Below are 72,089 nucleotides of genomic sequence, written 5' to 3'. Positions count from 1 at the left end.
TCTACTTACTATCCAGGTGCTCTTGGGCAAGATGAACTTTTCTATACCTGTTTTCTTAAACGGTTGTTTTAAGTATTAAATGAATTAATACTTATAAAGTGCTGAGAACAGTGCATAGCACATAGTAAGTGTCACGTAAGTGTTTGTTATTATTAAAAACCAAGTATATCTACAATCATTAAGGACATGAAAGGAGTAAAAAAATAAAAACAATAAAAAAAAAAGACCAACATGGTATATGAATTAGTCTTATTTCTGCTGCTTGTAACAAAATATCTGGAACTGGGTAATTTGTAAGAAAATGAAATTTATTGCTTACTGTTTTGGAGGCTGGGAAGTTTAAAGTCCAGGGGACACATCTAGTGAGAGGCTTGTTGGTGGGTAGTGACTCTTCACAGCAAAGCAGGTTGTCACAAGGCAGAGGGCAGATGCAGAAAGAGAGAGAAAGAGCACACTCTTCATTCACGCTCCTTTTAAAGCCCTCAGAATCATGCCCATGACCACCATTAAACCATCAATTTATTAATCCGTTTACTAGGGCATGGCCCTCACAAACTAATCACTTCTTACGGCACCACCTTTCAATTACCATAATAGGATTTCCCATCCTTTTAACACTGTCACAGTGGGGGTTAAGTTTCTAATAGGTGGACTTTGGGGGACACGATTCAATCCACAGGAGTATACAAAAAAACTTTCAGGGTTGAAAAAAAATGGAACTTTAAACAATGAGAAATATAGTTATTGAAATTAGGGGGGAAAATAGGTTAGGTAGCAGATTAATTATAGCTGAAGGAAAAGTTAGCAAATTGGAAAAATAGGTCTAAGGAAATTATTCAAAATGAAACAGAAAAGCTCAAAAATATGAAAAGGAGGTTAAGGGACATGGAAGGCAGAATGAAAGCTAACATTCATCTAAATGGGATATTAGAAGGAAAGAATAGAGAGAATGGGAAAGAGAAAATATTTGAAAATATAATGGCTGAGAAATTTTCAGACTGATGAAAGATACTATTTCTCAGTTTTAGAAGTTGCAACAAGTAGGATAATTATTAAAAAGAAAAATCCATACCTATTCTCACTGTAGTGAAACACCAGATCATTCTACAAAGAGAAGGTATTAAAAGCTACCACAGAGAAAAAACTATCCACAATGGAAGATTTCACTGAGAATGTAACATTTGAACAAAGAAGCTATGAGGATATCTGGGGGGGAAAGTGTTCCAGACAGAAAGAACAGCTAGTACAAAGGCCCTGTGACAGAAGCATGATTAACAAGGAACACCAAGGAGCTAGTTTGGATGGAGAGGAGGGAGCAAGAGGGAAAGTCACTGGAAATGAAGTTGGAGAGATAATGGGGGTGGTAGCAGGGTGAGAGAAGAAGCCTCGTGAGTGTTGGCCTTATAAAAATTTTGGCTCTTATTCTTAGTGAAATGGTGAGACATTAGACGGCTTTGGGTAGAGGAGTGATAGTCTCATGTTTTAAAAAGATAACTCTGAAAATAGAGGATTGAGGTGGGGCAGGGGGACAAGTGTACAAGCGGGGACACCAGTTGGAGCTTATTGTAAAAATCTAGGTAAGAGACGGTATGGCTTGGACCAAGGTGGTAGCAGTGGAAGAAGTAAGAAATTATAATATTCTGATTATATTTTAAAGGTAGAGGAAACACAGTTCCTGTTAATGGATGATTGGAATGAGGGAATGAGGTTAGTAAAAATAACTCCAAGGTTTCTAGCCTGGACAGCTGGAATAATGGAGTTGCCATTAAGATGAAGTTTGTGATTACAGCAGGGTATTTTGGGAAGTGGGATTAGGATTTCCGTTTTGCCAAGTGCCTTGGATTGAGTGTCCCCCAAACTTGACCCCCACTGTGACAGTGTTAATAGGATGGGAAATCCTATTATGGTAATTGCAAGGCGGGGCCTCGAAGAGGTGATGAGATTGTAGGACGATGCCATAGTGAACGGATTAATAATGGTGGTCAGGGTGTAGTTCTGAGGACTTTAAAAGAAGAACACATGATGGGCCGGCCCGTGGCTCACTCGGGAGAGTGCGGTGCTGATAACACCAAGGCCCCGGATTCGGATCCCATATAGGGATGGCCGGTTCGCTCACTTGGAGAGCGTGGTGCTGACAACACCAAGTCAAGGGTTGAGATCCCCTTACCGGTCATCTTTTAAAAAAAAAAAAGAACACATGAGAGGTTAGTCTCTCTCTGCTCTGCCATTTTCTGCCATGTGAGACCCCTGGGTCACTGTTGCCACCACCAGGACCCTCATCAAAGGTGTTCTCTGGACTTTGGACTTCCCAGCCTCCAAAACTGTAAGCAATAAATTTCATTTTCTTATGAAGTACCCAGTTCAAGGTATTTTGTTGTAAGCAGCAGAAACGGACTAATACACCAAGTTAAGTTTGAAGTGACTATGAGACATTCAAGTAAAGATGACAACTAGGCATTTGAATATATGAGTCTGGGGTCCAGGAGAAGTCAGGGCTTGAAATGTATATTTAGGAGTCATCAATGAATAGTTGTGTTGATGGGGTTAATAATGCCTAAAGATGTAATGTGTATGATAATAATAGTACAAAGGAGAGGGAAGGGAGTGAAGCTATGTTAGAGCAGAGTTTTTGTGTACTATTGGAATTAAGTTGGTATGAATCCAAACTAAATTGTTTTAAATTAAGATGTTAATTATGATCCCCAGGGCAACTGTTTTAAGAAAATAACTCAAAAAGTGCAGCAGAAAAAGCAATAAGAGAGTTAAACTGATATACTAGAAATATCTATTTAATGCAAAAGAAGATAGTAATGGAGTAACATATGAACAAATAAGGTATGAGACACACACAAGACATATGGCAGATGTAAAGACTATCTTATCAGTACTTATGTTAAAAGGTAAATAATCAAATCAAAAGGCAGAGATTGGTAGAATTGATCAAAAAACATGATCCAACTATATGTTGTCTACAAGACACACACAAGATTCAAAGACACAAATAGGCTGAAAGTAAAAGGGCAAAAAATAAATAAATAAATAAAGATATACCATGCAAACAGTACCCAAAAGAGAGTGGGAGTGGCTATACTAATTGATAGAGTTTAGATGTGTTGTCCCCCCAAAGCTCATGTCAAAATCTGATCCCCAACTTGGCAATGTTGGGAGCAGTTTAGGTTATTGGGGGTGGATCCCTTATGAATAGATTAATGCCCTGGGGGGTGGGGTGGTTAGTGAGTGAGTTCTTGCTCTGTTAGTTTCTATAAGAGCTGGTTGTTTAAAAGGACCCTGGCACCTCTTCTCTCTCTCTCTCTCTCTCTTACTTCCTTTTGCCATGTGATCTTGCACTGATGGCTGCCTGCCACTTTCTGTCATGAATAGAAGCAGCCTGAGGCCCATGCCAGATGCAGCTGTCCCAGAATTGTGAGCCAAATAAACCTCTGTTCTTTATAAATTACTCAGTCTTAGTCGTTCTGTGATAGCAACACAAAAATGGACCAATACACTAATATCAGACAAAATAGATTTTAAGACAGACATTTTTACTAGAGACAAAGCGCATCTTAAGTGGTGTTTTAGTCTGTCTTGTGTTGCTATAACAGAAATACCTGAGACTGGGTAATTTATAAGGAAAAGAGGTTTATTTTGCTTACGATTCTGAGACAGCTGCATCTGACACGGGCCTCAGACTGCTTCTCCTCATGGCGGAAAGTGGCAGGCAGCTGGTGGGTACAAGCATATCACATGGTGAGAGGAAGCAAGAGAGAGGAAGCAAGAGAGAGAGAGAGAAGGTGCCAGGGTCTTTTTAAGCAATGAGCTCTTGTGGGAACTAATAGAGCAAGAACTCACTCATTAATCCCCTTGCCCCAGGGAGAGCACTGATCCATTCATGAGGGATCCGCCCCTACGACTCAATCAGTTTCCAACACTGCCACATTGGAGATCAAATTTCCACATGAGTTTTGGAGGGGACAACACATCCAACCTCCATCAAGTGGTAAAATGTCAATCCATCAGGAAGACATAACAATAATAAACAATGTGAACCTAACAAGAGAGTCCCAAAATACATGAAGCAGAAACTGACGGAATTGAAGGGAAAAGTAGATAATTCAACAATAATAGTTGATTTCAATACCCCACTTTTAATAAAGGGAAAAACAACTAGACAGAAGATTAACAAGATATGGGCCGAGCCCGTGGTGCACTCGGGAGAGTGCGGCGCTGGGAGCGCGGCAACGCTCCCGCCGCGGGTTTGGATCCTATATAGGAATGGCCGGTGCACTCACTGGTTGAGTGCCGGTCACGAAAAAGACAAAAAAAAAAAAAAAGAAGATTAGCAAGATAGAAGACTTGCACAACACTCTAAACCAACAGGACCCAATAGATATCTATAGACCTCTCCTCCAAACAACAGCAGAATATGCATTCTCCTCAAGTGCACATGGAACAATGTCCAGGATAGATCATACATTGGACTGTAAAACAAGGCTCAATAAATATAAAAGGATTAAAATAATATACAGTACGTTCTTTGATTAAAATGGAGTGAAATTAAAAGAAATTAAAAAATTAAAACAAAAGAAAGAGAACAGAACAAAACAAAATAATAAAATGGGATGAAATTAGAAGTCAATAGCTGAAAAATATTTGGGAAATTCACAAATATGTGAAGATTAAACAATATGCTCCTAATTATCCAAAGGGGCAAGGAAAAAATCATGTGGGAAATTAGAAAATATTTTGAGATAAATGAAAATGAAAAAAATGTATCAAACTTTATGGGATATAGCTAAAGATATGCTTAGAGGAAAATTTATAGTTATAAGCACCGATATTAAAAAAAGAAGGAATAGGTCAAGGGTTTGGATCCCCTTACTAGCCAGCCACAAAAAATAAAAATAAAAAAGAAAGAAGATCTCAAATCAATAACCTAATCTTTCACCTTAAGAAACTAGAAAAAGAATAGAAAACTAAACCCAAAGCAAGTAGAGGAAGAAAATAATAAAGACTAGCATAGAAAGAAATATGATATAGAGGGCTGGCCAGTTAGCTCAGCTGGTTAGAACATGGCCTTGTAACACCAAGGTCAAGGCTTCTTTTCCTCCTACTGGCCCGTTGCTAACTGTCCCCCCCCCACAAACAAAACAAAAACAAAGAAAAAAGTGAAATAGAGAATAGAAGCAAATTGACAAAACTAAAAGTTGATTTTTTGACAATATTAACAATATTGACAAACCTTTAGCTAGACTAGGAAAAACATAAAACTTAAATTACTAAAATCAGGAATGAAAGAGGAATTTCACTGCTGACTTTACAGAAATAAAATGGATTATAAGGGAATATTATGAGCATTTGTATGCCAACAAATTAGATAACTGGATGACATGGACAAATTTCTAGTAAGACAGAAACAAACTATTGAACCTGACTTGAAGATATAGAAAATCGCAACAAATCTGTTACAGTAAAGAGATTGAACTAGTAATTAAAAAAGCAAAGCAAAACAAAACAAAACTTCCTACAAAGCAAAGCCCAGGCCCAGCTGGCTTCACTGGTGAATTCTACCAAACATTTATTTTTATTTATTTATTTATTTATTTTATTATTATTATTTTTTTTTTGTCATTTTTTCGTGACCGGCACTCAGCCAGTGAGTGCACCGGTCATTCCTATATAGGATCCGAACCCGCGGCGGGAGCGTCGCCGCGCTCCCAGCGCAGCACTCTACCGAGTGCGCCACGGGCTCGGCCCTCTACCAAACATTTAAAGAAGAATTAATATCAATCCTTCACAAACTCTTCCAAAAGGTAGATGGGAAGTGCACCTCATTCTGAGAAGCCTGTATGACAATACCAAAACCAGATATTTACATCACAAGCAAAGAAAGACCAATATCTTTATGAATATGGATGCAGGAATCCTCAACAAAATACTAGCAAACCAAATCCAGCAACATATGAAAAGGGTTATATGCCATGACTCAGTGGGATTTATCCAGGAATGCAAGGTTGGTTTAATATACAAAAATCTATGTATTAATAGAATAAAGAACAAAGGCCACATGATCGTCCTAATAAATAAAGACAAACATTTGACTGAAATCCCCCTTTCATGATAAAAATACTCAATGAACTAGGAATAGAAGGGAACTTTTTCAACTTGATAAAGGCCATCTATGAAAAACCCACAGCTAAGAGCTGGCAGATTAGCTTAGTGTGTTAGAGTGTGGTGCTGATAACACCAAGGTCCAGGGTTTGATCCCTGTACCAGCCAGCTGCTAAAAAGACAAACAGGAAACACACAAAAAAAGAAAATCTCACAGCTAACATTATACTTAATGGCAAAAGATTGGATGCTTTCCCTTTAAGATCAGGAACAACAGAGATTTCAGCTCTCATCACTTCTCTTCAACATTGTATTGGAGGATCTAGGCAGGGAAATTAGGAAAGAAAAGGAAATAAAAGGCATTTAGATTAGAAAGGAAGAAGTAAAATTATGTCTCTTTGCAGATGTCACGATCTTGTATATAGAAATCCCTAGGGAATGCTCAGAAACCTATTAGAACTAATATGTTGACAATGTGGCAGAATACAAGATCAATATATAAAAGTCAATTGTGGGGAGTTCTGGTCAAGATGGCAGAATAGACTGTCCCCAGCGTCACTCTCTCCCATAAATCAACAAATTTTACAACTGTAAAATGTAACATCAGTCAAGCTGGGGCCTCTGCAGCTCAGGAGAAGAGGAGGAGAGACCTACAGAGTTCATGAAGGTGTGAGAAACCATGAAGAGAGAAAGAAAAAACTGCTCTGAGCGTTTTGGGCCATGGCCACTTTAATGCGGGAGCTGCTGAGCACATGGAGCAGGAGCCAGCAGAAGCCGCAGCTGTGCCCTTCATACGGAGTTACTTGGAGGCAGCAGGGGAGAAGAAGACCTTGGTGGCCCCCAGGACAGCAAGACCACTAATAGGGTTCCTGTGGACCCATGCAGGAGCAAGGAGCCAGAACAGCTGCAAAAGGGGAGTCAGTCAGAGGCCGGTGAGTCAACGCAAGGGACCAGTGCAGGGCCCATCCCATGGGAAGTGTTTGGAGCACAGGCAGTGGGAGAGACAGGCCCACTGGGAAAACACTGGGACACAGCAAGGACAGCTGATCCACCCCCCAATCAGTGCAGGACCACTCAGAGGAGACTGGTTGGGAATGTAGAATTGCATGGGGTGCAGTTTGATGAAAAAACTCAGGCCCAGATAAGACTTTCTAAACGACCCAGATGCACGGAGTTTCTGGAGAGCCAGAAGTGCCTATAAGGTCAACCATTAAACCCTGAGCTGCACAAAAAGTCTTCCCTAGGGAAACAGCAGCAAAGCAGCAATTTAGCTCAACAACACAGCACAAGTACTGGTTCCCACAGGAAGTTCCCCCATGTTAGAAGTAAGCAAAGGACAAAAAATTGGTTCTGGCCCAGGCACACCATCAGTGCCTGGCAGCCCGCCAGGGGACATGAGGCATGGAGTCAAGGACAGAACCCTGCCCAAATTACTCACACCACCAGTGCCTCAGGACCCATGCAGGAACCTGAGGCTTTGGAGCCAGGGACCAGACCCCCCCCTCCCATAACCAGGCATACTGCCAGCGTCTCGTGGCCCTGCCTGGGGGCCTGGGATATGGAGCTGGGGACCAGAAACCCCTCCCACAACCAGGTACACCATGCCAGTACCTCGGAGCCCACCTGGGGACCCAAAGTATGGAGCCGGGGACCAGACACACCCCACAACCAAGCACACCACCAGCACCAAGGAGCATGCCAAAAACACCACCTCCATGTGGGTGGCCCACCACAGCCACTACAATAACCATGGCTGCCGCGAAAGCAGCTAGACGCCACAACCACCACGCAGATGGTCTGCCAACCACTGGAGTGCATTGGCACAAGGAGAGTCACCAGCACAGATAAAGAAAAGAAGAGGATGTCTCTCTCCACAAAGCCCATTTCAGAGTGATAGAAGAAGCATCTGCTCTATGATAATATTAGGGGAACTGATCACACCTCTCAGCATTGGAAAGATCATCTAGGCAACAAATCAGCACAGTAACCATTATTTCAGAAAGAGAGAAGAAATCTAAGGTAATTAGAGGGGGGAGGAGGGAGGGAGAGGTGGAGAGAAATTGGACAAGGGGCATAAAGAATAATTAAGATTTGTGACAATATGTATGCTAGTAATATTGATTTGATCAACATATCTCAATGTTCAACCCCCAAAATATGTATAATCAATTTTGGTTCAATAAAAATTTTTTTAAAAAGTCAATTATATTTTTATATACTAGCAGTGAACAATCCAAAAATGAAATTAAGAAAGCAATTGTGGCTGGCTGGTTAGCTCAGTTGGTTAGTGTATGGTGCTGATAATACCAAGGTTCAGGTTTTCATCCCGGTACTTGCCAGCCACACACACACACACACACACAAAAGACATCAAAATGAATAAAATTATTAGGAATAAATTTACTAAAAGAAATACTAGACTTTTACACTGAAAAGTACAAAAATTATTTAAAGAAATTAAAGACCTAAATAAACGGAAAGACATCATGTTCATGGATTGGAAGACTTAACATTAAGATGACAATACTCCCAAGTTGATCTATAGATTCAGTGCAGTCTCTATCAAAATCCCAACTGGCTTCTTTATAGAAATTGAAGAGCTGATACTAAAATTCATATGAAAATTTAATGGACCCAGAATAGCCACAAACAATCTTGATAAAGAGACGGACAAAGTTGGAGGACTCACACTCCCAATTTCAAAATTTACTACAAACTACAGTAATCAAAACAGAAGTGTGGTATGACATAAGAATAGATACATAGGTCCATGTAATAGAATTGAGAGTCCAGCAATAAACCCTCACGTTTACAGTTAATTAATTTTCTTTTCTTTTTTTTAAAAAAAGATGACTGGTAAGGGGATCTTAACCCTTGACTTGGTGTTGTCAGCACCACGCTCTCCAAGTGACTGGCCATCCCTATGTAGGGATCCGAACCCTTGGCCTTGGTGTTATTGGCACCACAATCTCCCAAGTGAGCCACGGGCTGGCCCTACAGTCAATTCATTTTCAACAAAGGTTCTAAGACAACTTAATGAGGGAAACAATAGTTGTTTCGACAAATGGTGCTGGGAAAACTGAATATATCCACATGCAAAAGGATGAAGTTGGACCCTTACCTCACACCATATGCAAAAATTAACTCAAAATGGATCACAGACCTAAATGTGAGCTAAAAAATTTAATATTCTTAGAAGAATACATAGGTATAATTTTTTGTAACCTTGGATTAGGCTGTGTTTTCTTAGATATGACACCTAAGCACAAGCAATAAGAGAGAAAAAAAAGATAAATTGGAGATTGTCAAGTTTAGAAACTTTAGTGTTTCAAAGGATACCATTAAGAAAGTGAAAGCACAGCCCACAGAATGAGAGAAAATTTTGCAAATCATAAATAAGGTAAAGGATTTGTACACATATCTAGAATGTATGAAGAACTTTTGTAACTCAATAAAAATAAAAAATAAAACATTTTAAAATGGGCAAGATCTGAATAGACATTTCTCTAAGGAAGATGTACAAATGGCCAATCAGCATATAAAAAGATGCACAAAGTCAGCCCTTTGGGGAAATGCAAATCAAGACTGCAATGAGATAACACTTCACACCCACTAGGATGACTGTACTTAAAAAGATAGATAAGAAAACATGTTGCTGAGGATATGGAGAAATCACAACCCTCATGCACTGTGGAAAGGAATGTAAAATGGCACAGCCAGTTTGAAAAATAGTTCAACAGTTTCTCAAAATGTTAAATATAGAACTACCATAGCAATTCCATTCTAGATATACCAAGAACTGAAAGCATATGTCCAAACTTGCAAACAAATTTCATAGCAGCATTATGTATAATAGCCAAATAGTGGAAACAACTCAAATTCCTATCAACTGATGAATGGATACACGAAATGTGCCACGTCCATACAATGGAATATTATTTGGTTATAAAAAGGAATAAAACACTTTGCAGACAACACTATGTGGCAGGTGATCAAAACTGTCTGACACAATTTGAGCTTGCTATAGCAAGAAAGTCTCACATATTCCGGTGCTCTCTCTTCTGTGAGACAAGATATTATGTTAGACTTAAACCATGTTAAAAAAAAAAAAAAGGAATGAAGCACTGATATATGCTACAACATGGATTAACTTTGAAAACATTATGCTCAGTGACAGAAGCCAGACAAAAAAGGTCACATATTGTATGATTACGTTTATATGAAATGTTCAGAACAGGCAAATCTATAGAGACAGAAAGTAGGTTAGTGGTTGCTAGGAGCTGGGGGGAGGGAGGAGTGACTGCTAATGGGTATGGGGTTACTTTTTAGTATGATGAAAACGTTCTAAGCTCAGTTGTAGTGATGAATGCACAACTCTGTGAATACAATAAAAACCTCTAAATTGTACACTTTTGTGGGTGAATTGTATGGTGTGTGAGTTTTGTAATTTTTTAAAACTTGTTATGTCGCTTTGATGAATTATGAAATATTTTAAAGAGATATAAAAAATGTATTTTAAGTTGCATAGCAATGTGAATGTACTTAATGCCACTAAACTGTACACTTAAAAATGATTAAAATGGTAAATTTTGTTATGGACATTTTACCACAATAAAAGTGTGTGTGTGTGTGTGTGTGTGTGTGTGCATATACATGTGTTACATTAGAGATCATGCATAACACACACACTTCCTCTACAATATGGTGGAAAATATGTCCGAGAGAGATGTAAATACTTTTTAATGGCATATCACATCTCCTAGACAGAGAAAGGAACTGAAAAATCTGAAAAATATATCTAACAATAGTTTCCTTTGAGTTTTTAGGTTATAAAGTGAGAGATGCTTTAATTATTTTTAACTTTTTTGCATTTTCTAAATTGTATATAATGAATACATAATGCATTTACTTTGAAAAGTCAAATATATAAATGAACAATAAGAATACCTTTTGGTTCAAAGTTAAAAAAAAAAAAAGAATGAGTGTAGATAGAGAAGTCCAAGGAGGGAATCTTGGGCACCCCAATATTAAGAGGTTAGGGAAATGAGAAGTAGCAAAGGAGTCTGAGAAGAACTGGCAAGTGAAGTAGGAGGAGAATTAGGTGAGGCTGTGCCTTGAAAGCCAAAGGAAGAAAGTATTTCATGGAGGAGGGAATGATCAACTCTTCCAAATGCTGCTGATAGGTCAAGTCCAATGAGAACTAGACTTCTGGATGTAGGAACCGGGAGGTCATTGGTGAATTTGACAGAAGTTCTGATGTATTGTCAGAGGTGAAAGCTGATTTTAGTGGGTTTAAGAACATAGTTATTTGTCATCATTTAACTGACATTTTGAACAACTGGTAATTAAAGGAAAATAAGCATTTATATTGTCTTTCTAGTAGGAACTGTATTTTAGGATAATCAAATAGATTCTGTTGATAAAGAAAAACTTTACATAGTAATCTAGGACTTGAACATCATCATTTTGCAAACCTCATGAAATTATTGATTCGGGCAAGCTTGTCAATTGGTTTAAACCCAGGACAATGAGCAGATGGGGAAGTGGGCATTTATGTAGTGCCAAAGTAACAGCACACAAATTACTTTCTAGTCATGAGTTGGAAATGTAATTTACAACAAGAGACGAGGCTGTTCTCACTTTGAACCAGTGGCCAGTGGCCAGTTTTGTTGTCACGATCAGTGTGTCACCAGATACAGATGCTCCTTGACTTACGATGAAGTTACATCCTCATAAAACCATCTTGTAAACTGAAAATATTGTAAATTGAAAATGCACTTAAAACATCTAAACTACTGAACATCCTGGGCTGGCCCATGGCTCACTCGGGAGAGTGTGGTGCTAATAACACCAAGGCCCCGGGTTCGGATCCCATATAGGGATGGCCAGTTTGCTCACTGGCTGAGTGTGGTGCTGACAACACCAAGTCAAGGGTTAAGATCCCCTTTCCGGTCATCTTTTAAAACAAACAAACAAACAAAAAAAACCTACTGAACATCCTAGTTTAGGCTAGCCTACCTTACACATGCTCAGAACACCCACATTAGCTTACAGTGGGCAAAATCATCTAACACAAAGCCTATTTTATTATAAAGTGAATACCTCATCTAATTTATTAAATACTGTACTGAAAGTGAAAAACAGAATGGTTTCACACCATCCTAAAGTCAGAAAGTTGAACCATCATAAGTTGGGGACCATCTGTGTTGTGTTTTATAATGAGATGCAGTATGAAGTATACAATATCATCTGTCATATATACTATAGTCTGAATGTTGGTGTCCCCCCCCAAATTCATATGTTGAAACTTAACCTCCAAGGTGATGGTATTAAGAGGTGGGGACTTTTAGGAAGTGATTAAGTCATGAGGGCTCTGCCCTCATGAATGAGATTAGTACCCTCATAAAAGAGGTTGAAAGGAGCTGCCTTGCCCCATCCACCATGTGACGATACAGTGGAACCATTTTGGCAGCAGAGAGCCAGCCCTCACCAGACAGGATCTGCTGGTGCCTTGATCTTGGATTTCCCAGCTTCCAGAACTGTGAGAAATAAATTTGTATTGCTTATAAATTACCCAGTCTAAAGTATTTTGTTATAGCAGCCTGAATGGACTAAGACAATATATCTACCCAAAAACATTTAACTTGAAGCCATTGAGCTTTTAGATTTTAGTTAATAAGAAATTAGTAGGCACTTTGGTTAAATAGAAATTAGTAGGCACAAGAGGAGCTGGTCTTTGATAGGAGTATGGTCAGGGGATAGAGGAACAAGATAAACAACACCAGGAGAAAGCAATCAGACAAATCCAGAAGATAGGACCTCTGGTCTAGTCCTTTCAGCAAATCAGTGTCATGAAAAAGGGGATTGTGCTAGAAGACCAGTTGCAATGTATGGCCATAGGTTGGATACTGGTATGGATGAACCAGCTATAAAAGACATTTTGAGGATAATTGGGAAAATTTGAATACAGTTTAAGTAAAATTTGAATATGGTTTAAGTATACAGATCACATGAAAAAATTCTAATTTGGAAAGGTGGAGACTAGTTGATAAAAGAGGTTATAAAGTAGTATGTACAATATGATCTCATGTTGATTAAAAACCCCGTATATTAAAAAAAAAAAAAAAAATATATATATATATAAAAGATCCAGTTATTACTAGAGTACTACGTTATTAACATTGATATTCTTGGCATGGTGAGAATTTGATGTTTTCATTTTATTATTTTTGTTTACTTTTCTAATTTTCTATAATGCTTGTGTATTGCTTCTGAAATAATGACAGGTTATTTAAAAACATAATATAAAATAGTGAATAAAAACCCAAGAATGAGAAAAATAAGAAGATGGAAGGAGAAGACTGAATATCATTCTTTTTTTTTTTTTTAAAAGATGACCGGCAAGGGGATCTTAACCCTTGACTTGGTGTTGTCAGCACCACGCTCAGCCAGTGAGCGAACCAGCCATCCCTATATAGGATCCGAACCTGCGGCCTTCGGTGTTATCAGCACCACACTCTCCCGAGTGAGCCACAGGCCAGTCCTCTGAATATCATTCTTTTGAGGCATTTTGCAGTAAAGGGGAACAGAGAAATGAGGCCGTAGGTAGGAGAGGAAGTGGAGTCAAGTAAATTTTTCTTTAAGATGGACAAAAACAGCAGCAGGATTTTGTGTTGGTCAGAATGAACAGAGAAGGGGAAAAATTGATGATAAAGGAACAAGAAGAAAGAGCTTCTGAGTCAGTGCTCTTAGTAGGCACAGGAGGAGCTGGCCTTGGATAGAAGTATGGACAGCTGGTTGAAATATTTCCAGCTACATGCCATTTATGAGAGACATTTAAAACTTAAGGCACTGAAAGATTGCATGTAAAGAGATATACCAGGAAAATACTAACTAAAATAACTCAGGTGTGACTATATTAATATCAGGCACAATATCCTTTAAGGCAAAAGCACTGCTATAGAAAAGAGGATCTTGTATACATTAATAAAAGGTTCAAAGAGAATATAATAAATCTAAGCCATATGCATGTAATAAGATGAATGTAAAGTGAAAATTGACAGAATTATAAGGAGAGATTCAGGAATTCACCATCATGGTGAGAAATTTAACATATCTCTGTCAGTAATTGACGGATCAAGCAGACCAGTAATTAACTAGGACATAGAAAATTTGAACAACACAAGTAGCTACCTTCATCTATTGAATTTATGTAGAACCCTGCACCTAGCAGTTAGAGAGTACACATGGGACCTTTATAAAAATTGATCACTCGCTAAGCCACAGAACTAGTTTTAATAAATACCAAATAATTAATATCACACAGACCACATCCTGTGACCACAATGTAATTAAGAAATCAAAACATTAAAAGCCACACATTTAGACATTAAAAAAAAAAAAACCTTTCAAATATGACTGTTAGAGTTTATACTAAGAATTGGGGGGGACTATATCTAGAGAAGAGGGATAAGAGTCATAGTCAGGCAGAAACCCGACAAGGTCTCCACTACATTCTAGGCCATGTTGTCCATTGTGTGTGTGCATGCACGCACACACATGCACAGCTTTGTCCCACCACAGTCTAAGATGATCCCACCAAGCTTGACCCAACAACCTCAAGGACAACCACAATTCATATTATTCCCAAAGAAAAAATTTTCCAAAGCCATTTCCAGCTAGTATCCAGAGGCAACCTCATAAAGCCGCTATTCCCCAAGTACGTAATCGCCTAGTGATGTCTAGGCTTCTAGTTCAGGTTCAGTCTTACCTCAGTGTGGCTCCACATCATCCTGTCATCTGTGGACTAAATAATAAATGTAACTGCCAGCTGCTTCCACGGCTGGCCGTTATATTTCTGTGTTCACTTGGGCTTTCTTCCATGCAGCAAAGGGCTCAGACTGTGCAAGGATCAGGCAGACTTATGGACACTTGGTTCATTTATGCAGGTTCAGTGCCAAGACCTTTTTGAGCATCTACATCTATTGAATTCCATTTTTTCCACAATTTAGAACCTTCTGTCTAAGGATCTCAGTCATTGTCTTTGCACAAGCTTTTTCCAAGTTCCAGCCCAATTCCTCTCTTTCTCTCTCATGGTTTAAAAAATGTCAAATGGTACAATTTTTTAAGTCAGTTTTGCATCCCCCAGCATTTTGCTGACCAAGTTAGATATTCATCTAACTTTATTAATTCATTGAATTTTTCCCAACAAAATATTCCTAAAAATCCACACATACATAGAACATTAATTATAAGGTACATTTCCTTGTTTATTACTGGCACTAACAATTTCCCAATTTTAATTCTGATTAGCAACCACAATAACTACCATTAAGAAAAGAAACGCCTCAGCAAGCGCTATAATTGATCACTGGTCTAGGGGTTGTGCTGTATCTTGCTGGACAAGTCTATACACGTAAATGACAACCAGCAAATCTCACAGGCATCATTGTACAACTCACTTCCTGGACAGTGAGTTCCTTAGTCCCTACGATCTACCTGCTTGGAGAACTTTGCTTGTATAACAAGCATCCTTTAGGACTGCTCTCAAGAAGAGCAATGGGTAGGTAGGGTTGCCTGCTGGGTATGGTGCAGATTGAGCCATCTGTTTCCTCTGTTGCTGGTATCCTGCGTATGTGAGTTTGGAACTGAGTCTTACTGCAACATTGGTTTAGGAAAATCTCAGGCCTCTGTTTGTCAGCATTCTATATTTTTCCTGGTGCTGAGATTCCTAAAAGACCTTGGCTGTCATAGTGTTTAATTTGGGAGATCTCTGCTAAAAAGTCCAAACCAGGAATCTTGTCTTTCTATGATAATTTCTGGGCCTGGTAAAGATTCAGAGCTGGGCTTGCTTAAGGGGCTCTGCTCATCCATCCCAATTCATCTCCAGTGAAGGGTCTTAGCCTCAGGATACAGATGGTGAGAATGGAATTGGAGGTGTCTGATGGGAGTCGTTTCTCCTCTAGTCTGTTTTGGAGGGTTAATCCTGCACTCTTGCTGCATTCTACAACTATTGAAGTTTCTTTTAAAAGGGGAAGTAATTTCACATTTGTCCAGCAGAGGGGGCTCAATGGGAAATGCTTTGGAGAGAACTGAGGTTTGCGTTTTTTAACAAAGATTGCTTCTCTTACACCCCACATTCAGTCCCAGGAAACCATACTGGTTCGCCCTTCAAAATACATCTGGGATCTGAACACCTCTCCACACCTCCAGTGCTAGTGCTCTGCCCAAGCCCCCTTCATTTTCTCATCTGGATTACTGCAGAGACCTCCTAACACCTGCCCTGCTGTAATTGCTTCCTTATTGATTCTCAACTCAGCAGCCAGAGAGATCCTTTTAAGGTAGAAGTACATTATGTCACTCCTGTGTTCAATGACTTCCCATTTCTTTCTTTCTTTCTTTTTTTTAAAGATGACCTGTAAGGGGATCTTAACCCTTGACTTGGTGTTGTCAGCACCATGCTCACCCAGTGAGCTAATTGGCCATCCCTATATGGGATCCGAACCCGTGGACTTGGTGTTATCAGCACCACACTCTCCCAAGTGAGCCACGGGCCAGCCCCTGGCTTCCCATTTCTATCAGAGTAAAAAGTCAAAGTCCTTAAACCCTGCACCTCTTAATCCGCCACTGCCTCTCTGACCTCTTCTCATTCAACTCTGCTCCTGAATACTCTTCTCCTGGCCCACTCGCCTTTTGGTTGTGGTTTGAACACACCAGGCACGTTCTTGCTCTCCCCCTTTGTATGCGTGTGGCTTACGCCCCAGTTTCTTTCCTGTCTTGCTCAGATCTTGCCTTTTCAATAAGGCCTGCCCGACCTCCCTATATAAATTTGCAATCACCACTTCCCTTCTCTCCCTAAGCTTCTTACTCTGCTCTGTTATTTACTCCAGAGTACTGAGCACCTTCTGACATACTATTCTGTTCTAACTATAACAAACAAATGTAACTTTTTGTTACGTTTACAATTAATCATCTTTATCTCTTCTACAATTTAAGCTTCTTGAGTGCAACGATCTGTCTGTTTTGTTCACTGTGTTTGGAATAGTACCAGGCACAGAGCAAGTGCTCGCTCAGTAAATATCTGTTGAATGAATGAATCAATACCCTTTTTCTGACAGGTAAGATCTTACAGTTGTCTAATTAATACCCTAACTTCATTCTTGGGTGTGGGGAGGTATAAGAATCAGAGAATCTGAACAGTGAAATTCAGCATGATTTAAGGCTTCTTTTCTTTTTTTTCTTTTTGATGGCTGGCCCATACGGGCATCTGAACCCCTGACCTTGGTGTTATCAATACCGCACTCTAAACAACTGAACTAATTGGCCATCCCTCAAGGCTAATTTCTTGATTTGGACTATGGCAATGTCCATTAGGTAGCCCTGGGTTTTACTATTTTTTGTCAACTAGGACAGTGCTGGATAACAGCCTGTCTCTCTGGCTGGACCTTAAACTTAAGTCTACAAGCAGTGATCAACACATTCTGTTTTGCTATAAAGTCACCTAAAGCCTTGGTATCAGTGGATACAAGACATCACGGAAGAGCTTAACCAACCACTTCACTACCACATAGCAAGGACTGCCACCCCCCTATTGTGGTCACGTATTCTTTCCTTATACCCCTCCCCGCAACTCAGCCAAGTCCGCAGTTTCTCTGATTCATTGTATAAACCTTACTTTGGATGCTTATTTCTATATCCTTTAGTACTCTTTGGTTGCAAGCAACAGAATCCAAGTCAAGTTAGTTTATTTAGAAATTGAGAGGATTTATTATAAAGATACAGAAGTGTTTTGCAGGGAGCAAGAGCTGGGGTTTAACTTTCATAAGAACTTTGCACATTGTACAATGGGTAGCCCAGGTGTGGTGGGCGTATTAGTCTACCATTTTTGTTGCTTATAACAAAATATTCAAAACTGGGTGACTTAAAAAGAAAATGAAATTTATTGCTTACATTTCTGAGGCTGGGAAGTCCAATGTCCAGGGAACACAGCTGGTAAGGGTCTTGGTGGTGGTGACAGTGATGGCAGGATATCACATTGTGAAAATGGCAGAGCAGTGGGAGCAAGAATAACCTCCTCATTCACTCTCTTTTTTTTTCTCAGAACTGTGCCCCTGACCACTATTATTAATCCATTTACTACCACCTAATCCTACAATTCAATACCTCTTCAAGGCCCCACCTTTCAATTACCACAACAGGATTTCCCACCCTCTTAACAGTCACAGTGGGGGCCAAGTTTCTAATACATAAAACTTGGGGGACACAATTCAAGCTTCAGTGAGTTTTGGGGGGACACAATTCAATCCACTACACGGGGTTACTTCTTTTCTTACTCCAAGAGTGTTACTTGCTAGATTACCTCTGTTGATGTGATCACCTTACCAATAACCACACCTTCTTCTTGCTTTTTAATCACCCACAGGTTTGGGGTGGGTGTTCCTCCTCCACAGTCTTATATGTGATTCCACCTTAACTCCAGGGGCAGAACCTGAAATGAATCCTGGCAATTCCATTTTCTTTGCCAATGACTGGTTTAGTAATGGTAATGGGTCTTAGGTTGGGTTCACTAGAGCACAGCCTGAGACAGGGACACTTGTACAAGTGATTGATGGACAGACTGCTCTCAGGAGAGGGAAAAAAGGGAAGCAAGGGAAATGGAAGCAAGGATATAGTCTCATTTGGATATCAGCTGCAATTTGAGCTCATGGAGAGATCCAGAGCATGAATTGCTCCCACCTTGGAACAGGGGACAAACTTTTGCCCTCTTGGAGGAAGATAGTGTCAACTCTGATAAGTTTCTTTTTTTAGATAGATTTTGTTTTTTAGAACAGTTTTAGATTTACAGAAAAATCTAGAAAATAGTACAAAGAATGCCTCTATAACTCCCCATAGTTTCTCCTGTTATTATTATTATCTTACTTTAGTATTTGTTATTACTGTTTTTAACTTAGTATTTGTTATATTTGTTACAATTTGTTATAATTAATGAACCATTATTGATATATTATAGTTAACTAAAGTTATAATTAACCAAAGTTGTTCAGGTTTCCCTAGTGTCTGTTTTTCTGTTCCAGGATCCCTCCAGGATACCACATGACATTCAGTTGTTATGTCTCCTTAAGTTCCTCTTGGCTGTGACAGTGTCTCAGACTTTCCTTGCTTTTGATGACCTTGATAGTTTTGAGGAGTGCTGGTCAGGTATACTGTACAGTGCCACTCTTGGAATTTGCCTGATGTTTTTCTCATGGTTAGACTCGGGTTATAGGTTTTGGGAGGAAGATCACAGAAGTAAAGGGCCATTTTCATCACATCATATCAAGGGGACATACTAGCCACATGATTTATGACTGTTGATTTTGATCACCTGGCTGAGGCGGTGTTTGTGAGGTTTTCCACTGTAAAGTTACTCTCTATTCTTCCCTTTTCATACTATATTTTTTGGAGGGAAGCCACTGTGTGCAGCCCACCATTAAAGACTGGGGGGTTATGCTCCCCTCCTTTAGGGTAGAGTATTACATAAGTTATTTGGAAATCTCCTGCTTGGGAGATTTGTCTCCTGTCCCCCATTTATTAATTTATTCAGTCACTTATTTATGTCAGTATGGACTCATTAATATTTATTTTACCCCTTGGATTATAATCCAATATTACTTTATTTATTTTGTTTTTTTAATTGTTTCAGATTTGCCTGTTGGAAGCTCTTTCAGTTGGCTCCTATGCCCCTTTGGCATATGAGGATTTTCAAAAAGTTCATGGAAATATTTGTATTATTATTATTTTAAGATTTGTATTATCTTTTAATTCCTTTTTTCCATGAAAAAAAAAATATTTTTAAAAGATGACCAGTAAGGGGATCTTAACCCTTGACTTGGTGTTGTCAGCACCACGCTCTCCCAAGTGAGCCACGGGCTGGCCCTCCTTTTTTCCATGAACTTTTTGAAGTACACTCATACTCCCACCATTTTTTTTTTCAGCACTTCCTTGCATTCTGGCACTGCAAGATGCTCCAGGCTCATCTTGTATATTTCCTGCCCCAAGGAGTTCTGGTTCCTTTAATTGGAGAATGGTATTAGAAACCGACATCTGGGCACTAGGCGTACTCATTGCTACTGGGGTGTTATTTCTTTAGGCCCTCTCAGCTTACAGAGCTAAGAAATGTGTGTGTGTATACTAATTTGTGTGAATACTAACGTGTATATATACATATCCATAAGTATTTCTATATGTAACCATCTCTATTAAGCTAAACTTTTGTAACAAAGAGGCCCCCAAATATGGTGGCTTAGGTAAGATAGATGAGAAGATCATTTCTTTCTCAGGTAACAGTAGGAGGTGAGCAGCCCAGGGCTTTTAGAGTGTCTCTACCGTCCTCGGCACATGGCTTCCATCTCTCTGTCTAAGGCTGCTGCTCCAGGTATTGCCACTTCTCAATCAGCAGGAAGGGAAAAAGTAAAGAGCAAGCACCTAGCTGCAAGGAGGGCTCTGGAATCTGGTCTCTGGCTGGGCCACCATGTATCCTCATAAAGCTTAAGGATGGGGAGTTTATTACCAACAGGAAGAAAGGGAAAATGGGTAGGAGAGAGTACTTAGGAGGTAATGAATGCTCTGCCCCATTACCTGCATGAATCATAATAGCAAACATATACTGAGTGCTCTCTGTGTGGACACTGTGTTCCAAACACTTGGCATGTGTAAAGCATTTAATCTGCATAATAAGGCATGAAATGGGTACTGTGCTATTATTATAGAAAGGAAACTAGGGCAGAGAGCGCTCAATAAATTTGTCCAGATCTCATAGCCAGTTAGCAATGGAGTCAGGACAGTCTGGTCCTGGCACCAGTACGTTTAGTCAGTATGTTATTCTGCTTCTGGTTTATATTGAGGTATTTTGAGATATTTTTTGTTCTCTGGGACCAGAGCTTTCCTGTAACTTATAAATCTACGAGTACTGTTCAGCTTTCAGGTGTATCACCCTCATGCACTTTTGCAGGAATGTGTAGTGTTTGCAAGTAGAGGATGCCTTCCCCACTGTACTTCCTGTACCATAGCTTTATGGGCTGTTCATCACCTACCAGTCACCACATGGCTGGCTGTTTGGTGGCCGAGACTCCTGCGCTCCTGCCTTCCCTCACCTCCCCTGTGAGGCCTTCCCCTGTTGCCCCAGACCTATTCCCTTTTTCTCAGTGTTGTCATAGAACTTGGTGCCCACATCTGTGCCAGTAGTGACTGCACTGGACTGTAATCGTGTCTTTATGTGTTTGTAGTCCCTGCTGTAAAATGGTGACCTCCTGGAGGACGGGGATGTGCTTTATTCATCTTTGTATTTACCCTTTGTTCCCAGAGCACTATGTGGCACTGGGTATAGGCAGGTACTCAATAACTGTGAGTGAGTGAGTGAGTGGTGGGGTTGGTAGCATGAAAGAAGAGGGGCCCCCACTTGCACCTTCCTGGAGCAATCTCTAGAGGGCAGTCTCACACCACGCTTGACTTCCCTAGCCTCTGCCCAGTTGCTTTTTTTCTATCATAGGTAGCTCAAACAGACCCAGGGGCAGGGGAGGGGGGGTGTTGGATGGATGGATAGATAGATTAGAGTGGGTATAATCCTTATGGGCTCTGGAGTTGACAAGTTCTGGAACCCAGGAATCTAACCAAGCTGATTTAGGCACTGGAGACATTGCTGGCCTTTGCCTTAGACACAATGGCTTAGGGCCTAGTGATTATGATGGAAACCTGGAAAAAACTTATGTTTCCAAAATGAGGAAATAAAATTGCAAAATGGAAAGGATAAATATTTAAGTAAGTGGCTATAAAACAAAACATCAGCCAGTTAACTGCAGCTCAACTTGTATGTAGCTTATGTATAAAATACATTTCATGCACCCCTTTTAGACTGGCTATAATCAACAAGACGGTGAATAACAAATGCTGGCGAGGGTGTGGAGAGAAGGGAACACTCCTACACTGTTGGTGGGATTGTAAATTAGTACAACCACTATGGAAAACGGTATGGAGTTTTCTCAAACAACTACAGATAGATCTTCCATACAATCTAGCAATCCCTCTTCTGGGTATATACCCAGAGGAATGGAAATCATTATGTCGAAGGGATACCTGCACTCCCAGGTTCATCGCAGCTCTGTTTACAACAGCCAAGATATGGAACCAACCTAAATGTCCATCAATGGATGATTGGATAAGGAAACTGGTATATATACACTATGGAATACTACTCTGCCATAAAAAAGAACGAAATACTCCCATTTGCAACAACATGGGTGAACGTGGAGAAACTTATGTTGAGTGAAATATGCAAAGCACAGAGGGATAAATACCTCATGTGCTCACTCATATGTGGGAGCTAAGAGAGAAAGAAGGAAGGAAGAAAAAATACATTTCATGTGGGATGTGAGTGTATTTTAATATTTTTTACTTGATGTTGGCACTCTTAAAGTATCAAGGGCACTTTATACCCTTGAAAGGCCCTGCCACAGTGTAAGCAGAAGGGAGTATTAAATTGAACCCCAGACTTTCTACCAGAGGGCTCAGGCTGCTCTTAGTATAAGCACAGGCTGCTGAGTCTGAGGCTGCAGGTGCAGTCCCACTCTTCCTTCTGAGGGCTCTGGAGCCAAGCCCACGAACACAGGCTGCCCTCAACCCCCGTCTGTCTAGATCTCAAGGTAAGGTGGATGAGGGCTGGCATTTTACATACTTAAGTTCCTACATTGGGGGGATACTAACTAGGAGGAAGCACTGTGCCCTGGCTCAGGGGGCGGAATGGACAGGAGACAAGAACAGAACCAATTGACTCTGAGTTAAAGTCAGAATGAGTCGGGGACTCTGAAGTGCTGGGTGGGACCCAGGGAGGCTTCTGGAAAGAGGCAGCATTTTGATTGGGCCTTGTTAGGTGAGTCAGCCTCTCGAAGGCAGTGGGTGAAACATCCTAAGAGCAGGAGAGAAGGAAAGGGAAACTAGATGGCATGTCCTTCAAGCCTTACAGAATTCTGGGGTGTTATTTTCTCCAATTTACGTAGGAAAGGACTGAAGTTCAGGGAGTTAATCATGATAATAAGGGCATTTGAGTGCTTACTTGGAGCCAGGTGTTGTGCTGAGCCCTTTACATATATGGTTTCATTTCATCCTCTCAATAACCCTAATGAGCGGTAGATGTTATTAAGCTCATTTTACAGATAGGAAAACTGAGGTTCAGAGAGGTTAAGTAAGTTATTGAAAGTCAGGATTCAAGGGCAAAGTTGTCTGACTTCAGACACAGTGCTCTTAATCCCTATATGTATCCTCCTTCAAAGTGGCCAAATTTCACAGGGCAGAGTGGCAATAAATGTGCCAGGCACTGTTCTAAATGCTTTACACATTTTAATTCATCTAGCTGATGTAGGGATTATGATTATTATTGCCATTTTACAAATGGGGAAACCAAGGCCAAGAGAGGTTAAGTGACTTGTCTAAGGTTGCCACTAGGTGGTCCAGTTCCAGAGTCTGGGCTCTTTACCACGATAATCTACTAGCCTTTCTACTCTACAGAGGGACAAGGTGCAGGGCTGTCAAAACTCAGGGACATGGCAGTCTGAGTGCAGTGGTGTTTACAATTAATTGATCAAAGCCAGTTGTAGATTTCTTTGTTCCTTCTCCATTCCCACTGCTTCTCTTGACTAGCCTTATAAAAACAAAACAAAAACAAAAACAAACTCAGGGCCAGTGACAGGGCCAGTGGAGTAGAGAACAGGAGGGAGAGATGCCTTGGTATGTGAGGTATGTGAGGGAGGTGGAATAGGAAAGAGAACCCAACCGTAGCCGTTCACAGTATTTTTCTCTGCTGTTTCCTCAGTAGGAATTCAGTGCTAGTTCCTATCAAAACTAACTACTAACAGCATAATATCTCCCCAAATACCATTTCCTTAAAAGGCATTCTGTCAAAGTGTCTCTAATTAGTAAATACAGATGCTTTGCAAATAGGGTTTCCCTTTTCCCTTGTGACCAGGACCAGTGATCTGCCAGAATGGCTTTGCAGTCCTCCAGTTAGGGTTAGGAACTACTTTGTAGAGAAGGATATGAGGAAGACGGCTGTACAGGGGGAATGGCTGATGTGAACTTGGTCAGAGATTGAATTTAGAGATGGGAAGGAAACCTTCCGTGGCTCTTGTCCCTAATATAAATCTACTCAGGGTCTTTGGGATCAGGTATTTAGTTTCTTGACTCAAAGGGAAACAAAAAGGATAGGTTTATGGAAGTAAAATTATCCCATTTGGAGGAAGGAAACCTGTAAGGAGACACAGAGCATTTGTAATTAAGTGCACAGGCTCTGAAATTGGACTGTTTGAATTCAAATCCCAACTATGTAAATATATAACCTTCGGTAATTTACTTGACCTTCCTAAATCTTGGTGTCCCTTCTGTAAAATGGGTATATTAATGATTTCTTTAATTGTTAATTATTCATGTAATAATGATTAATGTTTTGTTGTAGGGATTAAAATGACCAAATACAAAGTGCTCAACACAGTGTTTACCATACATATACTCAATGCCTATTATTTTATCCAAATTAAAAGGAGATATTACACTAAGTTTTTTGGGGGTGGCTGTCTCTGGCTGGCCTGTATGGGGAACCAAACCCTTGACCTTGGTGTTATAACACTGTACTCTAACCAATTGAGCTAACTGGCCAGCCTTCACTTAAAATTTTAAGAGGATAGATCTCTCACCGTGAAAAAAATTAACTCAGAAAAAAATAATAAAATAAAAGGAGATATAGCAGATGGGGGACAACTACAAAAATAATCCTATAGTTCAGGATATATTAACAGGAACTGAAGCACAGCTTTGTAACACCAAAGTCAAGAGTTCAGATCCCCATACTGGCCAGCCGCAAACAAACAAAACAAAACAAAACAAACAAACAGAAAAAACAGTAACTGAAGTTGCTACAGGAAGAATTTCCCAACGATGAAGGGTGTGAAGCCCTGAGCAAATTCTAAAAGCTGCTCCTCAGTTTCTTCCCAAGAGAGGTTTTTTATCTCAGGGGTGGTCATTTCTGGATGCAGGGGCCTGGACAAGATGTCCTGGTGATGGGTAGGTCTGTTGGACTTCCTGAATCTATGACAGTTGGTAAACAATGCCCCTTCAGATGCCTTACTGGGCACTACCTAGGGTTTATAACCAGAAGATGGAGCGCCTGCATTTCCAAGAGACTCATTTATAGCTGTTTCCTGGACCTGGGTAAATTTCTCTTTTAAAGGTACCTCTGGCGCCCCAACCCAAATCTCCCGACTGCTTAACATTAACTGTTGCCTCTCTTTTGCTGAGCGGGAGGTGAGCTGCAAAAACTTCCAGAAGGAAGGAAGGAAGGAAGGAAGGGAGAGGTGGGGTTGGGTGAGGCAGCAGGGATGGGTTCACCGTGATGGGGGATGGGCCTGGATCTGGGCCTGGATGATCACTAGGGACTGTATGATCACTAGGGACTGTTTAGGAGGATATATCCTGGCCTGAAGGTAAGCTGGAAGGCCAGGCTACTGGCAAAGAAAGAGTTACTGAGCATCAGCTGAAAGAAGGGCAAGTGGTGAGGGAGGCTCTGGCCAAGAAATTCTTATCTTCAGAAAAGTTTAAGAGTCATTGTCACTTGCAGGGAATTTCCTGGACTGTGAACTTTATTGCAGAGAGGACAGAATGGCTGGGTGGGAGGAAGTTAGCCTCAGACTCCACACCCACCCCTCCCATTCCCCCACATCTGGGTTTGCTGTTTCCCCAAACAGTATAGTGTTAAAAACTTAAGCCCTGCTCCAGCCTGGCCTCCTCCTGTGGCTGTGCAACCTTCATCAAGTTTTTATCCTCCCTAAGCCTGGGCTCCCTCATCCATAAAAGGGGATAATAACAGCATTTATAGTAGGCATTCACTGTATGTTGAATTTAAATATAATTAATGATGAGTCCTGGGGCTAGAGATTTGCCCTGGGAGGACAGAACAGAGAACAAAATCTGTCCCAGTTCTTGGGAACTGATTAGAGGAACGAGACCGGCATACCTCAAAAGAAATGCAGTTGGTTGCCTTGTCTAGCCAATGGTGAGGAGCAAGAGCAGCAATCTTGAAAACAATTCCTAGTTGCCCCCGTGCAGTATATTTTGTCACATTTTTACATTGGTTTTCTCTTTCTGGTTTATTCTGTAAAGTTATTCAAATGAATGTGTGTCCCCAGGGCTCCTGCAGGCTGACAGCAGAAAGTAGCAGTTAGGAAGCACAGTGCGGCAAGCCGGACATTGGGTCAGAACATGTTCTAGGCCTACTGGCAGATACCAGGTGATTGGCCATTTGCTTATAAATGTTTAGAGCGGAATGGCAGGAACTAGATTGTGCTGGCTGGAGACTAGGTAGGGATCACTGAATTCAGCAAGAGAGAACAGCATTTACCAGGAGGCCTCTTTGTGTTTAGGAGCCAAGGAAGCCTTCCAGACAGAGGGGGTTTCTCTCTGTAATTTGAGGGAGATTATTGGCTCAGGCCAAGATTAGAGGATTTAAAAAGGAGAAAAAGATAAGCACCAAGAAGCATCAAGGTAGAAAAAGCCCTGGGGAGCTTGCAGAGATCCTCTTTTTGGGGCAGTGAAGGGTCAGAGGTGGCAGGGCAGAGAACAACATCCCAGGGAGCAGATGTTGAAGATGGATTAGACCCTGACAACGGATGTGAAATATTGACCCAGCGAAAAGTGCCTGGTGTTTGCACAGGCCAAACCGGTGCAGCAGCTTCCGTGGGAGGAGATGCTGGAAAGTGCCCCAGGTCCAGAGGTCACCCTCCACATTCCTACCCACTCTCCCAGCGTCCAGAACTCAGTCTCCCTAACCAGAGACAGAGCCTCAGGGAGGATTTAGAGGATGCTTGTGTTGGAAGCCAAGGCAGGCATGCATGTGCTTATATGTGCGCACAGTCTTTTAAAACAAAATTTAGGGATCCAAACCCTTACCTTATTGTGCTCTATTATTATTATTATTATTTTGGCAGCTGGCTGGTAAGGGGATCCAAACCATTGACCTTAGTATTGACCTTAGTGTTATAACACTGCGCTCTAACCAACCAAGCTAACCAGCCAACCCTAAAAAAAAAAAATTTTTTTTAAAGCTTGTCTATACATACAAACAACTGGATGGAAATGTTAACAGTGATTATGTTTGGTTGATATAACTACTGGATTTTAATTTCCTTTTTTTTTTTTTGACAGCTGGCTGGTTCAAGGATCTGAACCTGTGCCTTGGTGTTACAAGGCTGTACTCTAACCAACTAAACTAACCAGCCAGGCCTTAGATTTTAATTTTCTACTTTATACATTTCAAATGTTCTTTAATAAGCATTTGAAAAGCATGAAGTAGAAATTAGCTTTTAAAAAGAGAGAGGGGTATGGCTGGATAGCTCAGTTGGTTACAGCATGGCCTTTTAACACCAATGTCAAGGGTTTGGATCCCTGTACCTGCCAGCTGCCAAAAAAAAAAAAAAAGAAAAAGAAAACAAGCTTACTTGAATATCTGCATGTCAACAGTAAGTCCCTAAAATCAAAGATTTCTTTCCAGCCCTACACTATTAGTACTGTATTTGACACTATTGAATTCATTTTCTGAAGGTGTTTTCTTATTTGGTTTTCAGGTTACCACTTTTCTCCTGGTTTTTTCTTTTCTTGGATGGCTTCTGGTCCTGGTCCCTGCCTAACCCCTGAAGTTGGTGTTATTCAGGGTGTGTCCTCAAGCCACCCTTTCTGTCTACTCTCTCCAGGTCAGCTCATGCACTCCCATGGCTTCAGCTCTCGCATCTATGTCAATAACAACTTGCAGCTCCAACCCGCTCTTTGCTGAAATATTTAGGCATTTGCCTACCGACTATCCCTACTAGCTCCTCAGACTCAACATGCTTAAAACTTAAACTTCCCTCCCTGAAGGCTCCTGTTCCTTCTGTGTTGTCTATCTTGGTTGCCTAGGTCAGAATCCTACTAATCATCCATTCTTCTCTACCTCTCTGTAGTGGGTTGAATGGTGGGCCGCCTGAAAGAGATGTCCACGTCCTAATCTCCAGAACCTGTGATTATTGCCTTATATGGCTAAAGAGTATTGCTTGATATGACAAAAGATGTGATTAAGTTAATGATTTATTCTGGATTATCTCTAAATCTAATGACAAGTATCCTTAAAAGAGAGACACACAGGGGAGAACACATAGCAAGAAGAGGAGGAGGCACTGTGACCATGGAATATTATACAGATGCTCCTTGACTTATGATGGGGGTTATGTCCCAATAAACCCATCATTAATTTGAAAATATCTTAAGTCAAAAATGTATTTAATACACCTAACCTACCAAACATCATAGCTTAGCCTAGCCTACCTTAAATGTACTCAGAACACTTACATTAGCCTACAGTTGGACAAAATTATCTAACACAAGCCTGTTTTATAATAAAGTGTTGAATATCTCATGTAATTTATTGAATATTGTACTGAAAGAGAAAAACAGAATAGTTGTATGGGTATTATGATAAAGTCAGAGAATCATTAAGTCAAACCATCATTAAGTCAGGGACCATCTGTACTTTCATCTCTCAAATGGTTGCAATTCCTCATTTCAACATGATCTTTGAAACTGATCCTCTTTTTTTTAATCAAGCTTTTAATTTTGAGATTATTGTAGATTCACATGCAGTTTTTTTTTTTGAAGATGACCGGTAAGAGGATCTCAACCCTTGACTTGGTGTCGTCAGCACCAAGCTCTCCCAAATGTGCTAACCGGCCATCCCTGTATAGGGATCCGAACCTTTGGCCTTGGTATTGTCAGCACCAAGCTCTCCCAAATGTGCTAACTGGCCATCCCTATATAGGGATATGAACCTTTGGCCTTGGTGTTATCAGCCACACTCTCCCAAGTGAGCCACAGGCCGGCCCCTCACATGCAGTGAGAAATTATACAGAGAGCTCTCATGTATCCTTTATAAAGTTCCCCGCAATGGTAACATCTTGCAGAACTTAAGTATAAGAACCAGGATGTTTACACTGATACAATCCACAAATCTTATTCAGATTTCCCCAGTTTTACTTGTTCTCATTCGTGTATTTAGTTCTATGCAGTTTTATCACACGTGTAGGTTTGTGTATCCACCACCGTCAAGATACGAAACAGTTCTGTCACCACAAGGATCCAGTGCACGGCCCTTTCGTAACACGCTGTCCTCCGTCCTCCCTCCCCCAGCCTTCACCTAACCCCTGGAAATCACTCTTCTCCATTTCTACAATTTTGAAATTTCAAGAGTTATATAAATGGAATATATGATATGAGGGTACTCCAAAAAGTTCATGGATTCATATTATCTATTTTTCCATGAATTTTTTGAAGTACCCTCACATACAATTTTAAATGCATTTTAAATTTAGCATAATTCCCTGGAGATTTCAACCAAGTTATGGCATGTGTCAATAGTTAGTTCCTTTTTATTACTGAGTAGTGTTCCATCCTGTGCTTTTTTTACAGTGTCCTCCCCAATTTTCTCTACCTAATGGGGGCCAGTGTACACCTCCTGGCCACAGCTGATTGAACAAGGAGTGAGCACTGGTTCACCCTAGCAGGGCCAGTAAGTCCCTTCCTCAAGGAATCTAAGATTGGACTAAAATTTTCATTCTTTCAAAATCTAGCTTTTGTGTGTGTGGGGGGGGGTACAGTGGGGTGTAGCTTAAAAACCCAAAACTATTAGCAGCAACCATTTTACATCATGTGGTCCAGGAGGTGGAGAAAGTTGGCCTACAGTGAAAGAGAAACACTGAACCTGAGGCAGAGAGGCAGGATGAGAGATGGGAAGATGTCTGTTGAGTTGCAGCCCCTAGTGCTGGTAGTCTGCAGCCTGGGATTCTGAGACATTCCTCTATTCTTAGAACCACCATCCTTCCCTCACCCTCACCCCTCCCCCTTGTCAGCTCAAATGACTTTGTTAGATGCGACTCTACTAGACTGTGTTCTCTTTTGGAACAGAAACTGATTTCCTTTTATATTCTAGTACTTTTGCTTAAAAGTCCTTTGCATTCTGGGCCGCCTTCTTCCTCACTTCTCCCTCCCCATTTGCAGAGACCCTCAGAATACACTCCCTAATGTCTGTCTGCCATTTCTGTCCCTCCAACTCCTCCAAAGCACACTTCTATAAGAAGGCATCATTAACCTGGGCTTTGAAAATACCTTAATTAACACTGAAGTCCCACAGCTCTCTGTTTGCAGGATGATTTCCCTTATCTTTGTAAGTGTCTTTAAATTGCTTTTATGGGTGGTTATCTCCTTTCCGCATCAGATTAGGAGACACTGAAACCTGAGCCTCTCCGCCAGCAGTTTGAGAGTTCCCTGAGGGCAGAGAGTATGTCTTCATTAATCTTGTAGATCCCTCAGGGGAAAAACTTGTCTTCTATTTTTGAAATCTGTGCCTGATACTAGCTCTGCACACTGTGGGTGCTCAATAAATGGTGATTGACTGAGTAAACAATAAACTCAGTACCCTGGAGTGTCATAATCTTTCATTCCACAGGGAGAAAGTAATAACATTATGCAGAGCAGGCTGGATCTTTTAATGTGATTACCTGGGATTTGTGGGCCAGTGACTCTTTCCCCCCTTTATTGGGTACATTCATCTCCACAGAATAGATATTACCAGAGACCACTAATGCTTCTGGCCAAATGGTGGGCTACTGTTAGTTGCCCTGACCTTGTTATCTTGATTCTATTGCAAATGAAGCTGCTGCCTCCAGCACCAAATAAGGGGAGAACCCAACACAGTTGTGGCACTGGTTTTACTGAGAAAAGTGCAATCTACCCATGCTCAACAGTGTTGAACTTCCTCTGCATTTGTATTTGACACATCCTCCACGAGCTAATGTATGACCATAGTAAGAAGTTTTTTTTACATTTAAAAAATATGACCATTTGAGATATAATTCACATAACATAAAATGCATCCATTTAGTGTTCAAATCAGTGGTTTTTAGTATATTCACAGAGCTGTGCAACAATCTCCACAATCAATTTTATAACTTTTTACCCCAAAAAGAAACTCCATATCCATTAGCAGTCACTACCATTTCCTCCCAACTTCCAGCTGTAGGAAACTGTTAATCTCTTTTGTTTCTGTACATTTGCCTGTTCTGGACAAATGGTACCATACAATATGTGGTCTTTTGTGACTGGCTTCTTTTGCTTAGCATGTTTTCAAGGCTCATCCTTATTGTGACACTTCAGTATTTCATTCCTTTTTATTGCCCAATAATATTCCATTATATGGACATACCATGTTTTATTTACCATCAGTTGATGGACATTTGGGTTGTTTGCTCTTTTAGCAATTTATTTCTCCATGTTTCAACTTATCTATAAAAATGAGTTATAGCTGCCTTGTCTGTCTTAGAGAATTATGGGAGGTACACAGGGAATATATGAAATACATTCTAAACTATAAGTACTACATGAGTGTAAAGACATTTTAATATTTATATGAGATCAGCAAAGGAAAGCACTGGGGTCAGTGTAACTTCCCTGAGCTTATGGCCTATCATTGGTTAACTCAGAGCAATTAGGTATCTCTTTAGGTTTCATCTTTCTGTACAGTCCATTTTGGTTTTCTCTAGGTAATGGACTGCATCTCTTATCCCTGACCTATCATCTCATCCACATTTGTTGCTAGGAGACCAGGTTAGAGTATGTTTAGCTCAGTACAATCCATTGCCACTGCAGAAAATCACTCAAATCACAGAAGGGTGATATTTGAACATCAAGGCAGTCATATTTCATCCAAATTTTTAGCAAGACCAGGGAAAAAGGGCTGAAGCTATAGGTGTTAAGGGCCTAGGTTTACCAAATATCTTGCTGACTTTCCTTTTTCTGATTTTAAGTTAACTTTCTTTCACACTCACATGTGCCAGGGTGACTTTTTTCTCCTACTGCCCAACAAGTAAGTGTGCTAAGATAATACAAAAACATTTTAATATTATACTGAGAAAATGAATTTGGAAGAAAAACCTGTTGCTGGAATAGATACAAAGATTCAAAAATCCAACTTATAAATATATACTATTCGATCCCATCACTTTCTACTATGTTTTGCACGTATTTTATAGCTATAAAATGTGTGGGTGCAAGGGGGATCGAGGGAGAAGTCTGGGATGGGCAGTGGATTATATAAGAATGATTGTTTCCTTTATGCTAGTAGTTGCCTAGAGCATAATTTCCCCCTTCAAAGCTTGGTAAGAGCAGCTGGGGATAATGAACAGTGGTTAAAGATGCTTTGTTTTACACCCCGCAAAAAAGGATCATTACCACCTCAACTGTTTTTTTCTACCAAGCCTATGGAAGGGCTCCTGCTGCTGTTGGTAATCATGGTAGCCCTCAGGGTAGCAGGGGCAAAGGGGTGGGTAATTCACCAGAAAACGGTATTCACTGATTTGGATTATGTGCATCACTGCTCCTCTCCATTCATGTGCTTAATTAAGAGCTGACTAGTTCAAAATAAATGAAACTGCAATTCTTCACTGGAACTGTCTGGGGAGCAACAGAAATTTTGCAGGGAGGAAGGGTATGCACCAGAAAAACTACCTTGGGAAATTACCATCTCCCCATTATATCTGTATTCTAGAGTTAGTGTTAATGTCACATCTGATTCTTCAGAGGCAAAAGGCTTATGAGTCCAAGAGACATCTTATTGAAATGGTGATAGGAGTAGTATAGTTTCATCTTCATTTTATCAAGGGTGAATTCAAAGCAAGGAACTGTGACTAGGACAACATAGTTAGTCTAGGGCATAACTCCAATCACATCAGGGAAAACCCCAGTAGGAATGCAGAGCTATAGTTACTCTACCTTATTCATGACATCATGTTTCATATCATTCAAAAGTTTTTGTGAAAGTCTCTATAGTGACCAGCAAGTTGACTGCCTGGGAGTCGTGTCCATTTTATTCGGTCTCCAAGGGGAGAGAAAATGGAATTGCTTTCTTATATTTCATTTAGACAAATCTGGATGGAGGGCACTGAACTTAGTTCACAAAGGGTACCAAAATCCACACTGCTTCTTTTTAAAGAATACATGGAAAGTTAAAGCAAGAAGTCAGGGCCCCAGATTTCTCAAACTAACACTTCATCACCTTCCTCCCCACCTCAGGATAACTGCTAGGACACTCTTTTGTTGAATGGTTAAGACAGGTAAAGAGAAATCATTGGTGGGATCTTCCATTCCCATAATCTTTTTGACACACTTTTCCCACAAGCTTAAAAATAAAAGGCCATAAACTGAAGGTTTATTTTAAATGACCTAAATCCCTGAAATAGAACAGTAATTTATTTTTAGCATTAGATTAACAATAGTTGTCTCATTATTCTGACATCCATATTCAAACTCACCTGCTCAGAAAGTTGCAAACCCATCTAACAACTCTTACTAACCATTCAGAAAGGACTTACAACAATAAAGTTATCTGCATAGTGAAGATTAAAGAGTGGAAAATGCCAATCAGAGGTATCCAGAAGAAGGTTTTCTGTGATTGAAATAATATTTCCTGTCCATGGTTCAGGAATAAGATGCTTCTTTTGGAAGCTGAGAAATGAAGATGAGAACCTTTGGTATCCAAACTGGATGTCTGAGTTCTCTGCTGTGCCATTTTTGGCTGGTCTAATGCAATCAGTTGGAGAAACAGGCCTGAGGAGGAGGAAGAAAGTCTCAGACCTTGGCATCTCCAGCCTCAGGGTTAGGACTTAGGATTAAGTGCAAATACACTCAAGGCCTGATCTTGAACGGCAATGAAACAACTTGGAAAACTAATCACTTAGGCCTGTAATGAAGCTAGGTCAGTTCCATCCCAGGGCCCTTGTACTGGAGACCTTTGAAAGAATGGGCATTATAGGTGAGAGGCTGAAACAGAGTTATGTGACTTAAAGGGAGTAACTCACAAAGATGGAAGTAGAAGCCCTCAACACTACCCTTCAGATAATCGACATGACTCCACCTTTAAGGGCAGTAGGGCTGAATAGATCCCTAATAACTTCAGGTTAGGTAGGATCTTAACTCCTATAACTCATAGTAGAAGCTATAGGTTCTACTCCTTAGAATCTAGGTACAGCATAGATCCAAGAAGCTGGGACACTTATAGAGAGTGGCAGAGTACATGGTCTTCAAAGATCTGCTTCTCTCTTGCTGGGAAGATCTTGTCACAAATTGGACAATTCAAACAAAGGGTCTGCATGTGCTGCTGCTCCGAGGTGTGATCACAAATATCACCAAACTCTGGTTTACAAGTGGGGTATTTCTTGATGGTGAGCTGGGAAGAAGAACAAAGAGGTTAGTATGAATGTAAGCTATAGGGGGCTCAGACGTGTTCACTTTGTTTTCCACTTGTCAAGTAAAAAGCCATAGCTACACTAATTGTCTGGTTGGGTTTATTGTCAGAATCCTGCCGACTATGCCAGTTGTCGGGTTAGGGCTTAGGGCTATTGTTGGACTGCTGCCACCATAGCCAATTGTAAAGCTACATGACTACGCCGATTGTATGGCTAGGCAATTCATAACTAAAGCCAAAATGTTTCGTTATTTTAGTTACGCTAAGTTTCCCATTTGTATTGTCAGGGCTAGAGGTTAGGGCCCACAGACCCTTCAAACCCATTGTACAGACTGGGTCACAGACCCCTCACATGCCAGGCTGGGTCACCAGACCCCTCACACACAAGTCCACACTAGGTAATTGGGAAAGGTCCTGGGAGCCATTGGCATATGACACGAGCTCAGTCCTCAGCTTCCTCTGCAGCAGCAGCAGCAGTGGCGGCGGCAGTGGCCTCTCAGAGGGTCCTGGGGGCCCTGGCAGCAATAGCTTGCAGCAACAGCCTCCAGCAGCAGTAGCGGCCTCCCCATGGCCCACCTGGGGTATCCCAGGGGTGGGAGGTGCTGTGGATTAGAGCCATTGATCCTTTACACTTAAGTCCATAACCCAGGATACCTGGGTGCACATGTGCAATTACATTAGATAATAACCAAGGAACACCTGGGCACACGTGCATATTTACATCAAATGCTCAGCAAGATTCTGAACATCTGAGGGGCCCTGACAATTTTCCTATATTTTCCCTACTCCACTGTATCCTCAGCACCTAGCCTAATGATTGGCACATGGTAGGAGCTCAAGAAATAGTGGATGAATGAACAGATTCATATTTGGAGATACTCGCTGGGGCTTTCTAACCCCAGGACTGAAAGAACCTAATATGCTTGAGGCAGTCAACATAGCTTCTAGCCTGCAATGGACACTGGACATGCCTTGTTTGGCTAGCTGCCTAGTTCACATCTCCTCCCTAGTCATGCTACCAAACTCAACTCACAGGTGGAGATCTTCTGCAGAATGCTGATGGAACGAACTGTGGTTTCTTCTCCCTCCCTCAACAGGCTGGCTCAGCCTCGGGCCCAGGACAAATTGACCCAGCTGACCTCTAGAGTTATCAAAATGAACCAGTTTCCCTATGATTCTCCCATGAACTGGAGCAGGAAGGGAAATTTTCCCAATGATTTGATGTGGGCAGTCTCATGAATCAAATACTTACCAGGTTGGAGGCAGAACTTTCTTGGATACCTGAGGAGAATAAAAAAGATTTTGTTCAATGGAAAAAATATCATCCCTAAATTCTCCAACTGCGTTGTAATAGATATTTTCTGTAACCCTTATTGTTCCCTTTCTCCACTGCCTCCGATTCTTTCTCTCTCATATATACCATTTACTCCTGATAGAGGGGATCTAGGTCAATGATAAGGAGAAAAGAGGAGAAAATAATAAAATAGTATTTTCTTTTTTTTTTTTTTTTTTTTTTTTTTGGTCGTTTTTTCGTGACCGGCACTCAGCCAGTGAGTGCACTGGTCAGTCCTATATAGGATCCGAACCTGTGGCGGGAGCGTCGCCGCGCTCCCAGCGCAGCACTCTACCAAGTGCGCCACGGGCTCGGCCCTAAAATAGTATTTTCAATAACCATGTACATACATGTTACATAATCAGAAAGAACAATAAGCCTATTTTCAGAGTGGGGAAAACAAATGAGATTTTAATAAAAATAGTAACAACAAAACAGTCTGAGAATAGATTTTAAGACTGCTTTCATGCATTTATTTTTCAAATTATATATATATATATATTTTTTTTTTCTCCGTATATAAAGATGACCAGTAAGGGGATCTTAACCCTTGACTTTGGTGTTGTCAGCACCACGCTCTCCCAAGTGAACTAACCGGCTATCCCTACATAGGGATCTGAACCCAGGGCCTTGGTGTTATCAGCACCCCACTCTCCCTAGTGAGCCATGGGCCGGCCCTTAAATGCTTAAAAATATTTTTAAAGAAAAAATTAACTTGTTCCTCTGACTGTTGCTAAGATCCGGTTGTGACTCTTAAGATAATACTACTGCTTTAAAGTGTCCAAAAAAGCAAATGAGATCTCTTATCGCTTTTGGAGACGAAAGAAAAATCTCCCTATTTGGCAAGGACATGTTATCCCAAGTCCCTGAGTGACAAGACTGGTTTTCACCCCAATTTCCTGTACCACCACCCAGGAGTCTCTGTGTAGCACACTCCTAGTAGTATGGTCATGCCATCAGGGTGACTGCCATAACTGTCATTTTCTGGACGGCATAACCTGCTTCTCGTGCTTCCATTTACAAATCTTAATTAGCTTCCTCGGCCTTATATGTATATATCTTCTACATAAAGACATTCCTCTGATTTATACATTTGGAATATAGCCATGGGACTCAATTTGTGTCTGCTGCCTCTAGGCGAATGATCTGATTTGCATCTTCTGGATTCAGATTTATTTCTCAATTAACACTTCTTGCCTGGCAATCTTTCTGTTGGGTCCTCAGCTTCTGCCCAGAAAGTTGTAACAATGAGACTGGTCTTAATTAGCATCCCAGACCAAAAAAAAAAAATTTAGTGGAGGAAAAGGGATCCTGCCAGGGGGCCTTGCAGCTAGAATGGCAAAGTCGTCTTACCAGAATATGGGTTTCCATAGACAAGTCCAGGATTTTGTCCTGCATCTCCTTGATCTGAAGTAGGCACTTGATATGGCAAAGAGTCAAAATCCAGACCCATGTAACTCAGCAATCTGCTGTTCTCCCTCTTCAAAAGCTAAGGATAGAGTATTTATAGACATGTTGAAAGATAATGACAAAGAATGGCCACCAGGAACTGGCCAGGAGATACCAATTACAGGTAGATCTCAATTAACAATGTGACACTGGAGAAGCCCAATAAATGATAATCCATAATTCTTCAACAGGGAAAGAAGCAGCCTCAATATTCCAAAGATCTGAGTTCTTTATATCTGAATTTAAATAAATTTACTCAGTTTTGTTAATATTAATATAAAAAAGAACCTTAAATCTCTGAATACATACCAACTGAAGGGAGAACAAAAGTTGTATGGATATATGAGGGTGGCAGGAGCTATATTAAGATTGAAACTGTTGTACTTTTTGTTGTTGTTGTATAATGTTCACAGAAGAATATTTCTTCTGATTTCCTTCCTAGAACTATTTTCTTACACAATATAAATATTCATCTGGTATAATTTTCCCTTCCTTGTGTTTCATCCCATCAAATGGATAAACCAACAGAGAGAATGAAAGAAAGGAAAGGAGGATGGAAGGAAGATAATGAGAAAGAGAAAAAATAAGAGAGGGTAGGACAAGATACAAGTGGCCCTGACAGCATCTAAAATTCTTAGAAAAAAGAAAATTAGTAAACTTTCACTTAACATCTTAAGAGAGCTTTACTACAGTTCTTAGCAAAGCTTCCAAATACCAGATCTTTTCCTTTGTGTTGCAAACTGTGTGTGCACCCTCCCCCGCTACCATCAGACTAACCCAGGGAAACAGGAATTTCAAACTCAAGGGATACTTATCCAAATCAGGAGAATGGGAATAACAAGACCAGAAATAAGCCCAAAGGCCTTCTGCGATCATGAAACACATTGGCATAAATGATACAATCAAAAGTAGAAATTATCAAGGGGGAATTAGTGTTTAATGGGTATGATGTGTCAGTGTTATAAGATGAAAAAGTTCTGGAGATCTGTTGCACGACAATGTGAATGTACTTAACACTACTGAACTGTACACTTTAAGATTATGAAGATGATAATTTTTTTTTTTTTACTACAGAAATGATCGCTTGGAGGCATAACCCAGAAGGGTTACTGAGAGGGTAGAGATGGAGAACTGTTGGAGGTGTAGCTATAGCAGTAGCAACCAGAATGCATGGACACCTATTATTTGATGCTGGGCAAGAGCATGAGAATGACTTCACATGCAATCACTGCCATACTATCCTTAATCAATCAGTAGTAACTAATAGAGTACTCTTTCTATTCTTGCCATGTGATACCCTGGTCTCCATGGGACTCTAAGAGATTCCTTACCAAGAAGGCCCTCATCAGACGTGCTCCTTGAACCTTGGACTTCCCAGCCTCCAAAACAGCAAGAAATAAATTCTGTTTCTTTATAAATTATAAAAAAATAATAATAAGAAGAAATAACTAACAACTTAGTGTTTAATACACAGAGCAATTGGATGAATAAGTGAACTGATGAATGAATGAATGCACAGCACTTATTAGGGGCCTACTATGGGTCCAGCACTGGTACAGACCACCACTTCTGCTCCTGGTTTGGCAGTAGAGAAGAAGGAAAAAGTTGTGCTGAAGGAAAGGGGTCCTCCAGCTAGCATAAAAGTGATATAGGATATTGCTGTCTCCACCAAGACAGTACTTATAATGGCTGTGAAGTTAAAAGCAAAAATAAGTAAGGTCTTCATCATTGCTGCTCTTTTCAAAGTGACTACTGCCATGCCAAACAAGTTTCAGTTGTAGAACCAAGAGAAGGTTTTGTGGTAGATTAGAAAACCAGATTAAATTTACTTTTTGTTTAGGAGCAACTGTTTCACCCACTGTCCCATTACGGGCCTGTTTATTTAACTTTTATCAACACATCTCTGGGCCACCTGTTCCTTCCCCTTAAAACCTTGGGGTTTTCTACCCTTTCACACACTTACATCATTTTCTCTTTCCATTCTCTCTTTCTCTCTCTGCAGAACATCACATATAATTTTGTTCTCACTCAGTCTTCTTGACAGGTCAAAATTCTCCTCCTGTCAACAATAAAAAAATTAGGATTAGAATCACATATTGCAATCTGGGTCCAAGGTGGGAGATTATAGAAGATCTACCTTTTCAAAGGGGTGGGACTGAGGTGGGGCAGAAGGGAACTGGGAGGAAGGAATGGTATTATGGACAGAGTGCTGACTGACAGAAAAGTGACTTAACAAAATGCCAGTTTCTTTTGGTTTAGCTGGGAGTATAAATAACCAAAGGGAGAAAAAGTAAGCTTAGGGAAAGCCTCAAGACTGACTTAGAATTAGGGATAAATGAAGCCTTGTTTAATCCCACCCAAATATATTCTCACAATATATATAATCCCATAATCATATTTGTTTTGAATAAACACCTCATGCAAAGAAGCTTGAAGCACTTAGGTTTAGGTTGGTGTGACTCCCTCCTATCGTGGGACAGGCATCTGGGACTCAGGTTACTCTGAAGAAGAAGGAACTCGGGTAGACATTTGTGTGAGGCTACAAAGAACCAAGACTGTGGTCTTGAACTTCACGGCATGATGTGTTGACCTAGCTATCATGCTTCAATGCTTCCCATCTCCTACCAGCATACGTACACATGCGCATACCTCACAAACACGCTTAAGCTAATCCTACTAGTTGTGGTTTTGTTCCAAGATTTTTTATTTGAATGTTGGTGCCCAAACTGCTGTGCCGACCCTGAGGTAGTAATGCAAGAGGGGGCTACCCAATGACAGTGCTGACTGCAGATTCCTTGCTCCCCATCCCCATTGGCTCTTGCTGGCTCTTCTGGTCCTACTTCGCTTCCTCAAAAGGCAGAAATAAGAAAGGACTATCTGAGTCTGCACAGAAACCCACTTAATGATTACAAAAACCTTCCCTGAAACCCATGGCTGAGCTAAGGCTTAAATTTCCAGGGACTCCCTGGCTGGTTTCTGGCCTCACACTACTGCCCTCCTCTTTTTAGTGGAAAGATAAATTTCTCTCCTTAACAGGGGTGTGAAATCTTCTGGGCTTGGTCTAAGAACCACAAACCTTCACACCCCTTGCTTTCCTGGGCCCTTTATCTCTTGTCACCTACCACTGCAGCAGCCCTGAGTTGCCTGATCTGTTTGTGAAGTCGCTGACACTCTTCGTACTTCTCTAAGAAGCAGGCTTTCCCAGCCTCTACCTTTGCCTTTAGGCGTCCCACCTCTTGTACTAACTGCTCCTCCACTGCCGTTTTCTTGTTTCTAGGATCCTGAAGTATAAAATACATAGTCCTCATGGTTAGAGGCCTTTTGGAATAAAGAGCTGCTATCAGCCAGATGGGGAGCTCCTAGGTCTCAAAAAATATTCCATGAAAACCAAGGAAATCCATACCTGTCACAAGAAAGAGTCAGGCAAGTAATGTAATTGAATAAAGGAGTCGAGTGCAACAAAACAGTGAAGACTACAGCTAAATGGAGAACACATAATCCTTCTAGAGGGCGTAGTAGCTACTCAGCTCTAAATATTGCTGCAGTGTGGGAATGTGGACTTAATGTTGCCAGATTTTCTAATTTTTCAAAGGAAGCTGGAAATAAAAATTTCTTATGGGAGATATTCCCACTTTTAAATGTTGGTAATTAATTTCTTAAAACATTTCTGTGGCCTGAACTTGACCCATTACCTAGCGATTTGCAAACTTTGTTCTACTCTTTACTGTATCACGTTAAAGCATATAGTATCTTATATATAGTAAGTACTCAATAACTGACTGAATAAAGATTGGATGATGCATATATGTGAGTTACAATCTCAATAGTTGGGTATCCCTTAGATACCAGGATTTCTCAAGCCCTTAGAGCAATTCAGAAAATGGGGCTTCCAGGCATCTGTCAGCACCATGAAGCCTCTTTACCATCAATATATTACTGGAACTTATTAGTCAATTAGGCTTTCATTACTATATTACTGTAACTTAGAATAATTTATAATAATGATAACTGCTAATATATTAGTTATACCAAAATTTGCTTTGAGTGCGTTATTTTCCCATTATAGAGTTCTTTATAATCAATAATTAGTCTGCCTCCAGTAACTCTATAAGGCAGGGGTTATTCTGTGCAATTCCCAGTTCAAGGATCTATTTACTACAACCTGTTATAAAGTTTAACTTTCAATATTTCTTTATCATTCATCACGCATTAGAAATGTCCACCTCCAGGCCGGCCCGTGGCTCACTTGGGAGAGTGCGGTGCTGATAACACCAAGGCCATGGGTTCGGATCCTATATAGGGATGGCCGGTTGGCTCTCTGGCTGAGTGTGGTGCTGACAACACCAAGCCAAGGGTTGAGATCCCCTTACCGGTGATCTTCATATTGGAAAAAAAAAAAAAGAAATGTTCACCTCCCCTAAACATTTTGTAAATGGCATATTCTCTGTCCTTTTAGGTAGAAAGCAAAATATCCAGAGGTGAATGCTATTCCAATATGTCTTGTTTATCCTCTCCATCACCTGAAAATAATACCGTCCCCCTTCCTTTCTTTAGGGTCCCTCCCACATAGCCATTCAAAGACAGACATGCCGTTAATTCCTGTTGTTTCTTTGTTGCGGTTGTTTGTTCCTGCTTCATCTCCTCTACTGTCTGCTCGAGCTTCTTCTGGTGCTCCCTCTGCACAAAAACAGATTTCAGTACTGCTGTTAGGAAAACACACATATACACCAGGAAAGGGGCTGCTGAGCTAGTGAGCAAGCAGGATGCAGAGGGAGAAGCAAGTCTTCTTATTAGTTATTGAGTAAAGCTATGAGGTGTCTTGTTTCAGATGGCTTCCTCTGAGACCTTTCCCAGAGCCAGTGACATCTAGGTATATGATAAAGAAAGAACAATGTATATTTTCTTACAAATGACTAAAAATGTTATTTTCTTCCATGACTTTACCTGTTCAGTTAAACTGAGAAAGAGTTGGCCATTTTCCTTTTTCAGATGCTCCAACTGCTCTATCTTATCTTGATCTTCCTGAATAAGCTTCTCCATTTCTTTCTCTTGAGTTGACAGCTGGGCCTAAAGCAAAAATAGTGAATATAACCAAGATATAAAAGAAGGAAACTAAACAGGAACAATGCTTTTAATGTACAGTAACATAGAGATATTTCTCTAGCAACTCCCAAATGCCAAATATCCCTTAGAACTCCTTCACTTTTGAGCTCTACCTTATACCATATGAATCTAACACTCAATTGAGTAAAATTACCCCATTGAGGCCAAATAAAAAATTTCTGTGGGCTGAACTTAACCTACGACCTACTGATTTGCAAACTTTGTTCTACTCTTTACTACATGATGCTAAAGCATACAGTATCTAACATATAGTAGGTACTCAATAATTGACTAAATAATGATTGCCTGGATGATGCATATATGATATGAGTTGCAATCCCAATAGTTGTAAGGCACAGCTTCCTAAAAATGAGAGTAGTTCTGCTATCTGCTTATATGCCAGGCTTTTGAGTAAGATTTTGTTTGAAAAGATTTTGTAGCTAAAAGGAAAAGGCTTGAAAAGCATTGGTATACATGACTGTCATCCATCTTAAGAGCTCATGATAAGTATAAATTAAACAAATTATTCAGTTCATTATAGACAATGACCATTAAAAAAAATGGGGGGGGGGAGGGGTTTAATCTAGTCCAAGAATGGAAAACACGTAACCTGAAACTTTAGTCCGATGCTTTAAAATGTATACCAGTAGGCACTCACTACAGATGGTGGCCAGGCTAAGAAAACATCCTTTGGCTAAGGTATGGCATTTCCTACCTGAAGCTGATCCACTCTGATTACCATTTTCTCATTTTCTGAGGACATTTTCTGGTTTCGTTCTTTCAGTCTGTGAAGTGGAGGTAACTATGTGAAAACATTTGTTAATTCCAGGGCAGCTCCTCCTGGCCTTAAATGATTTAAGGCTGGCTCAGCCCTAAGCCTGCAGAGTTATTTTAAAATCCACTACCCTCCACTGTAGTCCTGTTATGACTTCCTGACTCCTAGCAAGTACAAGTATTCAATTCCTGAAGTTAATACTTCAATTCAGGTCATTTCTCCTGACTATTCTGATACTAATTCTCTAACCTAGAATTAAAGAGCACATCATTTAAAAGGGGGAGAATCACAAGAAGAGTGTTTTCTAACAAATTCCAGAAATCTAATCTGACTTTACCTAAGTGTGTCTATGATACAGCAGCTCCTCCCATGCCATAATTAGGGGACACACTCACTGAAGCAGCTCTGTCTCCCAACAGTCCTTCTGCTCTTTAACTTTCTGTTCCAACTTCTTATTGATGCTTTGAAGGGTTTCTAGCTCTTCCTATAGATTGAAACATCATTAAAGGAACAGACCATTTCTAAGACTTTTTAGTATCTCAGGCAACCAATAAATATTTATTGATCACTTACTGTATGAGTATGACAGGCATAGAATGATACAGCAGAGAATCCCCAAGTAAAGGGATTTCCAGGGCCGGCCCGTGGCTCACTTGGGAGAGTGCGGTGCTGATAACACCAAGGCCATGGGTTCGGATCATTATATAGGGATGGCCGGTTCGCTCACTTGGGAGAGCGTGGTGCTGACAACACCAAGTCAAGGGTTAAGATCCCCTTACCAGTCATCTTTTTTTTTTAAAAAGAGGGATTTCCATATTTGAATGTTTTTAATATGTTCTTTTCATATTAAAAATGCATATACCTTAATTTCTCTTTCACTGGAGCTTATATTTGTCCATTAATTAATTAAACAAATATTTATTGAGTGCCTATTTCACACCAGACACTGTTCTGGCACTGCAGACACAGCAGTAGACAAAATAGACAAAGTTGCTTTCCTTCCAGAACAGTGCTGTTCAATAAATTAATAAGAGCCGCACAAGTAATTAAAAAATTTTAGTGGCTACATTACAAAAGTAAAAAGAAACAGATGCAGTTAATTTTAATAATAATATATTTCATCCAATATAGATAAAATATCATTTCAATGTGCATGATAAAAGGAAATATTTTACATTTTTTTAATACTAAATCTCTGAAATCCAGTGTACATTTTATGATTATAGCACATCTCAATACAGCCACATTTCTAGTGTTCAATAGCCACAGGTGGCTAATGGTCACCATACTGGTCCTGGACATTTGTTTTTTCTTTCTCTACTTAATTCTGCACTGAAGTAAACCTTGTCCATCCATATCAACTCCCTGCTTTTAGCTCGAAGCTTCTCAAAATTCTTGCTTATAGTCTTTAGAGAAAACTCCCCTTTAGCTTAGCTTCTAGCATTATCAACTCTCATTCATCACCTGCTGATTTGAAGGATGAGTAAAAAGAGCAGAAATAGCAAAGAGTTTGGATAATCTGTAACCTTAGTTTAATACTAACTCTTCTCTCTCTTGATGTCCACATTCTAGCTAATCAAAGCAAATATTTCAATTTATAAATAGGCAATGGGAAGAAACAGTAAGAATGCCTGGATTTGAATCCAGGCTCCATCACTAATTACTTAAGCCATCTAGGCTTCAGATTAGTCATTTAAAAAATTAGGCTAACAGTACCTATCTCAAAGGTTTGCCATGAAGTTTATTCATTTATTTTTTTGGGCGGCTGGCCGGTACAGCGATCTGAACCCTTGACCTTGGTGTTATAATGAAGTTTGAAAAAAAAAAAAAATCCTATAAAACTTTTAACACTGTGCCTGTTAAAGATATTGGTATAAAGGAGCAAGATCACAAGCAAAACAGAAAACGGTGCTGGATAAGAGGTTCCATCTAATTCTGATCTCCATGCTCCAAGTTCACTTTTACCAGCAGCCGTACCTGCTTCCTTTGGAGCTCAGCCTGCATGTCTGACTTCTGCTTCTGGAGGCTGACACAGCTTTCTTTCAGCTCCTGGTTTTCTTTGCAAAGCTTCTTGTTGTGCTGCTCAATCTCTTCTACTTCTCCCTACAAAAAGACCATTCCATGAACTATATTCAAGTCCCTCTAGTGGAAAATTCCCATGGGCTGGGATGGTAAGGGTCTGACCAATTCCCACTCACTTTAGTGACATCTGTGTACCAAAAATGGGAGCAGCTCCTCAGTAGGTAGGTAAGGGTGTAATAGAGGTATGTTTGTATAATTGTAGCATTAAGCCTACCACTACCAAGAAAGATAAGCAAAAATTAAGGCCATAAAAAGTTAATAGGTGGAATCATAGAAGAATGTAGATTCTTCTTGCAGATACTTAGTACTGTTTGTCTCTTCCATGGGACCTAGCTCCTTGAGGCTGGGGACAGTGTTTTAATTGATTCTTCATGCATCCCCAGTGCCTACAACAGTGCTGGATGAAAAGTAAGTGTCTTGTTTGCTGACTGAATAAGTAAATTAATCTAATACTCATATGTGTCAGGCTCTGGGTTAGAACTGAGAGAGATACAAAGAAGAATATTTGGTGCTTCTCTCATCAAAGGAGCTTACACATTTACTGTGGTGATAAGATGTGCAGATGACAAAAATTAAGTAACTGCAAAAGTTAAGGGAATAAATGAATGCCAGCTGAGTTACAGAAGTTTTAGAGAAGGGAGAAATCACTTATTGTTATGATTGTTATTAACATTCCTAAGACATTCTTGAGTGGGCTTGAATTGGTACTGTATACATTTTTCCCAACAGTATCTGTTAGATATTCAATAAAGCCTTGTAAATGATTTGATCATCACATACTGTGCACAAATAATGATAGTCAGCACTGCCCCCAAAATACGTATAATCAATTATGCTTCAATAAAAAATAAAGCCTTATAGACTCAAATTTCACCCTATCCTGGAATTGCTACTTTTACTAGCAGAAAGGAACTAAGGTGAGATGTTTACAGACCTGAGGGGTAACAACCAGGATATCCTCCTCATTTTCTGGACGGAATTGGAAAGGGATGCTTGCTCCCCGGACCACACCATCCTGATCCACATAGCAGAACTGGTAATACTCATCATCCTTAGGCAGGTAATAAGCTGAAAACACAACATAATTTTTAATCCAAAATAAACTCTATTCAGAAAATTGAAAATGTGAAAGTTTTTTATGTGCCCCAGAAAGGTCAAGCTCGAGAGAATTAGTCTTGGCTGCTGTCTTTAACATCTTTGATCCAGTATTCTCACCTTTGAATTGAACTTCCTGCTGTTTGGCTGATTCCTTGTTTAGGTCAATGGGCAAAGTAACCCACATGAAAGTGTAATACTCACGGGTTGTCTTCCATCCCACCTGCAATGACAAGAGGCTCTCATTTAGCACCTAAAAGGGCTCAGGAGAAAATCCTTATTTGGGCGATATCTTCTTAAACTGCACTTACTTCTTATTTATGTGGAAAATACAATAGAATGAGTTCATTATAAGATTCGCACACCATGGATCAAATCTTGTTTTTTGACTTATGAAAACTATATATGGGAAAATGTCTGATACAACTAAAAATTGGGGCACACACGCACAGTTAAAAATATCAGTCTTAGAAGGAAATGAAAACTGGCTCAACAGCTGGGACAAGAGCTCCAAAAATTATATCTCCAAGTAAGACACAGAATTGAGAGTGATGGGGAAAAAGCTCTGGGAGTGTGAATCTTAATCCCACTATCTTCTTACAATGGTGTTCTTGGAATTTCTAAATCAGAAAGCATTTCTGACCTGTCCTCTCCATTGGTTTGTCCTCTACTGTGTGCATTCACCCTTGTCATATACCAACCTAGTTATACTACTGTGTTTAAAAAATGCATTCTTTTGAATAATTTGTGTCTTGAGGACCGAGTTTTTAGATTATGAGGCACTAGATAAAAAAGTCCAGATCTATATAGTTTTCTTCAGTGTTTTTCTTAATCCAAGCTTAATGAAGGCTTTTTGGTGATAAAAATAATAACAATCTGGTAGTTTCTGTAAAGGCCTTTATAGGTAGTGAATGCAGTAAATCGTAAGATACAAGGACACAGCAAAACATGCCTCAGAACAGAAAGCTGGCTAAATGGAAAATATTCTCACTAAATGTGAAGAGTAAAAGGTTGCTCAAATCTTATCTGAACATAAAAGCACACCAGAGAATAGAAAGGGAGTCATTGTGTCTTCAAGGGGAGAATACTCAGCAAATGAGAAGCAAAATTACATTTATTGTCATATTTTGACCCTGTCTGAGCCCAGTGGGAAGAGAAAGAACTAAAAATAAATTCCATTTTTATATATTAAGGAATTAGAGCAGGGTTGAAAAGGTTACACCAAAAGCTCATCAGAACATACTAGGGCATGTTTTAGAATCTCATTTATACACACCCCATTGCTGTTAGCATCTTAGAGCCACTGCAGCCTGTGGTGATACAGGAAGCAGGAATTTTATGGTGTCCTCATTCACATCCTGGAGTTCCTTAATGCACAGTGACCAAAATATCATTGGAAAGGTCTAAGAATTATTGCTGCCTTGGAACAAGAAAACAACTTCTAGCTACCTGCAATTTCTGTCCTTGGCTCCTCCACATGAATAGTCCTAGTCCCAGTCTGCCTGTTGTGGCATGCTATTTTGCCTCTCTAAAACCTTGGAAACATTTAAATGCCCAGGTCAAGGACAGTATAGAGCACAGGACTATACACTGAAGGAAGGAAAGTTGACTGCTACCTGCTTTAGGCTCTATCATTGGTGGTTGCTTTGACTATATTAAGAAGATGTTAACATACTGCATATATTGAAAAACAACAAGTGCCTACTTGGTGCCAGAACCTACCAGTGTTAGGGGTGAAGAGGAGTTGAAGAATAGTGTGGTTAAGGCTACACCAACAGAAAACTGGGGAGAGCTTTGGAAGTGAGATATGAAGGATAAAACTTTACAACCAATTCTTAATTCTCTAATTTCCCATTTGTTGTTCACAAGAATTCAGCAGAGTAAAGGAGAAAGCAGAGGTTTGGGAATCAAATGTTTCACCTCTTACTCACTGTGAGATCTTAGGAAAGTCTCTATCTCTCTAGGATGGATATTCATTTTACTCATTTGTGCACCAGAGATAATACAACCCACCTCGGGGGCCTGCTGTGCTGAGGACTAAATTAGAAAAAACACACACATACCCCTCAGCAAAGGCCTAGCACATAGTATGTCCTCAGGGTAGGTGTTCAAAACAATTGCTTTAAGGACAATGAACATTAATGGCCCTTTGGATTAACCATTATTTCTTTATCGAGGTATGGCAATACCTCTGCAATGTACGAAGCATTCCAAATATAGATGCATCTTTTTTCTAAAAATGCTTTTAAACATTTATTTTTAAAAAGCACAAGATTTTTACTTGGCTTATGGTAAAGTCCTCACTGACAGCTTCTAAATTCTTGGGGAATACAACCAGTCTAAGTAAAATAGAAATATAACTGTGTTACCAAAAAAAGAAAAAAAGAAAAAAAAAAAAGACGCTACAGATTACATTTCAAAGCCTAGTAATTTTTGAATTATTCTTTTTTAATTATCTGTCCCTGCACTGTCCAATATGATAGTCACTAGCCACATGAGGCTATTTAAATTTAAATTAATTAAAATTAAATAAAATTTAAAATCCAGCTGATAACACCAAGGTTTAGGGTTTGATCCCTGTACCAGACAGCTCTCCTCCCCCCTGCCAAAAAAATTTTAAATTCAGTTAGTCACACTAGCCACATTTTAAGTGCTTAATAGCCACATGTGACTAATTAATAGCTACTGTTGTGAATAGCAAAGGTATAGTTCCATCACAGAAAGTTCTATTGGATTAATGTTGATCTTTATGCTTTACTACACACGGGGAAGAAGAAAAACAACTACCACCTTCTTTCCAAGATAGAAAACTCTGGTGTGTCAGTTTTCTGTCTTAGAAGACCTTTTAGTCTGATGATTCGTGACACCTGCCAGTATCTTGTTGGTTGTTTACCATCCCTACCTCCAAACACTAGTCTTGTTATCTCCGGCTTCCATTGGTCCATCAATAAGCTTGGTATTTCAAACAATTAAAGAAAAGGAATTCAATGAGGAATATAAATAAGCAATAGCTCCTTCACGGTGCAGTCAAGAATGATGTGTGATTTCAGAAGAATAGCATTGGCAAACAGTCACATGACATAGTGAAGTGTCAAACAAAAGGTCACTCTGATGTTAGAACTCAGCAGTATAAATTACTTAAATTTGGCCTTTATTTCCTGTCTCTGGAAATAGAAAGATTTTTCATTATGGGGTGTGTGTACATAATGTGTGAGAGAGAGACAGATGGGAGGAAGAAGGGGATGTAGAGAATAAGTTGATTAAATTTTATTTATTTATATTTTAATGGAGATTTTTTTCTTTACTGAAAAATTTTAGAATTGGCTACATCAAATAAAACCAATTTCTGGGGGGTAAAATCAAAATCCACAATAGAAAAAAAAGATGTTAACACTGTCTGGGCCATATAGCAGAACCCAGAGGACATATTTAATTGAAAAATTGTAGGCTCTTCCTTTTCGGCTGGAACTGCCATCTTCCAGTAATTCACCAAAATGACAAACACAAACAGAAAGAGGAGAGGCACCTGATATATGTTTTCTAGGCCTTTTAGAAAACATGGAGTTGTTCCCTTGGCCACATACATGCAAATATACAAGAAAGGTGACATTGTAGACATCAAAGGAATGGGAACTGTTCAAAAAGGAATGCCCCACAAATGTTACCATGGTAAAACTGGAAGAGTCTACAGTGTTACCCAGCATGCTGTTTGTATTGTTGTAAACAAACAAGTTAAGGGCAAGATTCTTGCCAAGAGAATTAATGTGTGTATTGAGCATATTAAGCACTCTAAGAGCCAAGACAGCTTCCTGAAACGCGTGAAGGAAAACGATCAGAAAAAGAAGGAAGCAAAAGAGAAAGGAACCTGGGTTCAACTGAAGTGCCAGCCTGCTCCACCCAGAGTCTCACTTTGTGAGAACCAATGGCAAGGAGCCTGAGCTGTTGAACCTATTCCCTATGAATTCATGGCATAATGGGGGTAAAAAATATAAAATAAAAGACCAAGACCACTGTACTGTTAAAAAAAAAACTTTAGGCTCTTCATAATTGACCTTTTGATACAAAATAACCTAATAAATTTGCAATTTGTGTTTCTTGGCGTTGAGGTCTACGAGACAAGCTAGGAGGTCTTCAAACCTTGAGCTGAATTCCATGAGGAGTTATTTGGCTTTTGAATCAGTTTTTCCTTGTCTAACTAGAAGCAGCAGTAACAGCACCCATCTTCTGGACAGCTTCTTTCTTGGCACAATAAGCCTGTAGAACCGCCACAGCTTCATCCACCGTGGAGTGGACAGACTCAGGAGACTCTAGCATGTGCAGCAGTTCAGAGTTGTTGATCTCTAGCAGCATTCCCGTAATCTTTCCAGCCGGGTCTGAATGCATTGTTTCGATAACAGGAACAAATGTTCTCCCAACATCTGCTTCTGTTTCTGGGAGGGTGCTATGGCCAGCATGGAGCCCCTGCATATGGACTGTAGGCTGGGGTGCCTGCAGAGGCTGTATCACAGGATGGGGGCTGTGGACACTGGAAGCATATTTGTATGGTGCAACAGCCTAAGGAGCAGCAGCAGCAAAAGCAGGAGCATGAGGCACTAAGTTCTGCACAGCTGTGGGAATGCCCCCAGACTGGCAGCTGTCAGTCAGCCCTTGCTGGGTGGTACCAGCCCCACCAAAGTCCATAGCCAAGTAGTCCAGGCTCTCAGACCTGACTCTCTGAGTGGTAATAAGGAGGCCATGAGAGGCTGGAGCATTACCAGTTGGAGCCAGATGGCAAAGAGATGGACGAGGCCCAAACTGGCATACAGCATTTGGCATTCCTTGGAAGACTTCAGGTCTCCCACCTTGCTGCCAGCATGGAGGCCTTATCTCCACTAACTAGCTAGGTGTGTAATATGGAAGTCTTCCCTGAGCCTGCGGAATTGTTGGTACAAATAGCCACCAGCTGTAGGCTGGAACTGATTTAAGATGGCATTGGCAGAGTGCTCTCATTCCAGCCACCTACTGCATATACTGGTTGGTCAGGTGAGCCTTTCTCTCTTCCTTCCTCTGGGCCAGGGCACCACACAGTGGCTTGGAACCCACAATGTTTCCATTCATCTCTGACTACTTTGGTTGCCTCTTCAGGAAATGAGAAGCAGATGAAGCCAAACCCTTTGCTTTTTCCATCCTCCAGCACTATCTTAGCACTGGTGATTGATCCAAAAAGAGAGAATTCTTTCCTTAATTTCTCATCATCAATGGTGTCATCCCAGTTCTTAATATAGAGATTCACCCCCTGATATGGACTAATTCTCTCCTGTTTCAGCTGCTTAAATTTCCATTTTAACTTGGCCTGCCGTTCTACTTTCTTCTGTGCATGGCCTACAAATATGACTTTCCCACTGATTTCTTTTCCATTCACCTCTTCCACAGCCTTCTTGGCATCCTCGTGTTTTTAGTAACTTACAAAGCCAAAGCCTTTAGATTTCCCCTGGGATCTCTCATCTTCTTGATATTTAGGGCCTTACCAAACTGGTTGAATAGCTCTTTCAGAATCTCATCATCCACCTCTTCTCCAAAGTTTTTGATATAAACATTGGTGAATTCCTTGGATTTTGTTTCAAGCTCAGCTTTCCACTCTTTGCCAGATTTGAATCTGCTCACAAACACTTTGCACTTGAGGAACATGCCATTCATCTTCCTGATGGCCCTGTTGGCAGCCTCTTGGGTCTTGAAGTGGACAAAAGCATAATCCTTAGAGTTGTTCTCACCATACACCACCTTGTAGGACAGAATGTTTCCAAAAGCAGGAAAAGTATAATAAAGTGCCTTATTATCTATAGATTTGTCTAGGTTATTGATGAAGACATTTCCCACACCAGATTTTCTCAAAGAGGTCCCTCCAAAACCACATGATAGGGATTTGCTTTCCCTTAATCACATCAAAGTTCATGGTCCAAGGCCTGCTCAGCATCAGCCAGCTGCTAGAAGTTGAGGTACACATAACTCAGGGACTGGTGGGTGATCATAGCAAGGCAGATCCAGACAGACAGCATAAGCCCCGCCAGGACTGAACTTTTCATACAGCATGGCCTTGGTGACATCTGAGTGCAGGTCACCCACTTAGAGGGAGGACATGAGGTAGCTGCAGGCTGCAGCCATTCATCTCCTGACCCCCCTCCACGCCAAAAGGACTTCTTATAGGGCCCCACTGCAGGACAAAAGGAGATCCCCTTGGTGCTGTGGTCCATGCCACAGCTCACAGGTGGCACAGAATGAAGCTGGGAGCAGCTGGAGCAGGTAGGCTGGGAGACAAGACCAGAAACTGTCAGTTCACAAGGGACAGCTTGCATGCAACTGCAAAACCTCAGACGAAGGATCTCAAAAACGATATGGCACTTGCTGGGAGTTTGTTAATTTTCTGTTGTCTTGGTTTGAAGCACCAAATTAAAAAAAAAAAAAATTAAAATGGGGAATCCCCTTCCAAAGAGTTAAAAATTCCTTAAGAGGCAACCAGATATTCCCAGAAGTTTAAGATTATAATGTCCAGAGGAAGGACACCCAATCTGGTGGGTGCTGACTCGGTGAACCCCAAGCCACAGGTGGGATGGTGAAAGGCAGTGGTGCAACATGGTGCCCCAGTAGTTGGTGCCTAGGGACAATAGGCAACACGCATGGGCTAGGGCTGCCATGCAGCAAAGATGCAGGCCAGGCAGACAGAGGTGTGCAGCTCACTACATGACCAATGAAAGGGACCTACAGACACCAAGAACGGCTGTGGCAGCGGCTGCTGGGCAGGCTCAAAGTCTGCCAAAATGACTTCCCCAATCATTCTCTGAGGATTCTCTTTTTTCTTTTCTTTCTTTAAGATTTTTGAAGCATTTTCTGTTTTGTTCTGTTTTAATCCTTTTCTCTTTTTAAATTCAGGCTGCTGAGTGACCCAAGGCAGAGAGAAGTTGATTAAAATTTTAAAATACCATTTGTTTTTTTGGTGGCTGGCCAGAGCAGGGATCCAAACCCTTGACCTTGGTGTTAAAACACCGCCTGCAACCAACTGAGCTAACCCGCCAGCCCTAAAAATACCATTTCTGTACTTGAATTGGCAGGGTGATCAGACCCTGGAGGAGTTCACTGAGGGAACTCATAAACTTTATATCCCTGAAAATCTTTACAAAGCAGACACACTTATTTAGGAACAAACTTTTTGGATGCAGGAGGTCAAACCAGATAATTTCTAAACATCCTTTCCAGATTTGTGATATTCCTACTAAAACAAATTAAACACTGTCCCAAGTAAGAGAGTAATATTTAAAATCACAGAAATTACATAAGGGGTCACTCATCTAAGTCATACTAAATATTTCAGAATAGGATCATTTAAAAAATATTTATATTCGGTATAAAGCATAACTTGGGAATCGTATGATTTGCCATCTTATTTTAGCTTGAGACTGAAATTGAAATTTGAGTCCCATAGCATACATTGGTATGTGAAGAGGGAGGTGCTAGGGAGTTTAGCTTAGGATTTTAAAATAGGTCAGACATAATATACAAAATGCTTACAAAACATATAGAGTCACATGCTCAGGTAACTAAGATTCACCTCTAGTTCTCCATCACTTGGTACTAAATTAACCACTTACTCTAAAGATGCCAATCCAGTCCTTTCGACGGGGGATGAAATGCTGAGTGAGAGTGTAATAGCATGTGATGTCCCCTCCGGGGATGTAGAACTTCTCCACACTGTTAAAGATGACCTGAGAAAAATGACAATGATCCAGCAAGACAGCTGATGTGGGGGGATCTTCTATTGTCTTTTCCATGGTGGAGGTCCTGTTATGAGATATGAAATAGAGTAAGGCTCAAAGAGAGTTCTCTGAAACGCTGGAGATTTCTGGGCTGTCACCCAGGGAACATTCCGTTCCAGGCAAGTCAGAAAAAGCAAAATCTTGATGAGTATTGAGATCATATAACTTGCTTTCTCTTTCACTTTGAGCCATTTCACATTCATAACTTCCTAAGCTATATGAATTTTCTGCAAATATCTCTGACCTCTTCTTCACCCTTACATACCCTCCTTATTCTCTGATCATAGCTAGTTGTTCCCCTTTCTCTAAATGCCTTAAATAAACAAGGCACCTAGAGAAAACAGCCTGAACTGGGAATGTTAAGAGCTAAATTCTAGATTTGTCATCCCAACAAGCCCTATGACTTTAGGATAGTCATCTCTGTGGATTTCAGCATCTCTATTTAATTTAATTTATCCTATAACTATTGGGCCCTTCCATATATAAGACACTATGCCGGGAGCTGGGGACAAAGTGGGAAGAAAGACAGGGATGAGAGAAGATTATCTGACACACAGTGGTGACAAGCATGGGTTCTGAAATCAGAATGGTACAGTTCAAATTCCAGCTTCATCACCTATTAAATGCATGATACTGGGCAATTTACTTAATTGACTGGGCTTTGTGCATGTTTCCTCATCTGTAAAAGGAGGCTAATAATAACATCTACCCCATGTGGTTTTTTGTGAGGCCTATGTGAAATAATGCAAAGTGTCCAGTCCTTAAATCAATGCCTGCCATAGAGTAAGCACTTCACACAAAGTAGACACATGTCGCATGACAGAATAAAGGACTTAGCACAGAATCTGCACAAAGAAAGGATTTAACAGATGTTAGTGATTATTACTGTAGTTGTTGTGGGTTTGTTTTGTTTTGTTTTGTTTTGGCACAGTCCTTGTCCTCAAAGGGGTCCCAATCCAATACAGAGGACAGATGAGTATACAAGTGACTGCCAAATGAATGAAATACAGAAGTGCAAAATGCTTTGGGGCTCAAAAGAGTGATCCAATTGGTTAGGAAAAATGAAGAAAAGCTTAAGGGAGTGAATAAAATCTTAGATAAACCCTCAAGGAAGATTAGGATTTTGACAAGTGGGGTTACAAGCGAGGGCATTCCAGGTAAAGGAAACAGCATGCAATAACAGTAAAGAAATAGAAATACGCAGCCCATGTTTGGAAGACAGAAAGCAGGTTTGGATCCCTGTGTATAAAATGGGAATAATAACCCATGTTTTATTCTTCTAGATCACAGCACAGATAAAATGTGATCAAGGATGGGAAACTATTTTGGAGGTAAAAACAATACATAAAAGAAAGTGTTTTGAATTGTTATCACCTGATACCTCCTGTCCCTCAAACAAGTCACATGCACTGTCTTAAAAACGCCAGGCCGGCCTGTGGCTCACTCGGTAGAGTGCGGTGCTGATAACACCAAGGCCACAGGTTCGGATCCTATATAGGGATGGCCGGTTTGCTCACTGGCTGAGCGTGGTGCTGACAACACCAAGCCAAGGGTTGAGATCCCCTTACCGGTCATCTTTTTTAAAAAAAAACAAAACAAAACAAACAAACAAAAAAACGCCTTGCTGGCCTAACATTTAATGAGTCCATTATTCACAACTCAGGGTTTTACTAGGAAATGAAAAAAAGATTGCAGCTGTACACAGCAGATGAAGAAAAAGCTGTACATATGCAAAGACTACATGATATTCTACAGTGAGCTGTTGGAAGATGTTGGAAGATTGTATACACACATGCACACATACAATTTAAAAAAAAATGTACAATAACAAAACAAAACAAAAAAATAGCTACTCTAACCCTGCCCCACCCTATCTATTTCCTGGTTTTACTTTGTAGTCTAAGCAACTAGGCCTCCTCTTCCAACTCCCCAGAAGTCAGTTTTTTGTAATGGGACTTTGGGCCATTGAGCTGTCTACTGTTGGGAATGAGCTAAGGAACTAAGAAATGCATTGGTTTTCTGGTAGTTTAACCACATCCTCAACCTCAAACCTCAGAACAGTTTTTCAAAGGTGGGGATGGGGTGTCACATTCTAGTCTAGGTCAAGATTTTTCCCTATGATAAGCCCTTGCCTCTATGATAAAGGTTTCTCTTGGATGCTATAGGAGGGTGGGCAGGGAGGTTTCTCAGTTTGCAGACCCTTTTTCCCCTAGTGGTCTCCAGTCATCCTGAGGCCAGCATTTCCCTTCTGTCCTAAACCTGGAGCGCCAATTTATTTTTTTTCCTTTTCTTTTTTGGCAGCTGGCCAGTATAGGGACCGAACCCTGGACCTTTGTGTTATCACCACCATGCTCTAACCAACTGAGCTAACTGGCCAGCCCCTGGAGCACCAACTTATCCGAGCATGTAAAATGACTTATTTGTCCTTTGACTACGGATCATGAAGAACACTCAGGAAAGAGTGACTTCAGTGCCTGCCCCTCAATTAAACTAAATACCATACTCCCTGTTCTTTTCCTTCATAACACTATCTCCTCTATATTCACAATGTCTAAGGCATATTAATTGCTCATTAAGTATTTTTCAAATAAATGAATGAACAATTTATGCACGTAATTTATCAAAAATTTAAAAAAGAAGGGGCTTTGTAGGTAAACAATGGTAAGGATGATAGTGGGGCTAAGAGTTCTTTTTTTCAGCCCTGCTCTTAATTTGTTGGACAACCTTAGAGAAGCTGTTTCTCAGGTTCTCTTTTCTAAAATAAGGTGAGGAGATGATAATCTCCAAGTGCTAAGTCAATTCTTGGTATGGCTGGTTCAACTGGCCTGGCTGGTTCAAATGGCATGGTGCAAAACAACAACAACAACAACAACAAAGGTCACAGATTTGATTTCCTTAAGAACCCATCAAATTCACACTCCATTGCTCACCTTCCACACACTTAAACTCTGGCAAGCTGTTTTACAAATGGATACTACTGTGAAAAGCAAGACCAGCCAAGGATATGGGCGGCTTGGTACAGCTTCTCTTTCCTTACTGGAAAAACAACCAATTTAAGTTAGCTCATGAACAGAACACTGAAGAAAGGATAGCACATACATACAAAATAACATGAAAGAGCTCATGTTCTGAGGTTTGACTGTACAAAGAAAACTCTTTCTCTTTTCATTCATCTGAAAACCTAGTCATCTGTCTGAAAAAGTCAATAGCCTTGGTTACTTGCTTTTCAAAAACATAAGAGACTCCATGAAGCTTCCCGTTTCAGGGAAAGCATCACCTTCCCAGAAGGACTCAAAGGGCAACCAGTGGCACTCTGGGTATTCAGAACTCAATCATTCTTGAAATAAAGGTTAAAATTCTCCTCTGCCAAGACCAGGGAATGGGTTGGAGTTGAGGAAGCAGGTAGAGTGGAGAACAGCAGTCACTTCCCTTCTCTCTTTCTTACCAAGCTGAGGACAGAAAGGGCCATGGGTAGGGCCGGCCCCGTGGCGCACTCGGGAGAGTGCAGCGCTTGGGAGCGCAGTGACGCTCCCACCACGTGTTCGGATCCTATATAGGGCTGGCCGGTGCGCTCACTGGCTGAGCGTGGTGCAGACCACACCAAGCCAAGGGTTGCGATCCCCTTACGGGTCACAAAAAAGACAATAAAAAAAAAAAAAAAAAGGGCCATGGGTAAACCTAGGACATAACCATTATCAACCTGAACTGGGTCAGTGACGAAGTACTCCTCAACTTTTCCTGGAGGGAAGGCATATGCTGATTTTTAAGTTCAGCGATCCTTAAAGCCTTTCCTTCCCTCCCAGTGATAAAATTCCCTGGGAGAAATAGGCTCCAACAGTGGCTTGGAAAATTACCTTTCTGACAAAGCAGTCTAGAAATAAGTGTTTGTGGAGGGGGGAGGGAAGCAGGGATATGGAAGGAAAACTGGAATGATTTAAGCATCAACTTCCCCCTCCAGCAATGACCCTTCCTATCACAGAACCTGTCCACTATCTACTCCTAATTCTGTCAATAATTCATAGAGGCAAGGAAGAGAGAAGAAATATTAAGAGGAGCAAAAGTTAAATTTGGAAACCCAGAGAGCTACTGAGTCATGAAAAATCAGGGGGATGAATTAAGTCCCCTAGAAATTATGGAATGGTATTCCAACTAATTCCTTACTCCTATCCCTAAATCAAAGACTGGCTACATAAGGAGTGACACAAGAAAACAAACAGGGATTTTTAAAAAGAAAACCATCAAGCATGGGAAAATAATGCACAGAGATTTCACAAACCATCAGAGGTACTTGACGTGGCCTCTGACACGGTTGTTAGCTTTTTTTTCACTTCGGTTTCCAAAAGTGTTAGGTTCCTCAGAGGCGCTGGCAATAATAAGAATGTATTTTATTTTATTTATTTATTTATTTATTTTTAAAAGATGACCGGTAAGGGGATCTTAACCCTTGACTTTGTGTTGTTAGCACCATGCTCTGCCAAATGAGCCAACCGGTCATCCCTATATGGGATCCGAACCCGCGGCCTTGGTGTTATCAGCACCATACTCTCCCGAGTGAGCCTCGGGCCGGCCCCAGGAATGTATTTTAATATGAGTCTCCTGAACTGGCTCCTGACTTCTAAGAAAACCTGATACATTTTCATCTATTGAGATTTTCAAGCCTAATATACTCCTCCCAGGACCGTTCCATGAGGGCATAGATCCTTTTAAGTCTTCCTGAAGAAAAAGAACAACCACCAGTTCCACTTCTGTTCTTTCCATCTGAATCTGCAAACTACACCAATATGCTTTTTAGCAGAAAAAAATTTAAATGCCCAACATTTTTACATTAGCCTCTTATATCAGTGGGTACATATTTAAAGAGAAATGAAGACTATAGGTAGCTTCTCTGGATTAGTTCACAGAAGAAAATCAAATCCTTCCATAGCCAAGCTCTCTTGCAAATCAATTCTTCATTTGGAAACAATAAAAACAAAGATAAGTAAAAGTCAAACCCACATTTAATGTAATTCCTTCATCCTTCTGCTTACTTTACTTCTTAAACTATTAGCAATTAGCAAAATGGATGAACTGGTGTGAATCCCATTCCTTCCTGGCCCTGGCAGAGATGTTTACACACAACTACCCTTAGAGGACCTGGGCAGTAGATACTACAGGTGTGTAGACAGTCTTGAGACAAGTAGCAAAAGCAAAAACACAATCACTGGTCCTCAAATAACTGAACCACTTGTTCTAGTTCAAAATTTCTGAGTTCATTCTAGTTCCTTACCTAAAATATCTCATAGTGCCTTAGAAAAATGTTATGCTTCCAGTAGGCCTTTAACAACTGAATTGGCTGTCCAGCTTGTTCTAAGCAGGCCCTCATCCCACATACCATACCACCACAGTGTACGCAGTACTAAGGGAAGAACAGAAAAATAGTTTTGGGACATGAGGTGCAGGTGACCGGGAGGAACTGCGAAAAGCTCAAAGCTGTGTACTAAATCTCCATTTTACCGAGACGATTCGCTTTTGCCTTGAAAGGGGTGACTCTGTTATGCCATGCCATTGCGACATGGCAGTAACAATGTTAGACTACTTCCTTTCAGGCCTCTGTTTCCTCACCAGTAAAATGTGTGAATCATGCTAGAAAATCTCTAAGGAAATTTCCAGCTATAATGATGATCCCAAGTGAAAGAAAAAAGAAGTGAAAGAGTTCACTTTAACTGTCTCTCTTTCATCTCATAAAATAAGGAAACATGACATTATATCAATAAGTATAACCATTTCTTTCTTTTTTATTTTTTTTAAAGAGCCCTAGATGGACTATCTGACTCGAAAGACAGTAAGACTTGTTAATGCCAGGTAACTCAGGATTACTGACTATCCTTTTCAAGGTCCCTTCCACTCCACAGCTGTCATGTCTGCTAAAAGGTAGAGTTTCAAGGCTTCCTGAAAATACCTGGGAAAGTGAGCCATCTGGATATTCCTCAATCATGTGTTCCACATAAGCTACAAAGACTGCATATAGTCCTTTGCTTTAAATGGTTTTTGCAATAGTGGAGATAAGTTATAATATATTGTCCATATTATTCTACTCAGCTCCAACTACGGCCACTTGCTGGCTTGCATCTGGAGCAAAGAATCTAAGTGATAGAAAAAAGTTAACGTGTCCGGGCTGGATTGGAATCAAAGTGAGTGCGAACATCAGCTCCAGACTAAAGTGGGCTAATGGTGATGGTGCGGAGGCGCAATGGGAAATCAATTGTAAAGAAGCAGGTCACTACACCTGGAACATCTCTAACTGCCAAACACAAAAGGAAAGGGACTCGAACTTACTCGTAGACGGGGAAACTGAGGCCCAAAGAGAAAGTAACTTGCCCAGAGTTGAGCGGCAGGGCCCCGCGGCCTGGAAGCCAAGGGCGATGACGTCAAGGCGAGGGATTACGGAACCACCAGGACCTCAGACCCGCGGGAGGGGGCACGACGTCACGATCCTTCGGGCGGCCGCTGCGTCAAGACCTGAATCCCGCCAGAGGTGTCTCTTCGGTCCAAGAAGCCTCCCACCCGGCCACATGTACTGCAGCCCTGCCCTCCTCAGAAGAAAACTGCCCCTTAACCCTGAAAGGCCGCGGAAGGGGCTCCAGGGCCTTCGGAACGCCACTCCCACTTACTGTCATCCTAGAAGGGGGACTAAGGTGAAAACCGAAACCGGCTGCACTTTTACCCACCCATGGTCCCTTCTCAGGACTGGAAGTCTGAATTTAAGGAACCTGAGGGCCCAACTTTCACTTCAGGGACTCACCAAGGGAAGCAGCCAGCAGCGAGCAACGGCCAACAGCAACAGAGCAAGGGAAGAGACAGGGGCGGGGCTAAAAACCCAGGGGAGAGAGTTCCTGGCTCCGCCCACGACGTCATAACGGCCAGCAAGCCCCACCCTTACCGCGGTGCTTTCTGGGATTTGTAGTGCTCAGGTGATTGGGCCCTAGGGTGGTCAGCCGCCCTAAATTTATGGCTTTCCCTAGTCCTGAGCAGCGACCTCACTCCGAGGAGCCTCTTTTGTCCCCTAGAAGGAGCTGTTTACATATCTTTTTCTCTTCTTTCTAAGAAAAAGGAGAAAGCTCCGTACCTTTGAAGGGCCCTCAAGAGGTCATCTTCATTTTTTCCTGCCTCCACATAACATTTCACTAAGAGTCTTATAGTTGAGACTTTCTTTGGCATTTAATCATGCCTCCCACATGTCCCTAAAGAAGACCCAGCACTCTTTCTGGGTCCCCTAGTTTCTGTATTTTTTTTTTTTTTTAAAGATGACCGGTAAGGGGATCTTAACCCTTGACTTGGTGTTGTCAGCACCACGCTCTCCCAGCGAGCAACCGGCCATCCCTATATGGGATCCGAACCCACGGCCTTGGTGTTATCAGCACCGCACTCTCCCGAGTGAGCCACGGGCCGGCCCTAGTTTCTGTATTTTAACGTTCTATAGAGAAATTATTTTTTAGAGTTAACTCTATCTAGGTAATAGTGTTCTTTCTTACTGCGGTTGAGAATAAACCCAGCAAGAATCCCACTTAGTCAGTTTGGAGAGAATCCCTCATTCTTGATAACTGGTCATGCTGGCCTGCCTTCAACAAGAGTCCTGTTGTCAGTTTAGCCAGAACCCCCTACCCCGATGTCTTCTCTTAGTAATTTTCCATCCACTGACCCCTCACTCTGCTATTGACTATAAATCCCTACTTACCCTTGTTGTATTTGGAGTTGAGCATAATCTCTCTCCCCTTTGGTCTTGAATAAAGCCTCCCTTGCCATTTTAACAAGTGTCAGAATAATTTTTTTTTTTAACATCCAAAGGGTACTAAAAATTGCACATGCATAGTGCAAGGTTGAATTCAAAAGTCCCCCTTCTCCAAGGAGTAGCAACTGTCTAAATCTGGAAAGAAACTTTTCTGTGCCATCTAACCAGAGCATGTATGCCCGTGAAGCAACTTTAGGTTTCAGGCAGGGGAATGAGCATTCCTAATTCTGCCTTCTCACAAGATGGGGGGCATTCAACTAAGATGAATAGATTGCAGGAAATGATGGTAGGGAGTGGGGCATATGTCTAGAGTTCAAATCACCTTCTAAGTTACCAAAATAATACTCTTCCATTTTAAACCCTGTCTACAGGGATAAGTGCCCTCAGTATCCTGGATACATTTCTCTTAATTTTATGTATTAGCTTTTCTAAAAGCACTGAGAACTGAAACCTCCTACACCCATGCAACTTTTTATGTACATTAACGTGAGAACTATTTCGTTAAACTTCCCATTGTTCATTCTAGGAACTTCCTAAAAGAACCATCAATAGAAAGCATCGAATGACAGTCTTGTATGCTCTAAGACTCTTTAGAACCCTTGGTCTCAAATGCTTCCTTTGTGTGTCAATCAATTCTAAACTATTATATAGTGATCCTTACCCAATTCTAATCACCCCCCACTCCACATTGAAAGAGCCCTCCTTAAACCAAATTTTGAAGTCTCAATATGTACAACTTTGTCCCGTCCCCCCCCTCACCCCGAGACACGACAAGTCTGTTAAGGTAATGCTCTCCTTATGGTAAGAATAAATTCAACTTTGTCTTACCCACAAGTTGTTTTGTTGACATTTTAGGGAGCTAAATTCAACAGCACATAATTTAAAAAATTAACTAGTCTGATTTATTTCTAATAGAAATGTCAAGGGAAGGCTGCAACTGCATGCAACCCTTAATAACTGGATATAATAACACAGTGGATTATCTCATTCAATCCTTAAGGGAAGCACTTTTATTTTCCCCATTTTACAAATGAGAAAAGTGAGGTTTAGAGACATAAGTGTACTTCCCCAAGCTCACACAGCTAGTGAATTCCATCAGAAGGATTTGAACCCAGCACTCTGACTTCAGTGACTGTACTCTTAACCACTACACTCACTATGTTTTTCATGAGTTCAGTAATCCATAAGGGAAGACAAACACATAAGTGTGTGTAATACCACAAGATATTGGCTTCAGAACAGGAATCTACACAGTGCTAAGACAGCACAGAATTCATTTTTCCTAGTGGCAAGAAAGGTTTCACAGAAGAGGTGAAAGCCTGTTCACCTCATCCAAAGCCTGTTCAAATGGGAAGAAAGACTTTATTCAGGACTATTGCAAAAGGAACCTTACAGTAGGGAAGAGAGATTGTGCTCTCCTCTGAATACAATAGGACAAGTGGGGATTTATAGCCAAGGAGCAGAGTGAGGGGTCAGTGGATGGAAAATAACTAAGAGGAAACATCAAGGGTTGTGGGATTTTTGCTAAGCCCATTTAACGAGATTCTTGCTGAAAAGCAAGCCAGGGATTAATCACATATCAAAAGGGAATGATGAGGAATTTGATCATATATTGAGGGTGATCAGATATTGTATTAGTCTATTTTTGTTGCTTATAACAAAATACATGGAACTGGGTAATTAAAAAGAAAATGAAATTTATTGCTTAGAGTTTCTGAGGCTAGGAAATCCAAAGTCCATCTGGTGCTGGCAACAGTGACTCAGGGGTCTCATATTGCAAGATGGTGGAAGCAGAGAGAGCCGAGAGAGAGACTCTCCTCTTCTTTAAAGCCCTCAGAACCATGCCCCTGACCACCATTTTAAATCCATTCACTACTGCACAGTTCTACAATCCAATCACCTCTTCAAGGCTCCACCTTTCAATTACCATAATGGAATTCCCCACCCTCTTTAACAGTCACAGTGGGGGCCAAGTTTCTAATACATAAAACTTAGGGTACACAATTCAAGCTTCAATGAGTTTCAAACCACTACAGATATCAAGTGGATTCTTTCTTTTTTTTTTTTTTTTTTTTTTTAAAAGATGACCGGTAAGGGGATCTTAACCCTTGACTTGGTGTTGTGAGCACCACGCTCAGCCAGTGAGCGAACCGGCCATCTGTATATGGGATCCGAACCCGGGGCCTTGGTGTTCTCAGCACCACACTCTCCCGAGTGAGCCACGGGCCGGCCCAAGTGGATTCTTTCTAAATTGCTTTAGGAGTCTTGCTAAAACTGGACTTGGTAAAAGACTGAAATGGTAGCCCAAGGTCAAGGCCTGATTGAGAAGAGGGCTCAGAGGAGCCTAACTAAAGTTTGGTCAAGGTGAGAGTTTTTGTCAAAGGTGACATTTGATTTATTTGAATAACAAGCTTGGCAAGCAGTAAAAGGGATGGGAGAGAAATTTGAGAAAGAGGAAGAGGGAGGGAGTGGTCATCTACAGCAGTGCTGTCCAGTAGAAATCTCAGCAATGATGAGGGCCGGCCCGTGACTCACTTGGGAGAGTGTGGTGCTGACAACACCAAGTCAAGTGTTGGGATCCCCTTACCAGTCATCTTTAAAAAAAGAAAAAAAAATCTCAGCAATGATGGAAATGTTCGACACTGCACTATCTAATCCAGTAACCACTAATCACATGTAGCTATCGGGCACTTGAAATGTGGCTAGCGAGACTGAGAAACTGAATTTTTATTTATCTTAAATTGAAATAGTGGGGACTGGCTGGTTACCTCAGCTGGTTAGAGGGCAATTTTATAACACCAAGGTCAAGGGTTTGGATCCCTGTACAGGCCAGCTGCCAAAGGAAAAAAAAAAAAATTGAAATAGCTACAGGCAAGTGGTCACTGTCCTGGCTCGTGCAGATCTATAGCATCTGGGTGACATAGATATAGCCTATGGCAAGAAGAAAAAACAGGAGGCAAGTCTAGGAGAAGGTGCCTGAATAGCATCTGCCACTTTCTCCTTCACTCTCAGCTCCAGCCCTGCCTGGGCCTGCCCAGCAGCAATGACTAGGGCCTTTGGATTCTCAAGTCCATGGAAAAAGAGGCGATAGGGATTTTAATCTCCAAATCTTGCTGTCTCTGTTACCACGTAGGACTTATAAAGCTCAGATTGTTTCTATGCCACAGTTTGAGAAAGAAGAGGACCAAATAATCAATGGGAAGAAGGGGACTGCTAATTATGTTGATATACCACTGGACTCTTACATGCAAGCCACGTATGGTGTTTATAAACTTCAGGAAAAATAGGCCCCCGTATACCTCACATTAACCATGTGTTTCTAAAACATGTGGGCAAACCAAATCATCTATTAAACACTTCAAAGAACGTTAATATTTAAAGGGGCTTTGCAGTGGTCCCTTTAAAATATTGGGATAGTTTTTTTTAAAAAAATTACATTAGGGCCGGCCTGTGGCTCACTCGGGAGAGTGCGGTGCTGATAACAACAAGGCCACAGGTTTGGATCCCATATAGGGATGGCCGGTTAGTTCACTGGGTGAGCGTGGTGCTGACAACACCAAGTCAAGGGTTAAGATCCCCTTACTGGTCATCTTTATATGGGGGAAAAAGTTTTCATTTAATAAACTGAAAAAAATTCCATAACCTTATCAATACTTCCAAGTCTTGTGTCTGTAGAGAAAATTTGTCAGTATGACATCCTTCACTGGATTATCTGATTTCAATGGAGTCTGTGGAAGTTACTTTACAACTCTGTAAACTGTAGGTAATTGATAGACAAGCAGATTCTGTCAGGTCTGATAGGGGTTTGTCTTTCCTCTCTTCCTTGTTGAACAAAACCAGTTTTGCCTCTATTTGCAATTCCTTTCAGCATTCCTTTTCTGAGACAACTTTGTGCTTCTTGACTTCTTTTTTGAACCATCTGAACCATCTGACCATCTGGCTGATTTCTTCATTGAATGAGTTAAATAAAAACTTTAACATGTGTTCATTATATCTGTACGAGTCATGGTTTTACTTTTTTTTCTTTTTGAAAATTCTCTCTTAATATCTCTTTCAGTTTTTAATGCATACAAACACATTTGACATAATCATAGTCATAGCCTTTACAGAAATTTTTTTCACTTACTACTATTAGGTAAAAGATTTTCTCATATTGCTATAAAACTTCATCCTTATTGGTTTCTTTTTTTGTTACAATAAGTGATTTTACCATAGTTTACTTCATTCTCTAACCATTGAATATTTAACTGTTCATTAGACAGTTTTTAAACAGCAAAGATGATTTGGGTGTATTTAACTGCTTGGTAAGTCTGGATTTGCATATATTTTACCATTATTATCATATAAGATAATACCATCGTATAAGTAAGAGGACTTCAGACTACATACCCATTACATACACGTACACATCATGTGACCCACCAAAAACAAGTGTTAGTGGGAAATGGATACTCCAAGCACTTTAAAGAAAAATAAAAAAGCAACTTTGCAGAGGCTCCTTTTGCTACATGTAGTGTGTATATTAGTGCATGTGTCTGTGTGTCCCCAGTGGCACCCAGCAAAGTGCTTTCCACATAGGAAGGGCTCAAGGAATGTGCCTATTATTTCACTTGCAATCAGGGCACTTTGTACATATTTTGTTTCTTGGGGTCATCCACACCAAGAAAAGGATGCCTTAAAAATTGCCATGAATGGCTCCTTTCTGTGAGATCTTTTTCTCCAGAAGGTGGAGGAAGATGAGAAAGAGAGGCAAGATGAAAACAAAATCCCGGAAGCTCCACCGCTCATGACTGAGCAGCCCCATTTCCAGGGGCTCCTTCAGCCCCAGCAGATATGGATACACAACAAAATGTGGAGAAATCAAAAGAGGTGCTGAGCAGCGATTTCTATCTCCATTTTACTAGTAACAGTAGGAAGAGGGTGTGGAGTAAGGGGTAGTGGGCTCTGTGAACCCCTTGCACGGCCTTGGGCAAGCCGTTTCACTTTCCTGGGCCTGTTTCCTCATCCGAAAACAACAGAAATGCCAGAGGGTCTCTAAGAGCTCTTCTGATTTAACAAGAATCCTAATTCTGTGATCGTGCACACTTCTACAACATTCCCTCATGCATTGCAGAATTAAAGCAAAAAAATCTAGGGTACGTAAAATTTCACCTTCTAAGTGTCCTTGCCTCCTTCCCACTCTCTACCTGATCCCTGGTATATGTACCAAGACTTTATTTTGATTGGCACAAGGGGGACCTTGATTCAGGGAGTGGAAGGAGGATCTCTCTTTTTAAAAATTAACTACTTGAAGGAAGAATCCCAAACTGAGACAAGAGTCTGTCAACTGCAGAGCAAACAACCTTCTGAGGATTCCATTGTTTTACTGTTTACGTGTTTGGTCAGGTGGGTGTCTTAGGAACAAAACGACAATGTAAACAACAGTCTCAGACCTGTTTCTTTTCACACACTCTTGCCTGTGAGTTAGCGCTCAGAGGGGGGACACAGTCCATATTTTTTGACAGCTGGAAGGACCCTCCAACACTCTGCTTCACCCTTTCATGCCCAGGCCCAGAAAGTCCCTTAGCGATCACCATGTGGATTTTTCCTGCTTCTGATTTTCCTGGCACAAATCACCGATGTTCTCTGATTCCCTGGCTGTTACTCTCTGCCTTGCCTGACAGTTGAAGCCCACTTTACTCTACAGTGGGGACAGCTCTGTTCACCTTGTGCTTGCTCCTGACATCACCCCTGAAATGATAGAGGTGCCAGGCTCTGGCCTATTCCCGTTGCAGCCAGCCCTCTCATAAATAACCAGTTGTCAGGGATTTTAATGGAAACTCTGTGAAAGTCATAAATCTTTGCTGCTTCCTCCTGCATCCTCTTCCTAATTTCCATCACAATATCACTCCAGAGAGCCCAAAGCATGAGCCTGGCAGAGCAGATTGGTAGGACACTGGGGAAAGAAAGAGGTGGGATGGGGGAGGGGAACTGAGCTGGGACAGTTGGTCTTAGGGAAGCATCTGCTGGGTGGCCAATTGATGCTGGTCACCTGGGCCCTTAGGGTCCTGCACTGGAGGAGGGGCAATACAGCCCAGGAAGAGCGGCAGATAGGCCGCTGGTTCCACCTGGGATGCTCTATTCATTCCAGGGTGAATGTAAGCACCACATGGCAGGCTTCCAGCATCCACTTGGGGCTGAGCTAAGCCTTTGCCCTTAGCCTCCTGCCTGTGCAGATCAGCAGGTGAAGGGTTGGTTTCCTGTGTTGGGAGGAACTTAGGTTACCGACCTAGGTCTGAATGGTGACAAAGTTTACTCATATGTATGCAGGGCACTCAGTAGGAAATTTCCAAAAACTAGGGATAAAGGTTTATATACACACTTTATAAGGGGGTGGGGAGAGAGTGTTTTAGGGCTTCAAAGGATGGAAGGTTCTGATGAGGCTTGTTTACAGCGTCCGAGATCAGAGCCTCCCTGATGGGAGACCTCCCCGGAGCGATAGAGGGTTTGTGGCAGCTGCTTTATTCAGATAAGAGAAGTTCAGATAAGATTTCTTTCTGCCTCTGCGGTAGCTCAAATGTTTTCACTTGGAAGTAATCGTTATACTATCCTGGTGAGGGGTTCTTTTTTTAAAAATTAAATTTAAAACATTTTTAAAAGATGACCAGTAAGTGGATCTTAACCCCTGACCTGGTGCTTTCAGCACCACGCTCTCCCAAGTGAGCCAACCGGCCATCCCCATATGGGGATCCGAACCCGTGGCCTTGGTGTTATCAGCACCACACTCTCCCAAGTGAACCATGGGCCGGCCGGGCCCGTGGTGAGGTTTTTTTAGTCCCTTCCCCTGCCATTTCCCCAACATCCCATCACAGCACAGCATGAAGTCTTGGGCACACTCATGGGTACAATGTTCCCAATAAATCTGCTAAAATCCTCCAGGAAACTTTCACGGATTAACTCCAGCAGGCTCCACATCAGATGTGAGTCCTGCCTCTTCCGTTGGTGCTTTCAACTATAGGTTTCCTGCGAAGGGACTGTTTCTTCTACTCCTTGTGTGTCTCCCCTCAAGTGCCCTGCAAAGGCTCTCCCTCCAGTAGCGAGCGACAATCCACTGTTCTACTCCTTGAGACTAAACAATCCTTTTCCACAGGAATAGCTACCTTTCAGCGGCATCAAGTCAAGCACCCGAAAAATGCTCATGAATGAACAGGATGAACATAGACAACAGGAAATCTTTGGCTCAACCCACCAGGGAGTTTCCTAAAAACACCATCGTTGAGAACCTTCAAAGCGACCCTTCGTTTGATCTTTCACAAAATCCTGAATTAATCCAGGTAGAAACAGCTCTTTTGCCTGCCAGTCCTTTGCAGGCAGCCTGGCAAGCAGGAGTCTGGATTGAGACAGGTAGAAAAGGAAGGAAGACTAAGTAACAGGTATTTGAATCCAGTCACTACCACTTGGGGACAGTTAAATGGTTGCAGTGAGCAGCAGAGACCCCGGACCCCTTAAGTCTCGCTGACTCTTCAGTCGGTCTGGGCGGCCCTCTCATATTGGTCAGTTCAGTGGGGGCCATGAGCCCCGTCCCCCCGGAGGCGATGTCATGACTCAATAAGCCTGAGCGGTTGATCACAGGTTTGCAATACCCATTTTACTGTTATAGAAGCTAAGCCTCAGGGAGGTAATGTGGACTGCCCAAGGTTACACAAGCAATAGTATGCCCGAGATCCTGACTTGGCTCTCAGTGCAATGCTCTCCCACGGAGCCTCCTGCTTCTGTTTAGGATATTTACCCTCCATCGAGGGCCTGAATGCTGGGTGACCCTCCCTCCCCGCAGCCCGGTGCAGCCGGAGTTCGGGAGCCAGATGTTCCGGCCGCGCCTGCGCACGGCACCCCGACGGCGCGGGTTCGAGCGGACCAGGGCCCGGGCTCTGCTAGCTGGGGAGGGGGACGGGCGGAAGGCGAGCGGTGGTCGCGCCGCTGACGCCGGGGACCGCGTCCCGTGCGTCCTCCGCGTCTCCCGGGACAACCTCGGGCGCTTGCCTCTCGCAGCGCAGGGGCGGTTAATTGCAGTCGGGAGGGGGCCTGCCACCTACTGCAGGGGCCAATCGAAGGCCTAGAAGCCCCTCTATGCAAATGTGAGGGCCCGGCGGCCCCGAGGTTAGGAGGAGCGCGGGCTGGGGTTAGGGGTCGTCTGGCAGCCAATGGGAGGGTGTCGCCTCGTCGTCGAGGAGGGGGCCCGCAGGTGTGGTTGCGAGAGGTACCGGCGGCAGAGCAGGGGCGAGACCGGGAGTAGGAATCACGGGTAAGAGCGCCCCAAAGCCCGGTGCTGGCCCCCGACCGCGGCCTCCTAGTGCCCGCCCTCCCGCCCCCGAAAACCTGGCTCAACACGTTGCCTTATCCCACACGGGGCACAGTTCCCCAGGGCTATCCCTCTGCCCTCCCTGGTGGCGTTCTACGGCGTCAGCCACTCACCCTCACGGCCCCTCGGCTCCGTAGCTCATCTTTTCTCGGCCCCTCTGGTTAACGCTCCCTCCCTGCCCTCACCTGATTTCCTAAACCCGCTGCCACCAAGGAGCTGTCCTTAGACACCAGCGATCCCTGGGACCCACCTAACTCTTCACCTCCCTTCTCCCCCATCGTTGTGTCCCTCTCTCCATCACTTTTCTTCCCTTGTCTGGAGAATCCTTCCAGAAAGGCACTTGCCATTTGTCATGGCCGGCAGAGCTCTCTGCAGGTGCCCCTACCCCTTTTCCAGCCTCGTTTTCTTTCACTTCCGGTTGTTTCTCACCCCTCTTGAAGGAATACTCTTCTAGGTTTAAGGAAAGTTCTCCTTTGGGATTTGAGCCGTAGGAAAATTATCGCTCACACTTGGGGATGAAGCGGGAAGGGAGCTAATGTTTATTAAAGCCCTGGTATGTGCCAGGTACTCCAAAAAGTTATTTAATATTTTCACCAGTCTTACCATTATATTTTTGTTTTACAGTACAGCCCTTATTTTGAACCAAGCACTGCTTTAAGAGGATTAGAAATATTAACTCATTTAATCTTTAAAACAACCCCATGAGATGAATATTATTGTCTTCATTTTACTTATGAGGCAACTGAAGTACAAAGAGTCTGTTACTCACCCACAGTCACGATTCTAGAAAGTAGCAGAGTTGGGATTTGGATCCAGATCCACGTGTCTTTGCTAGTAAGGCACTGAGTATTGTGGAGAAAATGGCTGGGCATGAGCCTTACCTGAAAATTGCATCTTCCAATCTTGCAATCTCCTCAATTTCTGGCAGAATAAAAGATGGCATCTGAGTCAGCAAGATTCTTATTATTCCCAGTAAATGTGACCTGTTATTCTCAGCACTTATTGGCAAAGTTCTTGAGCAATTGGATGCCCCCATCCCTTCTTTGTTAGTCCAGATTTTGCTAAGGACCCTATCAGACCCTGTGCTGAAATTTGAAGGGTAGCTAGAATGAAAAGCAAAAAAGCCATAAAAGGCATCTTAGTTTATCCTGCCTGGATCAAAGCTCAAAGCACTTTTTTAGATGTGAAGTTTTCATCCTCTGTAGTTCTGTAATCACAGAGGAGATAGGGAATGAGAAAGGAAATAATTACTTGGCTTCTTGTGACATACTGGGCAAAGCTGAAAGCAAGATCCAGAGGTCTTACTTCCACATCTTTTTTGCCCCATCCACTTTGACATTTTCCACTGGAGGCCTTCAGAGGGATGCTCCTAGTAGGGAAATGCAGACCCAAAGATGAAAAGGGGAGTGCATGAAAGGAAACCTATTATTTGGTGGAAGAGAAGGAAGTCACAGGGAAACACAACAGGAGAGCCCATCAGTGCTATGTGTATTCCTACAGACTGGAAGAAAAGTCCAGGCTGTGAAGGCTGGAGGTGAAAAAACTTGGCTAAAACTTGAAACATGTTCCCCTATTGTTCTTAATCAACTACCAAATTATTCTTTCCTTCCATTTATAGGTCCCTGTATTCATTCAGTCTTGCAAAAGAAAGCACTAAACATTTCCCACCCTCTGCAACACCTCCATGGGAAAGAAGAGTAGTCCATACATGTAGTCCTTCAGAAGTGGAAATGACACATGGCCTCGCCTGTTTTTTCCAAATAACCTGCAATGTGTTTGCATGGAGCCATCCCAGTGCTCATTCCCTCCCCCTGGTGGTCAATGAAGGGCATTTTCATGCTGTCTAACCAGGATTTGGTTGACAGCCTCTGGCTTGAAAGATCTTGAGATCCAACCCCATGCTAAAATGGAA

At 41.4% G+C, this 72,089-nt stretch overlaps 2 protein-coding genes, 1 non-coding gene and 1 pseudogene across 4 annotated transcripts; 2 read left to right on the top strand and 2 right to left on the bottom strand.

The window, feature by feature from the left end:
• The first annotated feature begins 10,077 nt into the window (after window positions 1-10,077).
• On the top strand, window positions 10,078-10,204 carry LOC134389837 (small nucleolar RNA SNORA28). Its single transcript, XR_010024797.1, has one exon. It is a non-coding gene; the product is annotated as a small nucleolar RNA SNORA28 (small nucleolar RNA).
• A 23,179-nt stretch (window positions 10,205-33,383) lies between these two features.
• On the bottom strand, window positions 33,384-60,914 carry CALCOCO2 (calcium binding and coiled-coil domain 2). Of its 2 annotated transcripts, none has more exons than XM_063111572.1 (13): window positions 60,853-60,914; window positions 53,907-54,096; window positions 46,405-46,507; window positions 46,124-46,257; window positions 45,085-45,210; window positions 43,503-43,591; window positions 43,048-43,117; window positions 42,174-42,296; window positions 41,820-41,906; window positions 39,193-39,288; window positions 37,134-37,269; window positions 35,700-35,728; window positions 33,384-34,429 (listed from the first exon to the last, which is right to left on the bottom strand). In XM_063111572.1, exons 2-13 carry the CDS (start codon window positions 54,084-54,086, stop codon window positions 34,256-34,258), a joined length of 1,347 nt encoding a protein of 448 aa, XP_062967642.1. In that variant the 5' UTR covers window positions 54,087-54,096; window positions 60,853-60,914; the 3' UTR covers window positions 33,384-34,255. The 2 variants fall into 2 exon arrangements, with proteins under 2 accessions (XP_062967642.1, XP_062967641.1); XM_063111571.1 differs by lacking the exon at window positions 60,853-60,914 and adding an exon at window positions 60,387-60,548.
• LOC134389558 (large ribosomal subunit protein eL21-like) lies at window positions 49,818-50,222 on the top strand. Its single transcript, XM_063113117.1, has one exon. It carries the CDS (start codon window positions 49,818-49,820, stop codon window positions 50,220-50,222), a length of 405 nt encoding a protein of 134 aa, XP_062969187.1.
• On the bottom strand, window positions 51,268-52,425 carry LOC134389469 (polyadenylate-binding protein 4-like; annotated as a pseudogene).
• Window positions 60,915-72,089: the final 11,175 nt, after the last annotated feature.

The sequence above is a fragment of the Cynocephalus volans genome, chromosome 10 (genome assembly GCF_027409185.1).
Source record: "Cynocephalus volans isolate mCynVol1 chromosome 10, mCynVol1.pri, whole genome shotgun sequence".
NCBI lineage: Eukaryota > Metazoa > Chordata > Mammalia > Dermoptera > Cynocephalidae > Cynocephalus > Cynocephalus volans.
Note: the sequence above shows the minus strand (reverse complement) of the source record. Positions and strands in the feature narration are given on the sequence as shown.

What these genes read in the sequence shown, in the direction of transcription:
- CALCOCO2 (XM_063111572.1), bottom strand. Translation starts at nt 54,086, where the DNA reads ATGGAAAAGACAATAGAAGATCCCCCCACATCAGCTGTCTTGCTGGAT. An exon ending in TCAGAGTGGATCAGCTTCAG is followed by an intron (nt 42,297 to 43,047) that starts GTAGGAAATGCC and finishes TTTTTGCTTTAG; the next exon opens with GCCCAGCTGTCAACTCAAGA. An exon ending in AGAAACAACAGGAATTAACG is followed by an intron (nt 39,289 to 41,819) that starts GCATGTCTGTCT and finishes TATTGTTGACAG; the next exon opens with GAGGAGAATTTTGACCTGTC.
- LOC134389558 (XM_063113117.1), top strand. Translation starts at nt 49,818, where the DNA reads ATGTTTTCTAGGCCTTTTAGAAAACATGGAGTTGTTCCCTTGGCCACA.